This window comes from Hetaerina americana, unplaced genomic scaffold (genome assembly GCF_022747635.1).
Source record: "Hetaerina americana unplaced genomic scaffold, ioHetAmer1.1.p SCAF_1, whole genome shotgun sequence".
Classification (NCBI taxonomy): Eukaryota; Metazoa; Arthropoda; class Insecta; order Odonata; family Calopterygidae; genus Hetaerina; species Hetaerina americana.
Window position 1 is genome coordinate 22,794,947 of NW_027286069.1, and position 72,089 is coordinate 22,867,035.

At 37.9% G+C, this 72,089-nt stretch overlaps 2 protein-coding genes across 2 annotated transcripts; one reads left to right on the forward strand and one right to left on the reverse strand.

The window, feature by feature from the left end:
- Positions 1 to 25,957: 25,957 nt before the first annotated feature.
- On the reverse strand, positions 25,958 to 29,139 carry LOC139700650 (cuticle protein 21-like). The gene is made up of 2 exons (XM_071599116.1): positions 29,008 to 29,139; positions 25,958 to 26,462 (listed from the first exon to the last, which is right to left on the reverse strand). The coding sequence occupies exons 1-2, from the start codon at positions 29,017 to 29,019 to the stop codon at positions 26,214 to 26,216; spliced, it is 261 nt and encodes an 86-aa protein (XP_071455217.1). The 5' UTR covers positions 29,020 to 29,139; the 3' UTR covers positions 25,958 to 26,213.
- A 9,442-nt stretch (positions 29,140 to 38,581) lies between these two features.
- On the forward strand, positions 38,582 to 40,574 carry LOC139700665 (larval/pupal cuticle protein H1C-like). The gene is made up of 2 exons (XM_071599124.1): positions 38,582 to 38,641; positions 40,126 to 40,574. Exons 1-2 carry the CDS (start codon positions 38,630 to 38,632, stop codon positions 40,372 to 40,374), a joined length of 261 nt encoding a protein of 86 aa, XP_071455225.1. The 5' UTR covers positions 38,582 to 38,629; the 3' UTR covers positions 40,375 to 40,574.
- The last annotated feature ends 31,515 nt before the right edge of the window (positions 40,575 to 72,089 follow it).

Consider the following 72,089-nt stretch of genomic DNA (forward strand, 5'->3'; position numbering starts at 1 on the left):
GGACGTTAAGCTGCGGACCTCTGGGCGCCTTTCGCTAAGATTAGGCTAATGCCGACGCTGGGTTTCCTCACAGTCCTTTCATATCCATCCCTAATGGCGCAAGTGACCTTAGCTGTCGGGCGACACCCGTAAAAACCATTACTACTCCTTTTGAAATGGGTCTTTTTCCTCTAGATCATGTGGATAAAGTCTCGGTAATGGTGCAACTTCCTTAAGTAAGACTCTTGAAAGACACACTGTCACAAGTTGAAAGAGTTGCGCTACTTAGATAGCAGATTTACCAGTAATGGAATAAGCATGAGGGGATATAGTAAGCTGAATAGAAATTTCAATGAAGGCTTTCCATCGGAAGGAAAAACTTACAAAAAGCGAACGGTATTAGCAGAGAAATAAGGAAGCAATAGATTTAGAATTTATATATGTTTTCTTAATATTATATTAATGTGAAACGTGAACGATAGGCATTGTAGAAAAAAAGGATGAAGACGATGGAAATATGGTGCAACAGTAAATATAATCAGGATGAAATTGTTAGAGAGAGAGAGAATAAAAAACGAAGTGCTTAGAAGAGAATGGTTGAAGAAAGAAGTCTATGGAGAAAACTGAGAGAAAAAAAGACAAGGGAATTGCGCAAAATAATATAATAACAACTTTTATACATACATTTATTTAATGCAATGAGTTTCAATGATTATACACCATCCCCAGTTACAGTACCAAGCGTTTTACCAAATGAATAACTGTGGGAAAAATGGCAATTTTTTTATTGTTTTGCATGATGGTTAATTTAAAAAAAAATGTAGATCCCACTTATGTATAAGAAGAGGGGAATCGATTGGACACATACTCGAGGTAACATAGCCAACAGAATACCATAAACTGAAGAAAGCACAGAGGGGGTAGATTTAGAGAGATAAGCCAAGGATGGACTCGTATGAGAAGCAGGCGTGATGAAAAATGTTACTAAAATGAGCTAAGAGGCTTAAAGGATCGGGATATAGATTTGGAGAGCGGCTTTTTACCAAAAATTGGACCGATAATTCGTAATGATGATGACGACGGTGAGTGCATTTCTCGTCCCGTCTAAGTCTTTCAACGCACATTATAAGCCACACCCGTGATTTGTCAGCATCGGAAATAGATGAAAAGAAATCACAGAGCATAGACGGAGGAGCTAACTAGAGCGTGAAGTATGCAGTATTGCCGGTGTACTCCTATGTCCCGTGCTCGGAGTGTAATAGCACTCCCGTAGCACAAACACGGAATTACTAACTAGGCGCCATTGAAAAGTAACGTATCTCACCTGTCCTTGTACGGACTCGACTCGAAAAAAAATAGAACTACTATTGTTTTTTGCATGATAGCAACAGCGAACGAAGGAGAATTAAATTGGTAGAAATTTACTCGTCAATGAATATCTAGCCACATGTATCAAACAGAAGGGAACCGAAGTACGTATTATTTTTCAGAGTATCCAAATTCAAAATCTCACTGTTAGTGTTAATAATTTTTTGAATTTGGTGGACGTTAGCAATGGGTAACTTGCATAGTTGGGTACACGTCGGTAATTAGGCGTAGACCTTGTTACAATAGTGTGTTGGAAGAATAGAGAGATAAATCTCACCTTTGATGCTTCTACTCGTGATAGAAGGAAGAAGAAAGACCCTTAAGTAAGTGGTTATTGTTCTGGACCCAGGGTTTTTTAGTAGAACAAATTTTAATGAATTAAAATTCATATAGAGTCTTCATATCGATTGCGTTAGCGAAAGAGGCATTTTCAGAGGAGGAAGATAACTAATGACTGACATACACCCAGTTGAGATCGGAAGAAAAAATTAGTAAAGACTTAAAATATGGAGCGTAGTGCTTTGTGAATGTGAGATCTGATCTTTTGAAACAATAAAAAGATGATTTTGAATGCAGGCTTTTGAGATGTGTGGGGTGTGGCAAAGAGGGAAGAAGATGAGTCGGACAGAGAGGGGAAAACTAACAATAAGGTTTTAATTGGAGTGGGGGGGCATAGAGAGGAATTTGCTGTCAGGAAAATCCGAAAAGGGTAGAGGAAGTGAGTGGATAAAGGGAATGTTGAAGGCTGTGGCATATTGATAAGGCTGATTTGACAGAAGTGAGAATGTTAGAGGTAAGCTGGATAGAGGGAGAAAGATAATTGGACTTTCTAGACAGCATGAAGGGAGCTAGAAATTACGAAGAAATGAAGAAACAAATAACGAGGTGCCCTATGGTACACCATAAGCCTTGGTAATCAACTTAAAAGTTTCCGCGAAGGATTTGAGGAGTTTCACGCAGAGTTTCGCAGAACAACCCTGCTCCTTCAAAGACCTCATTTCCACGGATTGGATTTTTCGCCGGACTCAATGAACACCCTTTCACATAAACGGCCGTAACCAATCAACAAACCGAGATATTAAACAAAATGGTTGAAGGCGGTTATTTGGGAAGTTTCCGCGGGAGCAAAGCCTTCGATTGGGTTAAAAATTAACCTACTTGAGGCGCGCTATAAAAGAGTTCGGGAATATTTTGAACTGGCCTCGTAGATGTAAACGTAAAACGAACGCACCTACGACCGTGAAACAATGGAAAAACGAAATAGCCAAGGCCATAAACTTGATTTGCACTGTTTTTGTTTAACGGGGTAGGTAAAAACAAGGTGACAAGTAAGAGGACAGTTGAAAATCACGCACTCGATCTCTCGGGTATTTTGGGAAACAGTGACCCTCGTGAACCTCAATCCCACACCAACAATTCAAATATAAATAAAAGGAAACAGACTCACAACCACTAGACCACTAGGGTGTGTTAAGGAATAACAGTGACTCTCGTGAATCGCTTTTACACCTATACTCAGGGTTTGCTTACACTCAACCTATACCCAACACGCCTCCGAACACAACACTCCCTTTGATAAATAGTGCATCCATTTTAATATCCCTTCCACCCTCTGACCCTCCCATCCAACTCAAAACAAAGAACAGGCGTTCATCTGGCTCCTGAATACCTAGAATGAACCAGGTATTAATATTAGACATTAATTACCCCGGTATTCACATATTTTCATCCCCCCTCTGCCCCCAGCACCTTCCATATTATTCCCACACTTCTAAACATTCCCCTCCCAACTCTTCCTCTCGCAAACCTTTCCCCACTTTCCCCTTCCATACAGCGTCTACAGCCCCTTCTGTTATAACCTTTTTCTGAGTTCCTTCGTTCTCTTCCTTGAGAAAGGTGGCGTGACCACCTAAAATTCGAAAACGAGTGAGTTTCTTTTCTTTTTTGTGCGTTTCTGTGTTTTTGTTCGCTAGTGCTAACCTCATGTACATTATTATTCACATCCGTGAGGCTTTTACTTAAGTTTTATAATTGTATAAATAAGTATACAAATACCTATATATCAATTATATCGTTCCATTATCGCAATGAGAAAACCAATTTACAACCGATTATTGAGATGCATAAGTTTCTTCTTCATACGTCTATTCCCAAATACTTTCGTGGAAATAAAATTTCGCATGGGCAAAATCGCACACGCAATGCCGTTCCCTATTGCCACCAGAAGCATTAAGATCGCTTAACTGTTCATTCCTATTCTCTCCAAGCGTGACCAATACCGACTTGCATATCCTTTCCCTATCAGCTTGCTCCAATTTACTGGGATCCCGCGTACAACGTGACCTGCATCAGACGAAAAAAGTTTTTAAAAATCGGCAATTTGGGCTGTGGTTTGCGATAACTTTTCACGAAAAATGTGATGCGCAAACCGACATACAATTTCTAAAAAAATTAAGCTGGCCTTAGAAATGTCTGAACTTAAGTAGAGAAAGAAATGCCCATTATTATCATAAATACCGAGACTTCTCATTTTATTCATTAGGAGAGAATGTTTTGGCGAATTTCAAAGGGAACAATTCTGGGAAAGCTTCTGTATCTGTTCGATCAAATTGATGTAATGATCAATTGAAGACCTCACCATAACTGACGGTTTTTCCCACCATATTTATTTCCTCCTAATAGCATTAATTCCGCTCTATCCTATTCCTCCCCCTTCCTCACTTACGTAACTTTCTCCCCTCTATCATAATCTTCAACATCCCATTGCCAATCAAATATGAAAAGAGCCTATCTATTTTTCCTTCCTCCTTTAGATTTTAACCAACAATACTCTCTCCTCCTCCATCGAGCCTAGTACTACTTCGTTTGTTTTCGTTTCCGTCCATTTTAATATGGAGTATCAAAATAGTTTTAATGTTGGTTTTCTAAGGAAACCACAAAAAAAATAAAAATGGGCATGAATTATTTACTCTTGCATGATTATCATTCACGCATTGGATTAATACACCAATTACCATTTGACGCTCACCCAATGCGCTCGATATGACATTAAACGGATTGTTTAATCTGAAGAAAGATGTATATATCCTTAAATTTTAACTCACCATGAAGCATTTTTATGTTAATTATAGCGAAATGAATTTTTGAATGTATTAATTACTCAAAGCCATGTCCTCGTAAACATTAGAATTGGATTACCTCTGAAAACATGAGATCTAACTTACGTATACTGTATGTCCTTAAGTAGCTGATGACTGTGCGACTGTATCGCATAGCTGACTTCAATGCATAAGGAATACTGTTAAGAGGAGCTTCATTAAAATGTCTATATCATTTCAACATTATTATCTTCGAACCAGAACCATTATACGTTAAATAAATATTGGGTAAATAAATTTTAAGACTCATAGAGAAGAAATGTGAAGACATGAAGGGGAAAGGTAATAGAATAACTGAATTAATTGATCTTCCTTTGCTTGAATGTCCAGGGCCGCAGCTAAATGTACTGGATTACATTCCCATTCATTTCGAATCGATGACTGAAAGATGGCGGTGAATTACATCATGTGGCGAGCAGAATGTGAGAAATTGGTCGTTGTTTATTGTTGATGTTTTGGTTACCAGACATTGGTTATCCGTTAAACGTTGGTTGGTTATCCGTTAATGCGCTGAATAATTCTTCGAGCTGCTATTTAACCCTTAAGTTTGCTTTTATATTAAACTTTATAACGTAAATCGATGATTTAATTCTTAAAACATGACCTTAAAAGTTAATTGGTAAAAGACTAAAGAAGATACAAGAATAATATTTTTCGTTAGTGCTTACGCGAGGCAAAAAAGGAGGTGAAGAAATAGAAGATTTGTCGGCACTTGGACCTTATTGAGAGAAATTGAAATAATCCTTCAGCTTATACGAATTACGATTCTTTTTTGTATTCGAGAATTATAAATTTTTTTGTTGTATGAGAGTTATCTTGGGTGTTATAATAATATTTAAAAAAATTACAAACTCCAGTTCTCGATTTCGACCATAAACAAGTCGACTTCTTTGTTTATTGACTGTCGCCTAGACAACGTGATCGCATTGTCAAAATCCATGACTGGAGAAACGATGCTATGCGCGTGGAGAACTAACTGTATCGATTCTTTTTCTCTCTCTTTTCCTTTAGAGTCTCAAGAGGTTGAGCGTCTGAAGGGACGTTAAATGTATCGCGCCTTGATTTCGGGGAGGTGGGGCGGGTGGCGCTGCTAACGGGATCGCTATGACCTTCCAAGAGGCGGATGTGTGATTGACTCCCTCCGTAAGAAGTGGTGCCCGCCAGCGCGGAAGAACTCCACCCAACTACTACGCTTGCCGAAATGCAACTAAAAAGAGAAGAGAGCCCACGCCCGCACGTTCGTAAAGAGCTGCGAAAACTGTCTTCAACTCGCCAGTTATTTCGAATCTGGTAGACTGGGAGGGATAGGCGAGTTGTCCGTAACCTGTGAATGTCTAAACGTCTCTCACCTCTGTGACACATCTTCGTGACACTATAAAAGGAGTGCGGCAGGGGGTGATGGAACACCAGTCGTGAAAATAACATTGGAAGTATTTGCAAGTTGGAAGACATATTCCCTTGCAATGGCAAAATTAAACAGGCTTTTAACTATTACATCGGTAAAGAAAAAAAAATATTTTCTGGTGGGAAATATATACTCTAAATAATGAATATATAAATGCATACACAGAGTCTTGCATTTTTATCTGGTTTATAAACTGAAGTATATAACTTTTTAATTAAACATCATTAGGCGTTGTTATGTGTCTCAAGATTTATAATGGGCAATGGGGAATTCATCAACTAATCATAAATATTGAGACTATTGAAGATTTATTGAAGATAAATTATAAGATGATTTACAAGCAAGGTTTGGGCTCAAAGACTCACGCAAAAATAACCCTAGCTAAGCAAGTGAATAACATTTAGCTAAGAAGAAATGTGAATTTTCCCACGGACTTAATATTATGATTTTGCGTAATGAAGTTGGAAGGATTTGACAGTGAACAAACGCGTTTTTATAGAGATTGATCGGGATGGTGTGGTGGCTAATGCACTGGCTTCCCACATCGAGGGTCCGGGTTCGAATCCCGAAAAATTTTCAGTGATATCTCAATCCCTACTTGGGATGCTATTTGGAGATTCCTTTAAGGGATTGATTTGCATAGTTGCATGTCCGTTGAATGGGTCATTAAATTGGCGGCTTTCGTTTAATATTAGATTAATACCGACGCCAGGTTTCTCTCCACCCTTCCTTCCCAAATATCTGAATGTAGTCCTACCAAATCCTATATTCCTATCCTATATACCTATCCTATATACCTATCCTATATACCTATCCTATATAACTATCCTATATACCTATCCTATATACCTATCCCATATACCTATCCTATATACCTATCCTATATACTTATCCTATATACCTATCCTATATACTTATCCTATATACCTATCCTATATACGTAATTCCTAAAGGCGCAATTGACGTCAAACGCCGGTTGTCTCCCCGAGTATCTACTACTATTACCACTGCTGTTGATTGATCAAATCTTCGGTCTAATCTTCGAGGCACTGCGGGATCCATATTATGCAATAATTTGACAACACTGGTCGTGGTAATCCCATCTATTTTTGTGGCAGTTATTTATTTTTATTCATTTAAAAAATCGGCTTCTGTAATTTGCATTTTGTGTATTCATTGAGGCAGTAGTTTATAGTATGGCGGTCGTGAAGTGAAGTACCTAATTCGAGTTTAAATTCTTACAACGCTGATTTCCCTCTCAACTTTAATTTCTGCTCCTCCAGACTAAGTAGGTTGAGTAGTATTAATGTATACTTTAAGACGGAGGTAGCCCAGGGGTAGCGAGTCTCACAAGTATTGGGTCGCCGGTTTGATTTTCAAAGGCACCAAATATTTTCAGATTAAGAGAATTGTATTTCTAAATTTTCTGGGACAATGCAACAAGTACAGTGGCATATAAACCCCTCCTAAAATATAAAATACCCTTCACCAGTATTGAAAGGCAGCAGTTTCACCGGCAGTCATTGATGAAGATCAAGAAGATCAGTCCGGTATCATCTCTGACAGGTTCCGGTGAAAGCTAACGGGAAATCAGCGCTTTAATCTCCATAAAAGATGCTTCCTAATATTTAATTAGGAAGATTTGAAAGGGTACTACAAACTATTCTCAGGATTGAAAATAAATAGGATTTATAACAGAAGGTATAGTAAATCTACCTGAAAAATTGCTATATTTATTTATATATAACACTTTATGAAAGTCTCACGGACGTGAATAATAATGTATAACACTTAGCACTAGTGGACACTGACAAAAACACACAAAAAAGAGACTCACCATTTTTCGAATTTTCGGTGGTCGTGACCACCTTTATCAAGGAAGAGAGGGACAGAACTGACAGTTCTCACACACAGTTTACGTATCTCAATATTGCATAGACGCTTGTCGTGTTTGAAGTATTGGGATAGGTAATGCTAGGCAGTGTATTTTTGGGGCGTATATTTCGATAGGGTAATCAATGGAGTGAATCAATTAGAATAATGAGTATATTGCAGAAAATAGGAATAGATTGGAGGGAAAGGAGGCTAATCCGCAACCTGTACATGTCTCAGACTGCTCAGGTGCGGGTGGGGAACGGGGAGTCAGGATGGGCAGTGTTAGGAAGAGGTGTAAGGCAGGGTAGCCCATTATCACCGTTGCTGTTCAACCTTTATGCAGAGGAAATGATTAAAGAGGCATGGGAAGAACTGGAGGTAGGAATGAAAGTGGGTGGAGAATTCGTAAAATCAGTTAGGCTTGCTATTGACCACGCTCTAGTTTGTCAGTCAGCCAAGGGGCTGCAAGCATTGCTGAGTGAATTGGAAATTCAGTGCGACGGATATGGGATGAGAAACAATATTAATAAAACAAAGGTAATTTTTTTTTCAAAAAATAAGAAGCATAAGTTGAACATTTAAATCATTGGGAATAATTTACGACTGGTCGAGATATTAATGTTTATTGGAAGTGTTTTTGACAAAGATGGCTGTAGGGTAGAGGAAGTATAAGAAGAAGTTATGCGTAAGGTAAAGTGCTTTCACAAGGAGGAGGGAGTTGATGACAGGGACGTTGAGTAAGGATGTTAAGGAAATATATCAATGAAAATTTGATCAGGGGAGGTATTTTATAAGGCGCGGAAACTTGGATGGTGAAGAGAGGTGATAGGCATACTTTGAAGTATTTTGAAATGTTGGTTAAGAGAAGGTGTAATGGACAGAAAGGAAAACGAACGATCATGTACTCATGGTGGAAAAGGAAAATTGTTGAGAAAAATCTAAAAGATGCAAACAGGAAAGGTGGACGCATAGCATTTTGATTGGGAATGTTATGTTGAAGTTGGGGTTATAGAGGAGAGAGGACGTTGGGCAAGCAAGAAATGGGCAGGAATAGGATAGGAATGTAGGACGGAATGAAGGGAGGAAGGAAGCATGCGGAATTGAACAAGGGTTTACTGTAGAGTCTACGGTCTCGAATTGTGTGTTGTTAACCGAGGCTAAGAAACGTTAGGATGATTAGGCTGTATGCACTCCCCAAACACATTTAAATGGTAGACTACTGTTAATTAACTTTTTCAGAGTATTAACACAGGCCAATAGGATCTATCTTACTATTGCAGTATATTTCACATTGCCTTCTAGGCTTAGATGTGACAAGAAAGGCGGAGGTTTACTTGGTTTGTACAAATAGGATCGGGAAAAGTTTCGTAAAAATAAATCTAATTCAGATATCGCAAAAATGTCTGAATATTCTTTGAAGTTCATCCTTTGAGCGTCAACACACTTTTTGCCAGCGACTTTTCCACGACTTGAAGGCTCCCTGGTAGACTGAGGATCCTTAAGGACACGCGTGCTAGCTTCTTTTGACTTAAGCACTTAGGATCCCATTGTGGTGTCCTTTTAGGGAGTATTTCACTTTTGGGAATAGGAAATAGTCTGCTGTTGCCAATTTGGGACTGTAAGGGGGTTGGGGAATCATCATAATGTCGTTTGAGAAGGTATTTGCAAGCAGATACTAGACTTGGCTCTTGGTCGTCCGTCAAGACCTTTCGGCATGAGTTTAGCGCAGATCTTTCGCATCGCCAAATTTTTAGTGATAATGGTGTGCACTATCATATCGTATGTACAAAAGAACAGATAGAGTCACAGAAATGTTACATGTACTGAAATGGGAGAGTTTGAAAAATAAAAGAAAAAGGAGTAGGTTAGGCGCGATGTATAGAATTGTTAAAAAGGACGAAGCGTGGAAAGATTTATGGCAAGGGATAGAAAAGCCTAACTTTAAGGGGAAAAAAACCATAGCTTCAAAATAAAAATAAGGACTCAAAAAACAAATAAGAAAAAATACTCTTTTTTAAATAGAACCATAAATGAGTGGAACCAGCTGCCTGGAGGTTTTTTTGAGTCCTTTCCATCCAATTATAGAAGTTTTAAGTACAAATGTAAAGCAGCCACTGGGTAATAATCTTCATTGTAGTTATTATAAAATATTGTTTGTATATGATATGGACGGCATTTTGTATGTGATGTGGAAGTGTGTTTGTATGCGATGTGGAAGTGCCATTGTATGTAAGAATATTTTGTCTCTTTATCTGTTTTTCTATGTTGCGTGTATGTATGTAATTTACGTTGTAAGAGTTATCTTTGACCAAATTTGACCGTTGCCACCAGGAAAATCGCCTAATTGCAACGTAATTGGGTAAATAAATAAATAATACATTGCTCGAAATAAATATTATCAATGCCAATACGATCTGCGGTCATGCGCACACTTAGCGCACACATTCAGAACTTCAGGAAAACATTGCTGCCGATACTTTTTATGCAAAACTTGCACAATATTATTTTTTAATTAAAAAAGTTAGCCGAAAAAGCCGGACTTCACTTGAGTGAAGATCTTCACTTCAATCTTCCTTCAAGTAAAAAGTTGGCTAAATTTACCGCATTAATTTTCTCTCGTCTAATAAATTCTGCAGTGTAATTATATGAGTTGTTAATGATGTATTGGAGTAATTCAGAAAGTATAATCACAAGCGATTTCTTCACTCATCGTCTTTCATTTAGACATTCCTGTTCCAAAAGGAGTCGGCCATTATAATGGAAAATTTATTGCGTACTCCACGAAGGTTAGCATCCGGAAGGGAAAATATGCCCGAATTTTATTTTTATTATTTCATCGATCGATAAAAAATAACTTACTTTACTTCCTCAACCTTTTATATGCATCACATCAAAGGCAATAACTCAAACTTTTTAGCTATGGTATCCGAGGTCATTTCGTGCTGAAAACATAATTCAATAAAGGCCATGCAAAAATATCCCCTGAATTCATTAGCAACGGCATTAACCAACTAACTGACTGGGTTATCTATTCATTGACAGCCAACTTATTTCTCTTTTTATTTATTATTATGTGAGTCGCGGTAGACCAGTGGGTAGAGCGTTGGATTACAGACGGAGGGCCCGGGATCGATTCACGGGCAAGCCTCTCTGGAGATCTGCAGCTCCACCCAAGCTATGTGATTTTTCGGGTACCAGGTCTTCCTGGGAAACCATAACCGGTACAGGGAAAGGAACTGGCCTCCCTAATTACCCCTATGTGTGAATTTCACACGCCATTTAGGGCTTAGTACTGGGTGAACTGTACCATCACCTACCAAACTGACCTTCGGGTTGATTACTGTGTTCATGGTTTTTTCAATATTCCGATGTGATATTTTCCACTCCCTCTCTTTGTCATTAGTGAATTGAGTCAATAGAATTTTTTCGCCTTCATCAATTGTCAGTTAACTAATCATACACCCTCTTTTATACCTTATCAAATTTAATAAATTATTATTTCAACAAAATTTTATGCATAGAGGCTCACCTAAATATAATCTCTTAAAAACAAATTTTGCACACAAGCAATCATGTAAAGTCATCGTATTTTCAAAAAAATCGGGTGTTTCACTAAATATATTAATTGCTAACTCGAAATCTATACCTAATAGGCAACACACTGAGGAGATCTTACCATTTTTTATGCAAGTAATTATTATTTAAATGTATTTTTTGAATAGTCATCAATCATTCCTACCGCTGCAAGTATGCTCTCTTCCTTCTTTTCTCCTTCAAGGCTTATTTTAATTTTTTAGTCATCGAGAAAAAAACATTTTCGCCCTGCATAAAGAAAAAAGATTGTGTACAGCTAAGAACACCGTTGAGATTTCTTCCCTCCTTTCTTACGCACATTAAAAAAAAACAATTGAGGTCGTTGGAACTTGGAGGTTGAATTTTTCCGAAGGCTGTTTTACAGTTTGGCGAAGGCTATCTACATCGATCGAATGAAAATGGTAGATGAGTCACGGTCGCATTTCTTCGGTGCAGATATTCGACCTACCAGTGCGTGGGCTGCCATTATTCCTTAATTTTCCCTTTCAATCCGTCCGCCAACCCACAGGAATTGACTTCTTGCGGTGAATTCTTCATCTTTGACATCCTGGGTCAGGGGTCAGCCATAGTCACGAAGAATCAAAGCTGGACTGAACCATTGTGTCAATTACCAGGGGATTATATGACATTTACAAAAATCTAAGCGAAAACTCTTCGCTTTTAATTTTATCTTTTCGTCGCTTAAGTACTAAAGGCAGTTCTATTATGAAATCACGTGGAGCTATTAACAAAATAGCAGTCTTTAGAAAAAGAGTCGGGGTTCTTAATGGTTTCTTTAAGAGAACCATTCCGATTGGTCGGTGAAGAGGGTCGGGGTTGGTCGGGGGAGAAGTTAAGTGACCGGCAAGGTCAGATTCCATCTTCTTGGGTAAGTAGTTCTAGAGAGGGTGGTGTGAAAATGATGAGGAGAGGTGAATGGACGCGGAAAAATGAGTTCATTACAACATTTAAATGTAATGTGGGGAAACTATGCTCAGTTTTTTTTATAAATTAAGTCAGTTAATTGAACTATTTAAAAAAAATTTAAATTCGGTCTTAAAATTCATATGCAAAGCAAATACACGAACAAAATATGAGAGAATAATTAGTTTTCTTAATAATGTTCGTGCTAACTAGATGTACATAATTAGGATATTATTTATTATTGATGTTTACGTGTTTTTTATGAAAGGTTCTGGATATATATATATATATATATATATATATATATATATATATACATACATATGAATGTAGGCTCTGGATGGACACACAGATTGAATACGGTTAACTAAAATTTAAACCTTGCCTAACGAAAAAAGAGCCTGACGACCGAAATGAAAGTAATTCTCTTCAATGCCGTATATTGCCTTTCCCCCTTCGTTCCGTCTTACACATATCTATTCCCTACTCCTACCCCTTCCTCGCTTGCCCAATATTCTCTTTTCTCTAACACCGTCTTCGACATCCCATTGATAATCAAAGTGCTCTGCATCCATCTTTCCTCCCTTCTTTGGATTTTGCTCAACAATTCTCTCTCCTAACACTATCTTGTTTTCTAATTCTTCTCTCGAGTTACTTTCCGTCTATATTACGTTTTAGAATATTAAAATATTTACACATGAAACACTTGAAGGTAATGATGATATTTCAAGGACTTTCTTGATTATTTTTGTCAAGAGAGAATAAATCTTTAAAATAAGAGAAAAAGAAGAAATATTTTTATTTAAGATTTTCGGCACGGTATCACCTTAAAAATGTATTCTATATTAAGGTTCAAAGACTTTGCTGTTACCATGAAAACCAATCGAATTAAATCTAAAATGTAACCAAACAGTCATAGCATAATCCAAAATCATGAAAATTAAATTTTCACTTCAATTAATTAGTTTTTCATAACGAATCAGCTGGACGAGGACCAAATTTATGGTTGCATTTCTCATACGCGTGAAAATATTTTTTTTATAATATCAAATATCCTCCAATGAAGACAGCCGTTTACTCTTGTGGGCGTAGGTGATCGGAAGCAAGAGTGACGTCAACGGCCTTGAAAAAGTCCCCAATGTCCGTTCTTGTTGCGGAGGAGGCCATGGGTTATGTTGGTCCTCGAGGAAGGAGCTGGACTGGCAACTCGGGGGCACCTTCGAATTCCACCGCGACATCTCGGAGGAGAGATTCGGAGGGAATGAGTGGTCTTTAACTCGCTCTTATTTTACGATCTTAGGGCCTCTTGCCTCGATAGAGCCACGAGGTAAAACCTTAAGTCTTAGTCTTAGCCGACTACACCTTTAAAAACTCCCTAGACATTCACATTGACACAAAGAGGATTTCTCGGTAAAATAATCGATTATAGCACTCACCCGTACTTCGAGGGAAGCCAGGTTCAAATCCCATTCAAGGAAAACGATTTTTGAACTGCAAAATTCCTTAACTACAGTGTGTGTGGAATCGGGATGTTGCGATGGTATTAATGTATTGGCATCCCAGACTGAGGCTCCGGGTTCAAATCTCGGTAGGGGTCAGGTTATTTTTTTCAGTGGCATCCCATACTCCATTTGAGGTACCATGTGGAGATGATCACTCCAAGGTGAGGCCCGTCGGTTGGGTCTTCCCATTACTTGTATTTAAACCCTGGGCTTCTTTCTTTAGCAGAGTCGGCTAATTCCGACGCCGGACTTTTCTCCACACTTTTCCATCCATTTTTTTGAATCTTCTACTTCTTCAATATAACCAACCAATTCCTTATGGCACAACTAACAGCCACTGTTTGGTATTACCACTAAACAGCAGAACCAGGCAATCAACCCAAAGTTGATTTAATTGATAAGGGTTTGATACAGGCCACGCCATCAAACGAAATGGTACCAAGGGGTGACACATTTCAAGCGTCACATCCGACGGACAGAGTATTCCCCTCGGAGTTCTCTCTCCAAACGGCACATCATAACTAGGAATCAGGATGTCACTGAAGATTTTTTTCTGCTACCTCTGGGATTCGAACGCGGGTCTTAGGGGTGGGAAGTCAATACTTTTAACCCACACAACAACACGACCCAATATTGTTTGCACAGATCTTCCCTTTTTATTTCCCGATAGTGTTTAAACCTTCTTATATGTAAAGCTAACCAATTTCACCCTTCCTCTGCAATCTTTCCATATTCTCGCACTGCGTCTTCCAACACGCTTCTTTTGTTCTATTTGTAATCAGTCTCAATTAATTACTTAACGCTTTGTGATAGGGATCGGGATTGGTGAGGTGGCTATCGTACTGGCTTCCCACCCAGAAGGCCCGGGTTTAAATCCCGGCGGTGTTGAATATTTTTCAGTGGTATCTCGATCCCTACTTGAGGTGCTTTGTGGAGGGCACTTTGAGTGAGTACGCCGTCCGTCGGATGGGACGTTTAACTACGGCGGACCCCTTGGCGCCTATCGTAAAGAGTAGGCTAATGCCGACGCCGGGTTTCTCTCCACCCTTCATCCTTTCCTGTCCATCCCCTATGGTGCAAATGACCTCAGCAGTCGGTCGCCTCCCCTAAATACTACTACTACTACTACTTTGTGCTACCTTCTACATAGTTCTGTATTTACATTCTTCCATATCCTTCTCTCATCTATCTTTCTATTCATCTCATTCGTAATCCATCATGTTTCCTGTTAACAGTCCCTATTTTTTCTATTTCGGCTTTAGATATCCCTTTTTTGATATATTCCCATTTTTCCTCGATAGTACTCTTTTCTCTCACTCATGATTTTCTCTACAGTCTGCTGATATTCCGTCCATGTCAATCCAGTTAATGCTTATACATTCCATTTACTAACCCGCCGCCCCTGCCTTACCTTTTTGGTTCGGATGCTACTACAGTTTATTTGGAATAAATTATGATCCAAGTTTTCATCCGATCCCGAGAAACTGCGCGAATTAATCATGCTGTTCCTAAATCTGTGTCTAAACATAATAAGTAAAGCTGCGGACCCCTTGGCGCCTTTCGTAAAGAGTAGGCTAATGCCGACGCCGAGTTTCTCTCTACCCTTCATCCTTTCCTGTCCATCCCCTATGGTGCAAATGACCTCAGCTGTCGGTCGCCTCCCCTAAATACTACTACTACTAAACATAATAATTCTAACTAATATCTCGTCGAATTTCCAAGCAGTTTCCATGTATGCGCCTGGGTATTTTGTGGTGATTTAATTAAGTTTTGAGCAGTCACGAACGTAAAAAAGTGTTGGAATATTTAAAGACATACTACCTACTAAATCATGTAAAGTGAGATGATTTATTTTTGCCTTTAAAATCTGTAGATAAAAGTAAGAAGACTCCTGGATTTGACATATCTCATGATTATCTGTAATGTGTCATACTTTTTTGAAAATTTTTAAAATTATAGGACTTCAACAGTAATAAATATCTTTGTTCGAATGTTATCTGTATTTCATTTGAAAAATGAATTCAAAAGGACTGCAACACATAAGAACCTGTCTTTGTCAAGTGATAGATTTACTCTTTTGAAAGAAATGGATACAAAAATCATTGCCGTTCCGAGTCGATACATTTTTTTGCAGCAATTTTATATTTTTATTTGACTCAAAAAGTTAATTCAAAAAAAAGAACAACAAATAAATATGTTACTAAGTGATCTGGTGGATAATCATTTAAGTGTTTAAATAAAAGGACTTAAAAAATATTTTCTAGGTAATAAATGTTATTACACGGATAGTATGTATTACTGCTTTCGAAAATTTAGTTCAAAACAAACAAAACATACACACACACACACACATATATATAATATATATATATATATATATATGTAAAAACTCCACTTCCTACATTTTACATTCTTGTACTCCTATTCCGTGACATCCATTTTTCACGCTATGATCTAATTTTGAATCCACGGCCTCTAGCTTAGGCAGTGAGTCAAGGTCACCACGTAACACGTGCCCTCTGCCCGCCAGTGTTGGGCCGGCCGTCACCTTCTATGGGCGAATTGGTTATACATTAAAAAAATGACATCCTGCAGCATAGGCAATCGCCATCACATGCGAGGGCGTTTTAAAAAGGAAATTATTTCATATTATTCTATTTATTTAATGTAAGGGTATCATATTTTTCATCATGGAAATTAGAATTCATTCTCAAATTTCTCGTCACGTACACAACTGACAACTGCTTCTCCAACATAAATTCATCGCCATTTAGTGGAAGTGTACGGTGAGAAGTTTATGGACATCGAAAACGTGCGGACGTGGTGCAGGGTGTTTTTTAATGGCCGGGAAAACGCCCACGATGAGCAGCGGTCGGGGCGCCCGAGTTTACCGGAATCAACGGTGGCTCCAATTGACGAGATGAAGCGCAATAACCGGAGGATTACACTTAATGAGATAAAACAAGGCCTTAATGAAGAGAGTGATTACTTCTCCATGCAGAATATTGTGTCGGAGGTCCTCGGTTACAACAAGGTGTCTCACCAAAGGAGTGTGTTTGCATCATGACAATGCACGTCCACATGTGTCACATCAAACGACCACCCTACTCAATGAATTCGGCTGGGATATATCATCGACCACCCTCCTTACATCCCGGACGACTAACACTTGCTTCCCACTTCAAAAAACACCTTGGGTGACGGAAATTCACGTCAGACGAGGAAGTGCAAGAAGCAGTCGTCATTTGGCTTCGTGACGCGGCGGAAGAAAGGTACGACACCGGTATTAAAAAGCTGCTTACAAGGATGCAAGAAGTGATTGATCGTCATGGCAAATGTGTAGAAACTAGGTAAATGCTTAACCTTTCTAGCGGTGCACGCAAAGTTGAGAATAAATTTAATTTTCCATGAAAAAATAGGAGACCTTCCTTCTCAATACGCCCTCGTGGGTAATTCTCGGCGGAACTGTTCTGAATCTGGACTATCCTTCGATTTCCTCCTGTGTCTGGGATTTACGCTTCTTTCTACAATAATATTTCTAAATATGCGGATCCGAGTTTGAAAATAGTTACTCGTTATTTAAAGAATAGAAAGAAAGACAAAATATATACTTTCGTTTTCATTAATTTCCTGAACCTTCTACCTCGATCATATTACTAACCTATTCCTCGTAGCGAAAATAGCAACCACTTTTTGGTCATACCACTAAATAACACAGCAGGTAATCAACCCAAAGGTGGGTTTGATAGATGAGAGTTGATAGGCTACGCCATCAAACGAAAGGTACCAAGGGGTCCCTTCTGACGGCCCCTCGAAGTGCTCTCTCCACAAGACACACACCCCGATTAGGGATTGGAATAACACTAAATAATATTCTGTTTTCTCTGGGATTCGAAACCTGGTGTTTGGCATGGGAAGTCAATACACTTAACCAACACACCAAGAACCGATCCACGATTAGTTGTATCATGCACCTGGTCACTTGAACATCACTTGTTAGATCTCGTTCTGGACTGGTGTCAAATAAAATACGAGGTTTTCTTGTAAAAACTTTTGTATTTCAGCGCCAAGAAATGTTTCCATTTTGAAACCAAAAATGATAATTTCCGGATACTTCGTGCGTTTAAAAAGTTACGGGAAAATGTCACGATTCGAGGAGTGAAATTGGAGAAAATGGAATCCTTCATCTGAAACCTTGGTAACAGTGCATGCATAAGTTGGAGTGGAAGAAGAGTTCGACCGACATCAAGTGAAGAATAGCTCAAGTTAAAAAGGCATTCGTGAAGAAGGGGTAACTACTACATTCTTAGTAGTAAGACAAAATTAGCAGTTTTCCTGTGATTAAGGGATAAGTAATTGCGAGCGATTCACATATCCCTAATTGGTGACTGCAATTTTCATTAGAGAAGATTAAAGGACATATTATTATAATTATTATTAAGTTATTATAATAAGATTATCATAAAGGTACAGGGATTTTTAAATATAACTATCACATAATACAATATGAAACTGTAACCTTTACGATTTTACCAGTATCCCAGGCGGCGTAACTTTTCCTATTTTATATTTTCGATTTAAAATTTGTACTGAAAAAATTTGAAAAATTCCATAGTTGTGTAAAACTATGAAAAAAACAATCATTAGCTATGGTATGGTAATTAAGGGGAATACGAATATTCTGGATCAGAAATTCCATTTCATATTTTTGGAACTGATCTCCATAACTATAAAAAATTTTGGACATAAATGTTCCAGCAAAGTTTGAAGTTTGAATAAATTAAATATGAAAACATTTAAGCATGCGAATTGAAAAAAATATTTTAAATAGGCTAAAATTTGTAGACTTTACAGTGAGACTAACATGTTGACTAAACGTAAAACACGCAAAAATTACATGTGTTATTTTTTTCAGATTCCTTTGTTAGAAAAATATTATGAAATTATTTTTTTCATGATTTCCACATTTTTCGGGCTGCGTCCGCGTATGTCGTTTAAAAGTACAACAGTTTCGCCAGCTATCCTGCTGGCGTCCTCAGGTCAAGGACCAGGATTCCTTGACCTGAGGACGCCAGCAGGATAGCTGGCGAAACTGTTGTACTTTTAAACGACATACGCGGACGCAGCCCGAAAAATGTGGAAATCACCTACTCATCGCCGCGGAAACCTTCGAACGAACATTATTTTTTTCATGTAAAAAAGTGAGCATGATTGAGATAGGTTTTCATTTCATTACTTAGAAGCAATTCCTGAAAGGAATTAATGGAGTAGTCTTGATTCTCAAAAGGCCGTCGTCATGTTTCATTAGGCGATATTATTAACTGATGCACATTTGATAATATCAACGAAATCTACTCTAAAGTTTAAAACTAAGAAAATTTAGAGCCTTGAAATAAGTAGCTATAAAACTGCACATTTTTATTTCTATGACTCTGAAGAAGTCTTGCATTTTTGAGACAATTTAATATCTGAGATGTTACTTTTTAGTTTGATTTAAACGTAAAGAAATCTGTGAGCTTACGCCATATTCGAAAATCACATTGGTATCATGACATAACCCCTTCGCAATCTTCAGTAAGACAGGAATGGCGGCCGGCTCTTGTTGCAACACTTAATAATATATGTAATCTAATCAGACCTAATCGTTTATAAACTGACACAAAATAACTGTTTGCAATTGTTGGATATATTAAAAACCAGGAGTTACCATGTGCATTGAAATTTGATAGTTAAAAATTCTTGATGAAATTATCAATGCTTCAGTAACGCATGTAGAATTCAATTGCACAAATGAGATGCAAACTAAAAAAAATAAAAATACCTGGTCATGTATGTATATATATATATATATATATATCACACTCCACACGTATTGACCGCGATCAACTCATTTTAACGAACTATGAAGCCGATCAGTTTTCTCTGATCTTTTTCTTTGCCAGCAAATCAACACTTGACCTCAAAAAGGGCAGAGTCTGCAAAAAAAGAAGACTGCAGCAAATGTATAATATTACGTCCGTGAAAATTTCTAACATCCATAGTAATGGGATAAAAAAACAACACCACAAATCGTAGCACTGAATTTTAAAAAAACCAACCGAACACGGATGGCTTCGACAACTTCTTTTCTTAATAATAGCTTCGTTCATAGAAATCGCCATCAATTGATTTTGAAAATGCAGCTTTTGAAAAGTTATATGCCGCTCGCTTAATTCTGTCAGCATAAAACATTTTTAAATTTTTGGAAAAATTAAACGCTTCGCTTGGCATTAAAATCTTTATCGAAGAGCCTTTCGGCCGACTCCCGAGAACTAACTCTCCTAAGAACGGGGAAGCTTTTCCTTGTGCCCAGACGAAATAGTTCATCTTATCGGTGTTCCGATGCGAGATATCACTTTAGATGCTTTGATATTTTTTTACTCCCGTTAGTTATTAAGTTGACGGCTCCCAGGCCGAGCACGTGGGCCGAGGGCTGTCTTTGAAGGGAGGGGGGTAGGAGTTGGGGGTGGCAGGGAGGGGAGGACTTGAGAAAAGGGGAAGTTAAAGGTTGCGGCCACGGGAATCGAACACGGTGTTGATTCCGAAGGGGACTGACGGGCGAGCAGCCAACCGCCGATGCCCGTCTCGAGTTGTCACCGTGGAAACCGTAGACGGAAAAACAAATGAACGCTTGCGGTATAAACTGTTATGAAATGGTCCGCATGTACCAACCTCACGACTTAAAGACGAGCATCAAAAGGTTTCTCTACGAGGAAGAAAAATGAAGACATTTGTAGAGAGGTCTTCGGAAATTTCAACGGGCGACCCAAGGACGGAAGAGTGTCCAAATCTTTCGGTCTTTCAGGAATCCTCTGGCAGAAGTAGAAATTTCATGGGTCACACCTAAAATTCAAACTCCAGAGATATTTTTTTAGGGACAAAAGGGTCTGTGAATAACTTTCGTGACATACGCTGTTACATTATTAAAATCGTGAAAGGTACAATTTTTCTTTGTATCCTGTGACATAGATAATGTTTAATCATGATGTTTGTTCTCGATAATGAATTAAAAAAAAACAAATACCTAAATAATTAAATCGCATTATTTAAAGAAACAATTTAATGGATTTAGTTGCAATTGTCAGTGAAAGTTCAAAGGATTTCATCAGATATATTGATCATAACTTTACTATTTGTGTGCTTCATTCTTGAAAATACTTGTGCAACATTTTTTACAATATTTAGTTAGGTTAGTTACATGCTGCTTGTTTAGGCGCATTTAGGGCCGACCTGCATCATACGTAGGCCTCTGGTTGGTACCCCTGAACTTGAGGATTAGACTCAGAATCCTTCACCTATGACTGGGAATCATTAGCATTAGTATTTCAATCCCAAGATTGATTTACTGCAGCCTTGTATTCTTTCCTATTCAGTCTCGATTCCCTCACCCCGTGTTAACTGCTCTGATTTACTTTTTATTAAATTTTTTTTCTATGCACTTTTCCTTTGGTCTTCCTCACGGTATATATCTTTCAAGATTTGTCCTGGTGCTCTCAATAAGGTCCTGTTCTCAACTACTCCTCTCTATTAATACTTCCTGAATCCATGTCTTTTCTATCCATTTAATACTCAACCGTCAAGATGCAGTCATTCAAATATGACTTAAAAACAGACAACGGACACTTTATATTGATGAAGATATGTAGTGACCTCATTATTTTTTTCAATTTTGGCTAGAAGTGGATTTTAAGGGATTTGAATTTATGCCGGGGTTACATGTGCCCTTTAGAATGAGTTGATAAGTTCGTAAGATGAGTTTGGGATGGGTAAAGAGAGTTATACTTAATAGGAGAAAGACTAGGGGAGATAGTCCGAGGCGAAGTTACACCATATTTAACCGACGGGGCCAAGTGGTCCATATTTAAGCATCCTATACAATGGATGGTATACGAAATTTAAGTCTACATGTACATGGAACCCTCAAAGCCATCGATGGGGTGAGTGGCAAGGGGTGATTCCAGAATGAAATTGAAATGTTCCAAAAATGTTAGTGATTAAAAACGTTCAATTATTCAAACAATTTTAAATTATTATTGCAACAGCTTACGTGCGTCTCGGTAATCTAAGTAAAAAAATACTTTTCTACGCTGGCAAGACGAGCTACTAGTTAGAATAGCGTATTAAATAAGAGTTTGATGAAATAATGACCATATTCTATGCAAATCAAATAAAAAAATGTTTTCATAGCGCCATCGTTAACAGTAATTCCGATTTCTTATCGTTTGTGAGAAAACTGGCATTTGGATGCCGTCGTTTCTACACTTAATCTCACCAATCAAGTTTTCCTGATCTCTCCTACCGAGGTACGACAGGTACATATAGTGGTGTATTTTCGAAATAATCGCAAAACAGACCTGCCTCTAATTTATTCAGGGGATTTAATTTATTTTGAATTCATTAAAATCCTTAATTTGACCTTCACACCGTGAGTGATTCACAGCCCACTTCCTCCGATGATGATAAAGTCTTGAAGTGGGAAGCCAGTAAAGAATTCTATTTTTATCTCCACCCGAAGGAATTGAATTTATAAAAAGAATATGTTTGTGGTTCTCGTCCGTGGCTATTTTGAGGTGACGGTTCTCAACTGATGTGGGAATGGGAATATTGGGATAAAAAGAAATATGGTATGGTATAGGAATGAAGGGATACCAAATAACTGTGGAGAAATTATGAGTGGGGATAAAAATACGACAAAAGTGATGTAAAAAGTTGCAAATTACACAAAAAGTAAATATGAGAAGAAAAAGAAAATTATGGATGAAAATTAGACGAGAAGAATAGACATATAGACAAGAACGAAAATGGAAGAATGTAAATACAGAATTCGGTAGAAGAAAATACAAAGAATTGAATGAGAAAGTGAGGTGGGAAATTGATAGGACAAAATTATCGCGGAGGAAGTCGTAGTGCGAGGATATGTAAAGTTTACAAGAGGATAGGTGTAACTGGTCCACTGCAAAAGAAGGTAAAAGTTCTATCATGAAGTAAGAAGGGTAAATACAAACGACTGTGCCAAAAAATGAAAGATAATTTAGGAAAACTATTGATCCAAACATTGAAGGCATGAGGAAATGTAGAGAGAAAGAGAATATGACGTAGATGAAGAGCTACTTGATGGAGAGATAGGACAAAAAGTGAATTGAAATCAAATAAGGCCGTAGGGGTAGACAAAATTCCCACAGAACTACTTTTAAAGTTTAGGAAAAGGTGGGAGGAAAAGTTTTAATAGGGTATTTCAAGGCATTTATGAGAGAGGAATTTGACCGGAAGACTTGGTCAAATCAGTGTTAGTTGCTATTTCAAACAAGGTCAATGCTACATTATATCAGAATTACAGAAAAATACTCATATGTTTGATTTCGCACGAAGCTAAAGTGGTTCTCAAAATCACGAACAAGAAGATGAAGAAGATTACTAAGAGAACGATCAGTTTGGGTTCGGAAAGGGGAGAGGTATGTGTGATACCATAGCAGTAATGAGATCACTAACAGAGAGGGACATTGAGTGCAATCAGGATGTATTTGTTTGCTTCGGATATTTTGAGAAGAAATTCAATTGAGTAAATTAGGTTGAATCAATGGATAGATTGCGGAAAAGAGGAGTAGATTTGAAGGAAAGAAGATTTATTCACAATCTTTACGTCTCAGACTACTCAGGTGTGAGTGGAGGTTCGAGAGTCGGGATGGACAGAGTTAGGAAGAGGAGTAAGACTTGTAAGGAATTATCACCTTGGCAGTTCAGGTTACATGTGGAGGAAAGGAAAGGAGAGAAAAGAGACAGTGGAGGAACTGGAGATGGGAATGAAAGTAGGTCGGGAATTGATTAAACTAGGAAAGTTAGCGGATGATCAAGCTTTAGTTTGTCAGTCAGCCAAGGAGTTACAAACTCTGCTGAGTGAAGTGGAAAGTCAGTGCAATGGGTATGGGAATGCATGGAAAAAAGAAAATTGTATGCAGTTTTTGAGAAAGAGGTAAGCTAAGGTAAATATTAAAATAAGAGTTCATTGACAAGAGCAGGTGGAATGGCTTGCCTATCTCGGATGTGTTTACGGCCAAAATGGTCGAAGTAGTACGAACATAAGAAGGAGAATTGCTCCAAGTAAAGATGATTTCACAAGAAGGGAGTTTACGACAAGGACGTTGAGTAATGATGCTAAGGAAAAGCTCGCCAAACCTTTTTAATGGTGCGTGATTGGTGTTACGTGGAAACATGAACGTTTAAGCAAGATGATAGGCGTAGATTTTGGAGTCTTTGGAGACCAGACAGGGTGGGGAGGAGAATGGATTGTTTGGAGAAATCTAAAGGAGGCAGGAAAGATAGATGCAAAACATTTAGATTGACAATGGGACTTTGAAGACTGTGATAGATGAGATAACTATAGACAGACGAGATAGGGGTATTGGCAGGAATAGGATAGAGATGTTGGACACAATGAAGGGATGAAAGAACTATGCGGGATTGGAGAAGATCTAATTGTAGTGTTGGATGTCAGGTTGTGTTTTATTAGGAAAAGCAAGGGGAATTATCACTGTCCCGTGTATGTATCCCAAACCTATCAATAAAAATTATTTACCTATATTTGGGGAATGTTATATTAGCACGTCGTGACTTAAGATATAAACTTTATACGAAGCGTACTAAAGATACATGATGGAAATCCTCCAAGATCATTCATAAAAATCGAAAATGGTCACATTTCAAAGCAACGCTGGATGCTCCTCCACAAAAGTATTATGTATGGCCTCACGATGTAAATGTTAGTTGGTAAGAATAACGCAAAACTCAACGTACTGTGTGTTATATATTATTTATAAGTTCAATTTGGCCTATTAGCGCTTCCCAATTCGATTATGTATTCTCAGAGAAATAGTTTGTCATAATTGGTACTGACGGGTGCTTTTCAGATTTTATTGGAGGTCCAATGGAGACTGCACACGATACATTTGGTCACCTTTGTTGTTGTACTGATGAATAGTGTTGGAAAATTCATTCTGAACAGAGTTGAATATATGAATAAGAAGTTTTCAAGAATTCTGAGAAGATCTTATTTATTTTAGAAGCGTGCTCTCTGAAACTTATTTTTGATCAGTTCTCAGGTGCTAAATCATGAAACCAATATGCTTTGTCTGCTGATTTTTACCATAAACTAATTGGTTCTGTAGGTGCTGTTATGTCAACGTAATTACATTTATTGCACACAAGATATCAGTTTGTCGCGAGAACGACATTTGCATCTGGACCATTCACCCACCACTCTTCCGGTTGGTTTTCCTCCATCGCGAACAAAGTATGTGGAGTGAAATATTGAATTTTAGATTTTATTTTCAATTAAAAATAACACAGGAAGCCCTTTTTCTATTAACGTCATTTGATAGAATAATCTTAGGCCAACAAATAGACGAAACGTCATCAAAGTGACATTCACTTGGGCATTCCGGTGCAGCTTCCTTAAAGAACCTATGGTTTCCAGCATGTCTAAGAAGATTGAAGAATAAGGAAGAAACGCGTGCATTAAATCCAATCTAAACTACTACTGCCACTACTTTGAGAAGATCCATCAAATTTTGATGAGTAAATATGTCGTTAAAAATTAAAATATTAATATTATTTGCATTGGGTAGCTCTCGTACCATGTACGTTTTTTATAACGCGGTCTCTGTGATCCTACACCCTCCCTCCAGTCTTGAGGACCCGCTGGTTTCTCATTTGCAGAAGGGTTGTAGATAGAATTGGTCGGATGTGTTCGTGATTCATCCAAGAGGAAGGGTTTCCTATATGGATGAGATAACTTTCGATTTCGACTCGCCACGAGCTGAAGAAGTACGCAGTGCTCAAGGAAAAGGGAAGAAGATGCCGTGGGCAAAAGGGATCTGGGAATTTGGGAAGTGAAATTAATCCTTATAAGACATATTTGAGCTTCTTTTTCTGCTTCGTTTCTCCGCATTTTCTCCTCCTTGCGGACGCATTTTTGCGTTTCGTTCTTCAAACTTTTCATCCCGTTTTATTTTCCCATCGCGCGGATGACGGCGACGTATCCCGGCTTAAATAACTCGGAAAGGAAGGGAAAGGAGAACGGAGACTCTGCTGGGGATTGAGGAACTCGTTGGGAAGACAAAAATAAAAAGACATTCGGATTTTATTTATAGTGCTTTAATGGTGAGAACTCGCCATGTCGGAAACATCGAGTATATCGTATCAGAGTTGACAGAGAAGACACTGAGGGCAATCGCTCGCGTCGGACTTGCTGGGAAGAACCGACCCGTCGACACCCTGGACGTCGATGCCCTTCCAGGCGAGGATACCGGGATTGTCTTGGGATTGTTGGGGAAAAGGAAGGGAGAGGAAGGGTTCGGAGATGATAGAGGCTGCTGACGATCAAGGATCAACCATCTAGTACTTGATGGAGTATCCGTGCTGTTCGACGGGCTCAACCTCGGTCTCAACCCTGTATCCGGTTTGGTAGGCCACAGGGGCGGGGATGACGGCGGGGGCGGCGTAGGCGGTGGCGATGGGAGCGGCGATGGGGGCGGCGTAGGCCAGGGGGGCGTGGTGAGCGTAGGCGAAGGGGGTGGCGATGGGCAGGGTAGCTGCTGGGAGCAGTCCGGCGGAGGCAACGGCCACGAGGGCGGCGAGGACAACCTGCGAGGGAAGAGAGAAAAAGGGACAGAGAGGTCAATTTCCAGTTTTTCTTTGGTTTAATTCCGGCTGGACTATGCGTGGCAATTTTGATGCAAAATCTCTTATGTAATCTCTTCATAAAATTCCCATACATAGAGACAAAATTGATTCATCAAGACTGAAAGTTATAATTGTGTGCTTACAATATTACGGATCAACGACGTCACCTAAGTATATTCATGAGAAATACATAATCCGTAAAATTGGATAACAGTAATGGCGTAAACCAAGGAAATTTTGATGTGTTTGAGACGAGAGCGATATGAATAATTGCTAAATACTATTCAATGTTAGGGCATAGTTTGTTTATATTCATTAAAACGTTTCTTTCTCTACACCTTTTACATTTTTTATCGATAGTAAAAATTACGTAACGGTTCTTTGATAGTCAACAGCCCTAAGATCGCTTTTACTTTTTAAACCGAGAAAGAACTCAACAATTGCCGAACGCATGTGAGCCAAGGCTACATTTTTTTCTCCCTCGAGAGACGAGAAACACAAAATATCGGCGGATACTTTATAAATGATGGGAAATAATGAGATAAGTAGTGTAGTTCTAAATTGGCAAGCATTATATTTTGTTTTCTATTTGATTGTAACTACACCAGCGGTTTTAAATGATACTTTCTACCAATAAATACTGAATTACTCATCAAATGTTTGTTTAAAAAATGTAGAATCAGCTTCAGACACAGAAAGTTACATTTAAAATCGGTAGAGAACGCGAAGCAGCATAAAAATATAATTTTAATGGCAGATACATCTTTTACCAAAACTTTGACGACTAACCCAAAAAATTCAAGCACTATTACGACTGAATTAAATCTCTAATACCAAATAATGTGCTAACATAAAATTTATTATCTTTCATCAAAATTCCATCATTGGGGATCTTTCCTCCTTACTCATTATCAAACCGAAGTTCTTTTTTTTTCTAAAGGAAAAACGCGGTGAGGAAGTCATCTACGTTCACCCTACAGCTCTCCTCACGAGCGTTGCAGAATAAAAGGTTGATTCAATGGCATAGTTTATCCTTTTCCCCCTCAGGAATCCCATATATTTTCACATCAATAACAATAATTTGAAAAAATTCATTCTAAACGAATTTCTTCTCACGTGAAAGCAGACGTGGAAAGCCTATCAGGAGAATCGGAGGAACCACGCAGCCATCTTGGAAGATTCTCGAAATTATCTCAAGAGGGAGTGTATCTTTGGTATCCGTTACCTATTAAATTCGTTATCAAGATTGTGATGAAAATAACACTTTTTTAGCGGTTTTTCTTGTTTATATTCATATATGCGCATTGATATCCGTTCCTATGGTCTCCAAACGGTAGTCCCGGTACATGAAATACTAGTGTAAAGCTACAAAACTGATTTATACTAAAACTACTGTGATATCATTGCCAATATTTTAAACTAATTTCAAATGCATGTCTCAGGGAAAATCGGGAAAAAATGAATTGCTATTGAGTTTCAAAATGGTGACGAGAATGTATTTGTCCTATGCATAGAACGTACTTTTTCTCCGTAAAGCTAGTAGGAATTTCGAAGGATATTGAAGGGATGCTCCTACATACTTAATTGCAAACCACTACTCAGTTGTATTGTCCATTAATCCATTAATCGATTCTACTCGAACATAGGATACCTGGCGTCCTTTAGATACAATGGTATGATGATTTGAAAAATTCGTGCGAGCCCTATATTATTTTTGAGAAATTTACATGATGGAGAAAATGAGTTGCTATATTACAACGTAAAAAGATGAAAAAAAGACGAATACTTCCCACTACATGGTAGACGTTGATGATTAAACTTTCAATGATGCGTCAATCTCTGATCGAAAATTAATCTCCAGGCATTAAACCTTTAGGTAAGTGCAAATTTGAGTAGATTTCTTGTAGTAAATAACATATATCGATGACAAATATCCAAGAATGTCAGGATTTTAACCTTCAACTGATTCTCACATTTATGTAATGGTGATTCCAATTTACAGCTATTCATGTGAATATTACGAATATTAAACATGTTCTAGATTTCCTCATTCATTATTTTAAACTATGAAGTTACTTTTCTAGTTTAAATTGGTCGTTGGCGTTCTTCAAATTAGCAAATGGATGAAATTGTTGCTGTGATCAAACTATAAATCATTCCATTTTTTATATATCAGATTTTACAAAAATCAATACCTTCATTTTTCAGTGAATCACATTTTAATTTATACCGTCAAGACTTCGGCACGAGAAATTAATAACTGGCGTTATTTTTTGAACCCTGGTCAAGAGTTAAAGTCTCCAAAATTCAAACCGAGACCTCGTAATCGTCATCTCCGTTAAGGCAAGTAGGTTTACGCCAAAGACAATTATCGCTTCAAGAATACTCTCCAAATCTCCGATCAAATTTTTGAACGCTTCCAAAAATAAATAATAATGCTATCAACCATAAGGTTAAATATGTGCGCATATAACTTTTAAAACTATGGATATATGTGAACACTTACGAGCTTGTACATGTTGAAGGTTGAGGTGAGGACTGCTGCTTTGTGCTGTCTAACAGGTGCTGGATTGCGAATGATGCCTTTTTGCACGTGGTGACATTGCTTATATACCGGCTCCTCGGTCCAGGGCGGAAGACGGAATAGCCGGAGGTGAAGAGGGAGAGGGAGGGGAGGAGGAGGGAGGGTGGGTGGGTTGAGGGGAAGTAGTTGGGAGGGAGGGGACTGATTGCCGACGGCGGAAGGTTGAAAAGGGGTGGGTAGGAAATGGTCGCGGCGTCAGAGAGTGAGAGGGAATGGGGTGGGGATGGGGTGGGGGGTGGGAGAGAGAGAGAGAGAGAGAGGAGGAGAGGAGAGATTTTGGCGGTGAGCGAGTTTCTATAGGGACGAGACAGCCAACCACGGCGGACGCTCCGGCTTAGATGTCGGGCGTGGTCAGAACGGAGCCAATGCGATATTCCCACGCGCTGCCATCCCGGGAACGAAAACACGGCGTACGGATTATTATTACATTCTAAGCAAACGTCAAATTTACCGCACGAGGGCGAGGACATCCTTGCGCTCGAATACTTAATTAGGGGTGGACGACGCTTATTTCCTCCGAAAGGTTTTTTTTATGCGACAAAGAAAAAACATGTATGAAAACCAGCAAGGATTTACCTCAAAGAACGGTTAATATATATTTTTTTCTTCCCTGGATAAGTCGACGATAAATTTCACCTTCACCTTAATAAACAAGTGATCTCCCTTCCCTCCCCCCCCCATCTCCCCTCCACATCCTATTTTAAAAAGTTGCCTACAAAACGTCTGTATCCTATGCGAAATAGCGCTGTCCCTAGGATGGTAGAACTTACTGGAAAATTTATGACCATGGCTTTCATATTTGCATATTAGAATGGACGGAATATTTCGCGCAGCGTAATAGATCCTCAAATGGGAGAGCGAAAGTTTAAATCTTGGTATACTCAAAACTATTCCAAATATTACTCTTAGGGTTCCTGACTAAATAGATACAACATATTTCCGAATCGCGCATTAAAATAAATTGTTCTTTAGTCCTGTATACTTTTATACACAGAACTACCTATAGTGGTTTAATCTTACACAGTAATATTATTTGCTGTACGATCATCCGCTTTCTACAAAGCATGGCACAAACGACTCTCGGTAGATTCACTCGTTTATGCTTGACTTATACATACGCCCCTTTCTTCTTCTTTTCATCCATTTTACAGAAAGTTAAACTCTCTGTTTTACGTCTGCAAAATTTTGTAGTACAGTCAATCAAATAATTTGCATTCTCTTCACCTATTTTTATTATCTTCTGGTGAATTAATTGACTCTATACTTTCCTTCTTCTCCACTGAAAGGAACGGATTCTTGAATGGAACCCGTTCTTCATAAACTCCCGGAATGAGATATGAAGTCTCGTGTTTTACTAAGGGGAAGTCAGGATTTAGGGTCATAACAGCCCACCCATTTTTTGGGGGCGGGGAGGGGGGAGGGTGTTAATTTATAAGGGTTCTAGAATATAACAAGGATACATACGAAATAGATCTTGATGGATTAATTGGTGCTTTGGAGCACGAGGAGCGTTAGAATCATATTTAAAATTTCATTTGAACTTGGGTAAATATTGCAACGCCCAGTAGGGCTATAACACGACTTAGATAGTGCTCAGCAACTATTCCATATCTGGTGTGGTAGAATAATCATTAATAAAAGTTAAACGCGATGTATTGCCCTTGTCTGTTAATATGCGGTTTGCAAATTCCAGTTCTGCTGTAACTCTGTTCATTTTTCCGTTGAACTTCATCACATTTATGAAGAAAATTTTTGAATATGTTGAGTAAGGACGCTAATTAAAGAATAGTGAATACTTTTATATGGAGCGTGGTTTTGTTCTGCACGGAAATATCCTTGTGGAATAAGGAATGGATTGGAGGTTTTTGAAATGATAATTGTGTGGGGAAGGATTAAAAACTTGAAATTGACAGAAAGGAAAACAAATGAATATGTACTAGCCGTGGTGAAATGGTAGAATTGTTAAGAGAAATTCAAAGGAGGCAGGAAAATTGGATACAAGCAGGGTTTGGTTTGGCTATGGGATATTGAGGACTGCGATTGAAGGGAGGACGTTGGGAATTTGGATTATTATTTTGCTTTATTGTGAATTATTATTTATCGTTTTAGGTATATTCTGGATGGAAATTAACATAACACTCTTAAAAAACATTATAGTTAAACGTCTTTCAATTCCTCAGACATTCCACCTCCCCTCATTCCGTCCTACATGTCTTATTCCTCATCCCTCGTGCTCAGTTGCTCTTACTTTCCTTTCTTTTCCGTCCATTTTATCAAATGAGATAGCGGTAGTATAAGAATGAGGATAGATGTTGGCCAATATGAAGGGTTGTAGAATACATACAAAAAATTTAAGAAGGATTTGTCGTATTGTGTAATATAAGATTATTTCTCGTAAGGAGAACCTCAGAAATGTTCCGTTGTTCAGTCCGTGTCCATTCAAGACCTTACTTAAACTTAAAACTACCAAATAATAATATAAATCACTTTCGAATATACTTTTCTTCCCAGCGTAGATTCCCAGAAAATGAACAGCTACCTATTTTGCATAGTTTTACCTATCACGTTTTGGTACGACTGGCTATACTACCTTGTATAATGGTTTTTTAACTCGATTGAACAGAAAGAAGTCACAGGGAGCCAAATCAGGTGAATTCGGTGGCTGTTGGATGGTATTTGTTACATTTTTCGTCAAAAAATTACGAATAATGATAGCACTGTGCGACGGTGCGTTATCATGGTGCAAAATCCACGAGTTTTCTGCCCACATTTCTGGTCTCTTTCGGCGAATTGCTTCACGCAAACGTCTCATAATGCCCAAATAATACTCTTTGTTTACTGTCTGGCCTTCTGGCAAAAATTCATGATGCACTACACCGTTGTAATCCATGAAAACCGTCAGCATTGCCTTCTTTTTTGACTGAAAACGACGTGGTTTTTTTGGTCTCGGCTCATTTGGTGAACGCCATTCACTTGCCTGATGTCTGGATTGCGTGTCGTACTCATAAACCCACGTCTCGTCTCCAGTAATGATCCTTTTGATGAATGTGGGATCGGATTCAGCCTCGCAAATCATGTCTTTTGCGACGTCAACACGGTCTCTTTTTTTCATGAAATTGAGGTCTTTTGGCACCAACTTTGCTGCTACACGACGGAAACCCAAATCATTAACCACAATGTCTTGGGCGGATCCATAGGCAATGCTCAAGTCCTCCGCTATTTCTCTGATGGTTAATTTGCGGTTATTGACCAACATTTCTTTTACTTTATCAATTTTTTCACCGACTTTCGATGTCGATGGTCTGCCACTGCGTTCATCATCTTCGATTGACTCACGACCACTTCTGAACCGCTCGTGCCACTGGTAAACGACCGTTTTTTTTAGAGAATCGTTGCCGAAACACTTTTCCAACATTTCCAACGTCCGTGCGCCACTAAATCCGTTTTTTACGCAAAATTTAATACAAGTTCGTTGTTGCAAATTTAAATCCATTTCTGAAATTGTAAAAAATCGCCAACACACACAGAGATAGATGTACTCTTGGCTACGTAACTTTTGCAAATGTCAAGTTATGACACTAAGATTTAAAGGGAATATCAACAACAAATGTACCAATTTAACAAAAAAAAACAGAACTCAAATCGGAACGATGGGAGCGCCACACGGTGGTTATTCCGGGAACTTTTTGATCAAGGTAGTATGAGATGAAATAATAATTTCAATACACTTTTTGAATAAATTTTATTTATATATGACATGAATTGTCGTATTATTGTCTGACTAAATACATTGGACTCCTTTTGACGATAGTATGACGACTAATTCGCTTAGATGTTAAATAAAAACTGAAAAACGTTTACTATGTGGGCTATTGGCTGTGTATTGATCACACGCTAATATGGTGTGTTAGAAAATGTAATTCCTGAAACACGCCATCTTGTTTATCAGGAATGATAATTTTAAAGTTGTCGTTGCTACGGATAAAAATGGAAGGGTTAAAAAATCGATTAAGTAAACGAAGAAAATAGCTCTAATACGATCACAATCGCGGAAAAGAAAGGGGAAAAAACCATTTGCTGAGGACCCTAAGGATTGTAAACAAAGATTTTTAATATGATTTTCGTTTTGCAAACTTTGACAGTAAATTGTTATTTATTTACAAATGTCTGTCATAGATGTCACTATGAAAATGCTCGTATGTTCAATATTTTCAATAGTACTGGTGAGGGAGAATGTTTATGATATGTTTTTATTTAAAATGTGTGTGTGCGTTAATTTTTTAGGGTACTTTGAATATCGATCTCATCAATTTTACCCTGTGATAATTATCGATCCATAGAGCCTCCTAATACGATTTTTACATCCTTCGTTTCTTTCCCAGATGCGCACTCTTCACGTCTTCTGTCTGTAGTTTTTTGTATAAACATTTTTATCAGAGTAACTTCCATTCCATGTGTCTCTCCCCACTTTCAACCATGATGCATCCCAGAAGCAATTTGATGGGTTTAGGACCAGGGGAATTTCCCGCTTGGGGTCGTCAAAATAACTCTGGTCTATCTCGATTTGGTTCGATATTCGTCAGAGTTGGTGTTCAAAGTCGAAACCTCAAGCTGCAAGCCCCTTAAACACCCTTTACTGTATTTAAGGATTAAGAATCCTGCTTTGGGCGAGAATAACTGATATACAGTGGATAGTATTGAGTGCCGAGTAAAAAGTATTTAACTGCTTTCGTGATACATGAAAACACATCAGATACATTGTTTTTTTTGGTAATTTAAGTCTCAAAGAGTCCGAAATTTGGTTTTTCTCCTTTTTTTTCTAAAAATATAAAATAGGTCATAAAAATGAATGAAGTAATTCATAGAATTGTTAAAGTACTATGCCAACATTAGATAATAGATTTAATACCATCGTATCATTAGATAAATCTACTAAATTGTTTAGCGAATACATTTGACAAAAAAGGGAAGATGTAAAAGTATAATCAAATCGAAATGTTTTACCTGCTCATAATACTATATACCAATAAAAATTAAAAAAAAACTTATATGCGTTTACACGTAAAGCACTTTAAAATTATACCAATATTCTTAATAAAATAAAATTTGCAATGGTTAAATAATGAAAATAAATAAGGGCACTCGTTCACTGGCTTATGTTTTTATTTCTGTCAGACAATAAATACAACCGCATTTATGGTTAAGCAAATAAATGGGATGGTCATTATTGTTTAACATGTCAAGCAAATTTAAATTTACCTGAGATGAATGATGATGAAGGGATGAATTTTAAAATTAATAATGTACGGTCATTAATGAAAAAAACCTTGTGCTATTTCAAATTGGTGTAATTTAGGTTATATTGATATGATAAAATCTTCAGGACCATGAATGGCGTTTAGTAATCTTCCCAGGAATCGATTGAAGGAATCAAATATCTTCATAATTTAGAAATGTTTGTGCAGCTACATGGGCGATAATAGATGTCAGCCCGAGTGAAGTACGAAATAATTCTTGCAAAAAGGAATATTTTGAATAAATCAGGAGATCAGGCTCGATCAGGTATATGACACAAATGAGAATGGAGTTTTAAATTGACAGGATGCTTTAAGATGCTTTAAGACTGTTTCATTATGTCGATAATAGTTTCAATAACTGAAACTCAGTAATTAAACTCGGGAAACTCTTTAATTGGTTCCGTTTTATAATATTTACACACAGTCATCATTTAATCGTCGTAAAATTTTAATTCGAGAGAATGGAAAATACTTTTCTTCATGTTGATGCTGTGAAGAAGTTCAACCAAGCGACCATATTTTCCTTTTAAATTGAAAAATCCCCCTTATAAGTATTCATATATTTGAATCTTATTTCAGGAAATAATTTATTGAAGAAGATATCAATTTTATTCACTTTTGTCTTACTGAAATCAGCGGCCATTTTCGCCGTTATTTTTGTGTTCATATCCAATTTCAGGAAGAACGTAGCAGTCCATTGAGTAGAACGCTGAGCTACTAATCAGAAGGCCCAGGAGAACGTATTAGTCCAAGGGTAGAGCGTTGAACTACTGCTGACCGTCCTGATGGGCCTACGTTCGATTCCCGGGCTAGACACTCTGGGAACCTGCAGCTCCACCCAAGCTAAAGTGATTTTTCGGGTACCAGATCTTCCTGGGAAACCATTACCGGCACAGGGAAAGGAACTGGTCCACCTACCCTGGTATACGAATTACACACGCCGTCGGGCTTAGTACTGGGTGAACTCTACCATCACCTACTAAACCGACCTTCGGGTTGATTACTATGTTTATGGTTTATCCAATTAGAACATGGACGGTTAAAAAAGAAAGATGAAAAGTAATTAAAATTTCGAAAAATCGCTCTGGAAAATAATATTTTAGGTTTTATTCTCTTATTTATTGAAAGATTAAGAATCGAGGAGGGGATGATGAGAAGAAGAAAAATGCCGAAAGGAATCGGAAAAGAGAAACATGTCTTAGTTGGGGTACTTTTTATGGCGGCATTGCTTGCTGAGTAGAAGATATCACTGAAGGAAGGAGAAGATGGCGAAGAAAAAGGATATGGAATGCTTGAGGGTAGTAAAAAAATTGCAGATGTTACGGATAAGTAAAAGAAGATGCTCAAGACATCCAGGACTATGGAGGACATCCAGTTTAAACCTGTCGTAAGACAGGTCCACCTGAAAGAGATCTAATTCCAAAGTGTTATGACCAAATGTCCCTTAAAGCTTCGATCGTTACGTTTCTGAGAGGATAAAAAGGTTGGGAATTAGTAAAAAAATGTTTCAAAGAACTAACAAAAAATAGTTGGCTTGTTTGCAATTGGAGGCACATAAAATTTGGCAATAATACATTTGTGGCCGCGAAATACTAAAGAGGGTTCTTGCGAGATAAAAAGTGAAACTTACCTCCTACAACATTCTATGACTTAGTGACGCTTCAGTACTTTTGTGATCTCCTATTTATTTCAGCATATTACAGCACCCCTTACTTATTGGATATAAGCAACCACCAACACGAGTTAACGTAATATTTTCCGTCCGCGATTTATTTTTCCCGTTTGATTCAATTCATTTGTTTTACGTCAGTCTTTGCTTCTAATGTTCATCCATGTGCAATAATGGGACTTTTTAAGATTTACTACTCGCATCGTTGCATAAGATTCAATACTATTTTGTTTCAAAAAACTAGAGGATCGATTTAAAAAGCTGAAAAGCAATAGAATTTAGTTTAATGGAATTTGTAAAACTATTTTAAAATATACAGCTACCATTTCCAGTTATCAATCACAGTCATTAATCCGAAGGTCGGTTCGATATAAGAGGTTAAAGTTCATCCAGTAATAAACCCAACGGCGTGTGTACTTCGCATTTTAGCAGGGTAACAAGTGGATTAGTTCCCATCCCATGGTCTTCCAGAAAAAAGATCTGGTACCCGAGACATCACACAGCTTGGGTTAAGCCGCTATAGGCTAGTGGTGTCCCCGGGAATCGAACCTTGCCCTCTGGTCAATAAAACAGACACTCTACCCACTGGACAACTACGGCCTTTAGTTACCGTGAACGAATGAAAATAAAAAAGGTGAGATCCCAGAAATTAAAGATAAAAACTTGAAAATACTATTCCAACTTCAAAAAAGTAATTTTTTTCATTGATTTTCGTGATTTTTGATGGGAGTTTTGGACTGATAGTCATACATTTCCGATCGCGACCATGCCGTTGGGAAAAACTGCTTGTAAACATCAATATCTCCTCTTCCACTTTTGCCCACGCACGTCTAAATGGTCATAGATGGCCTCCATAAGTTAAATTAATCCAGGGCTTACGCATCTGGCAAAATTATTCAAAATTGAATATTTAACACAAAGAAGTTAAGCCTACGGTCTTAGACTGGAGTAATTTTAACTCACGGATCTGGTTTTTTGATTTTGGAAAATGACTAATAATAAAATACAAAAACCTTGATGTTTCCAGAGGCTCTTTAAACATGCCAAAAAGTTTGAACGGTTGGGAGAAGTTCAAAATACTGTGGGTAAAACCGGAACGATATTTTCGAACTTACATTTATGTGAGGATTACGATAGTATAAATGTTTAAAGTAACTATATACATATATATATATATATATATATATATATATATATATATATATATATATATTCAAGCACGAAAACCCGCCATATAGCGAGCAAATTATCATTCATATGAAAAAAATATAAAAAAGGGGATATTTCTATGCGCAAGTATATATATATATATATATATATATATATATATATATATATATATATATATATATATATATATATATATATACGTATATATAAATAAATATATGTATATATATTTATTTATAATATGAAATGAAGGGAAAAAACTTGAATATGCAGAAAATTCACTGAAAGGAAAATTGATCGAAATTAATGATGGGCAAAACATTTTTTATTTCGACATTATTATAATTCGTGCTCTACCAGTTAAGGTTAGTTTTGCATGAACACAAACTATGCAACGATACATTTAGTTTCCCCTCCTAACCAAATATTAATTGACATCCGATACAAAAATAAGTCCCTTTTTAAAAATAATATCACTATAACAAGCATAAACTTGTATATTTAATGTTATTATACCGTTTAAGTTAAGTTTTGGATGGACACAGGCTATAAAATGGTACAATAATACATAATATTACATTTCTTAACAAAACACAACCTGAATATAAACACTACCAAAAACTGTTCTTCAATTCCACGATCTTTCTTCATCCCGTCATTCCATTCAAAACACATACCCTAATACCGACACAATCCTATTTATTTCACAAAAAAGTCTTCGACTTGACAAAGTTGATATTTAGATCATTTTTAGGTTAAAAACTTCGTTGAGACTGAAAACATTTATTTGAAACAGAGTATTTTGCATTTTTATGAACCGCATTCAACGTATAACTCCTGAAACTACCCAGGAGAAATCTTACTTTAAACGACGCACTGAAGATATAACATTAAGAATTTTTTTCTCCACTCTTTTTCGAATAAACCCACAGATACTTGATTAGGTCACTTAACCTTTGCATCAAGCAATGGATTGAATTCAACACCGTCACGGTGATTGACGTCGATCAGGGAATTAGGAAGTGGCATAAAGGTTCGCACGCCCAACGTCCTGGAGGGCAATAGCAAGCTCAGAGGTCCGGGCCGGACCATCGGCGGGAAGGACAACGCCCAGCGCGTAGGCAATCAATTCCTCTCCCGACCGCCAAAAGGTGTCGGAGGTCCATTGTCACGGCCGCCGCTCCATCGCACGCCAGTACCCAACCACACCCCTCCCCATTCTCCCCCGCCCATTTACCCCTCACCACCCCGCCGGCCACCAATGTAGGACCGCCACATCGGAGGAATTCCGGCTGCCGCGGCCCCGCTATATAAAGTGACCGACGGGATATCTAAGGCATCACTCGCCTATCAGCGACTACAGAACTCTCATTTCTCAAGAGAAGCAGCACCAACCCCACAAACCACCATGTACAAGCTCGTAAGTGTGACCACATTCAAGCACTTTCGCACTATTCCTCCGCTTTCCCGCACCCTGAGCAATTGGACGTACCGCGAATTCTTAAGATCTTACTTTCATTGTTTTTTTTCGTATCGATGATTTAAAATACTTAAATCTCCATTCCTGCCTCTAATCTCTACATGATTGGCTGTTTTTTTTAAAATATCTCCTCGATTTTGAATGTTTATTTCATCAATTTTTAAAATGTCACTGTTTGGCGAAACTTTGATGAGTTCATCCGCTTGAAAATTCAATCCGATCGCGTCAAATGATTTTTGTATACATTCTTCACGATTTTCTAGAATCATTTGAATATTCGTAGGATGTCGAAATGTTCCAAAACATCACCATGGAAGACGTTATCCTAGATTCCCTCTGGGGGACAGTTCTCGAGTGCCCCAAGCCTCGCACCATTCGGCGATACTCACGAAAAATCATTTAATCTTGATATAAGCTACCCATGCTAATCGTATAAGCCTTCTTAGTCTGTATTGGTACCCTCGACTTTCATTAGCCATTAGACATTCCACAATGCAGAGGCGTCTTAATGCGACGCCTTTTCGGAGACGGCAGTATTTTGAATGAATAGACCCTAAGATAATTCTTTTTTTTTCTTCTCGAAAAAAACCAAAGTTTATATTATGAAAATTTTATCTAAGTTCCTCCAAATGTAGATTCATTCATCCGTCGGAAGAGCACAAAACTGCCTTCACTCAGCGAGATTCCGAAATAGACCTTTTTTTTAAAGGATTTGCCATTATAAGGTAAATGTAATTCAATATACGAAGGATTAACCTAGTTTTTTATTTTAAAATTTAATTTTCGTTTGTTGACACGCACGCACTCTTGCGCCCATTCACACGTTGATTCGGGAGATACTAAAATATTTAGTGCCATTTTAAATTTATTGTCTTTGAAAATTTTAGGGAGAAAAAATGGTGCTTTGACACAATTGCGTTCGGCAATTGTTTAGTCGTTTCTCGGTTTGAAAAGTAGAAGCGATCTTAGGTCTGTTGGCTACCAAGGAACCGTTCCGTAATTTTTATTATCAGATAAAAAATGTAAAAAGGTGTAGAGAAAGAAACGTTTTAACGAATATAAACCAACTATACCCTGACATTGAATAGTATTTACCAATTATTCATATCGCTCTCGTCTCAAACACATCAAAATTTCCATGGCAACGTTGTTAAGCCTCACAATACGCCATTAATTTCATCCAATTTTATGGATTTTGTGTTTCTCATGAATATATTTGGGTGAGGTCGTTGATCTGTAACATCGTAAGCACACAATGGTAACTTTTACTCTTGATGAATCAATTTTGTCTTTATGCATGGGAATTCAATGAAGGGATTACATAAGAGGTTTTGCATCAAAATTGCCACGCATAGTCCAGCCGGAATTAAACCAAAGAAAAACTGGAAATTGACCTCTCTGTCCCTTTTTCTCTTCCCTCGCAGGTTGTCCTCGCCGCCCTCGTGGCCGTCGCCTCCGCCGGACTGCTCCCAGCAGCTACCCTGCCCATCGCCACCCCCTTCGCCTACGCTCACCACGCCCCTCTGGCCTACGCCGCCCCCATCGCCGCTCCCATCGCCACCGCCTACGCCGCCCCCGCCGTCATCCCCGCCCCCGTGACCTACCACACCGGATACAAGGTGGAGACCGAGGTTGAGCCCGTCGAACAGCACGGATACTCCATCAAGTACTAGATGGTCGACCATTCGACGTCTGAAGCGATGCATTCATTACCTGGGACGACGGCCGACAAAATCCACACCAAGATATCGAGAGATGTCAACTGCACGCCGAATTCCAGTCTAGTCTGAAGCCGACGTTCTTTTCAATTCTCGCCGAGAATCCAACCCTACATGCACTCCGTGCATGCACAAAATCTGTCACTCAACCGACCACCAACGGGTTAATTAAAGTTCCTTGAAACTTCAAAAAATGATTTGGTTTTCATTAATTCCTCACCCTCGACCGCATCCTTCCCCTCCTGCGATCACCGTAGATTGCTCTCCTGGGAAGTGGGTTAGGATAAGGTTATTACAGAAAAGGACATTTCTTATTTTTTTTAAAGACACCATTTTCTCGCAAATATTTGTCCAGATCAAAAGATATATCGTTCCATAGAGAACAATTGAGTTCGTATTCACGCAATAAAAAAAACGGCGATGGAACGTTCTCTCATCGAAAGATATGTGCTTATAGAAAAAATCAACTTTAAATTGATACTGGAGAACTATTTTTTCCAGCTTCCTCGCTTAAAAGGATAAATACATACTCTCACATATACATATGCATCATATATATATGCATATATATATATATATATATATATATATATATATATATGCATATATTTCCTGAATTGAGAAATGAGGGATTTCATTTTTTTCAATAATTTGACAAGCTATACTTAACGATAAAAAATTATCAAATTTCACCCTAAAAATAAAACAACTTCAAAGACACTCCCTAACGTGCTCATCATTTGAAGTATTCACAAAAAAATTGTATTTTCATTACTTTTTTATCGTTTTTATGAGCTCTGTGAAACAAAGTTTCTACTTCTATTTCAGATATGGAATTTCAAAACCGTCTAATCCATAAAACATCTACCGGATAAATAAACCGTTATTTGTACCCTTGATTTTCTCAGAATAATCTCAATAAAAAATCATCGCGAATGTGATTTCAGAGAAATGAAACCTCATTCTGTCCGCTGACCACTTAAAATTCAAGTGAATATTTTCATTAATAATATTTCGGATACCGCCGAATCTATCCTCTGTGAATATGTATATATATGTATATATATATATATATATATATATATATATATATATATATATATATATATATATATTCCGCGACCTTCAAACTTTCCGGTGAAGTTCATCAAAAGTGAATTCAAGGTCCAAACTGTAATGATAACACATCGCCGTTGATTTTAATAACTGTGTCGTCATTAAAAAAATATATAATTAAACATCCATGAAGATTCTCAAGGTCTTCCAAAATAAGCCTCTTCCCTCTTTTTCTGGAAGATTTCCCTAACCTATTTCTCGCAAGATGAGAATTAGCCGCGCGTTTTATATATTTATTTTTTTCTTTTCTAAATGTTTCAAAAAACCGCACCGCTCTAATCCATGCCTGGGAGGACCGAATTCCACCTCGGAGATTCCGCCCTCGTGTGCGGCTCGAGGGGCGCGTCCCCCTGCCCTTGTGGCCGGCAAAAAAAAAATCCCTCCTTCCTCATCCTCCTTCGCTTTCCACTCTTCCCCCACCCCTCCCCACCTTCCAGTCTTCCTCTCCTTTCCCCTTATTAACCCCCCTCTATCCTCCCTCCCCTCTATCCCCCCTTCCCCTTCCTCACCGGCAAGTAATCTCCCCCCCTTCTGACCGGGACGCCCTCAGGAGAACTCCGACGCCCTCGCCCCGCCCTCCCCGCCCCCGCTACCGGCCCACCCACCTGTTCGCTCTCCCTGCCTCCCTCCTTCCCTCCCCCGCCAGTCCCCTTCAAGGACACGCACCTCTTTTCTAGAAGCTTCTTAACTTTTTTCCCTTTGCAATAAGCCAACCGGCGAAATCGTGGGCGTGGGGAAGACGACGCCCCTCTAGACCCGAACGATTCAGGGGTGGCGAAGCGAACGCACATGGAAAATGATATTATGGCATGCTTTCAACCTGTATCCTCTCGGTTTTGTCGAAGTATATATATATATATATATATAATTAAGGAGGCATTATATATATATGTATATATATATATGTATATATATATATATATATGTGTATATATATATATATATGTGTGTATATATATATATATATATATATATATATATATATATATATATATATATAATGCCTCTTGTTATAATTAGCGACCCTCTGTACCTCAGTAGGCACCATTTTCTTCCGCCTCCACACATTCACGCGTAATTCTTTCGCCCTGGTCAAATCCCCGTATCTTAAAAGAAATTCCTCGAAAGTACATCCAGCCTCCTTAGGGGATGATCTATCCGAATACTTACTTATATGGTTTAAGCAAAAAATATTGGGAAAAGTTTCGTAAAAATAGATTTTTCCATAAATTTTGCTATTATGTCTCAAAATTCTTCAAAGTACATCCATTGAGCGTCGACATACTTTTGCCAGCGGCTTTTCCACGACCCGAAGGCTACCTGGTAGGTGGATTCCGGATCGTCCTTAATGGTACGCGTGCAGGATTCATCGACGGCACTTAACGTACCATGGTGGTGTCCATAAAGAGAGGATTTAACTATTGGGAATAGGAAATAGTCTGCTGGTGCCAAGTCGGGACTGTAAGGGGGAATCGTCACGATGTCGTTGAAGAAGGTCTTTGCAAATCCGTCAAGACTTCGTGATGAGATTAACGCAGATCTTTCGCATCTCCACATTTTCAGTGACAATGGTGTGCACTGTCATCTTATCGATGTCAACATACGACGATCTGCGATCACTCGCACACCTAACCGGCGGCGGTCTGTCTTCACCACTTCACGCACACCCCAAGAAAAAATTCTTACCAATACTTTTTATTCAAACGTAGTTTTTTTATTTGATTCGACTACCTTAGCATTTTCAAACAAGTTATTAACCACTCTTATTTTAATCATTGACGTAAGTTAAACTTTTATTCTAGTAAGGAGAAAGAGTTTTGGACGTAGTAATCCATTTTTTCTAAGAGCACCGGACTACTGACCGGAGGTCCTAAGTTCGATTCCCGGGCATGCCTCTCTAGCAACTAGACCGTAGTTCCTACTATATGTTAGATTCCCGGGCACTCTCGATTTCATCCAAGCTGTGTGATTTTTTGGATACCAGAACTTCTTGGGAAATCGCTGGAGGCTTAGGAACTTGCCCGTTGTGTTAATTTCACGAGCCGTTGGGTTTAGTGTTGGTTGAACCTGACCTTCGGGTTGATAGGTATCTACCTTTTGAGGTGGCGGCAAGGATGATTAAAGACATCCACTGGGTTATTACCATGAATTTCTAGTGATTTAATGAAAGAGTTACATGAGCTAATTACATAAATACTGGAGCGAATTAAACCTCACAGTAATCATTATCATGATCATCATCTTATCACGAAACTTCTCATGTTTCTCTTCTTGAGAGTTCTTTTTTTCGATAGTGATCACCAATTACAGACTTTCCTCAGCTTTCCGCTTCCTCTCAGACAACTTCCTCTCGTCCCAAATGTCTGTATGGTGATTCGGCTCTTATCCGTTCTGTCTCCACCTGTCCGAACCAGCGTGACCTGATGCTATGAAGGGCGAATGCAAATATATTTCCATGTAGTTCTTACATAAGGCTGTCTTTTCCTTTAATGGAATAGGAGATCTAACACAGATCTGACTATATCTTCCAGCCATATTAATCCCTCACAGATGCTACGAATTAGTCCATAAAACTCTTCTTCCTTCATTTTCATGACTTATATTTGATTTATTTGCACATTTCCTCCATAAAATTTCCATATCCTCGCACTGCGTCTTCAACCACGCTTCTTTTGCTCAATTTGTTACTCACCTTAGATTATTATTCAACTCTTTATTCTTCTTTCTCCCGTACTGTTTAACTCGCGTTGACATAGCACCAGAACACGTCTCCATACTTCCGTTTCCGAAAATACACTGGATGAATGTAACGACCTTAAACATGCGCATGTGTATTGATGGGGAATGTTACTTCCACATGCCACCAGGAGTGGTTCTGAAGGTCATTTTGTTTGTGGTCTACAGGCATGTGTGCTTTAGGTTTCAGCCTACCCTCGTATGTTGTTGTTGTGCTGCTGGGCATCGATTTTCCCTCCTTAATCACATCTATACCCTCCTCTGCTCTTGAAGAAAATTCCTGAGCCTCGTAATTTGTCACTTACAATTCTATTGGCTTTCGTATTCCATTTTCCTTTTGTATAATATGCATTGTAAAGCCAACGGGTTAAAATTATCGTTTATATGTATTCGCAAATTTAAAGGCATTCATGATTCAAGAGTCGAACCCACCACTCCCTACTTTATTTCTCTATTTGAAGTTTGAAGTATATGTAACAGAAATGTTTCCTTTGCGTCGTTAAACTTGGAGAAAATAAGAAGATTACATTAAGGTGAGATTAACAAGTTATGTCAGATATATAAACTGAAGTGAAAAGTTACAAGCTATCAAGGAAGTTTTGAGAAAATATTTGAAAATAATTTGAGTTTGTACCGCCTTATTTGGTGAAAATGGTTTGTTAGAGAAACCTTGAAATAGAACAAAACATGTACAATGTTAATTTAAAACTTTGAAATCATAAAAAATATCCAACAAAGAAATGTTTAGATGTGTGCATCTGAAATGAAAACCGTGGAATGAAATTTGAAATTAGACGAGCGAATTATCAAAGTAAATAATTCCCGGTGACAGCGATATTTCTGCATATTATCCAAAAAGATGGAACTCAAGAAAATTGCCGTGATACGTGACTCGCTGCATAATATGTAAAGCATTCCACCACTGTTTGCACTGACCGGATTAGGCTGGACTGAGTTTTTTTCAGAAAGCGCCATTTTTTCCAGGGCCTACAGTCCTATGATAGTATTATTATGCACCTCTTATACGAGTAAGCTGGATCCTGAAAATCCTCCCTCTGTCTTTACAGTAAAATTAATGGAACTGTAGCCTTTGAAGATGAAGAATGCAGTTATTACTGCCAACAATAAGATATAATGGAAACCCCTGGACTAATAATACTCTTTAATGGCAGTCAGAAACGTACCTGATGTTCTATCAGGCGCTGCATACATAAAACACTCCCGGGTATCTCGGCAAATAGATCCGAAAACCCATTGTTCTGGGTGAATTCTGACTATATTAGAATTCTGTATTGAAAAGACACTTTAATCAATCTATTTGAAAAATATTTCCGCTTAAGTTAAGTTTTAGATTATGCAGTAAAAAATACGCACATACCTCTAGACCAAATATTTTCCGTCAGTTTCTGTCGTACTATCCATCTATCCATTCCGAATCCTTCCTCACAAAACTTGAATGTGGTATACTACATATCCAACCGCACAGGAAATACTCAACAGTCTCCAAATTAATTTTGATGAGCACCAACCGTGTACCCTTTCTTAAATACACAACTGAAAGCGCGAAAGGATTATGAAATCACCATTTATCCTCTTTATCTTTTTTTGAGTTTTAAGCTCACTTCGCGCCCTAGATTGCTAAGTCAAGAAGTATACAGAATGCTTTTACTCTGAACGAACCGAACAGCATGGAAAATTTCTTGTTCATTGAATCAAACTCATAATACGAAATGATTTCCCCGTCAAGCGTTGAGATACGAAAGTCAACAATTGAAGTAAAGTAAACAACAAATGTTTACCTAAACTCTGCCATAGAAACGATGCGAGAGTAAACAATGTCAAAGAAACAAATGGCATCCGCTTTCTGAACAAGAACCACTCGGCTCACGTGAGAACAGTTAAGTGGGAAAGTAAAGGACTCTTTGGAGTGAGATCCTTAAGGTCGAATGGGATGTGTGAGAGAGAGAGAGAGCTAAGAGAGAAAGAGAGAGAGAGAAAAAATAATCCGTGGGCCTCACGCGATAATGTTCGCGCGCGGGTCACTCCACCGTGAATGTCAGCGTATCAGGGATGCAGTGGGACGGACCTCAACCGCTCCCTCGACCTTAATCCGCATTCCCCTGGTGACTCGCCCGAGGAAGTGACGATCACTGACGGAGGTCGAAGTACGAGGGCGAAACCCGGCTAAATTCAATGCCAGATTCAATTTTAAAAAATATCTCTCTTCACTACAAAACTTTCAATTTCTTCGACAGCGAGAAACATTTCAATGCAGGTGAATCTTCTGGTTTCGACGAAGATCGTGACCGAACACGACGAATAAAACTGCCGTAACCGGTCTTGTGGAAAAAGATGTGGAATTATCAAATGAAGTTTTTCCAAAAAAACGTACACTTTTGTCATTTTACGGTAAATATTTCCCGAACAAGTTTAGCGTATCGGCGCGTGAGATAATTTACATATAGTTCGTGAACCTTAATATTTAATTTAATGCAATTACTTTACATTTATGTAAGTTTTAAATGTGTGTAGGTATCAATAAAGTAATCAGTGTAATTTAGCTTGCTTATAGGTGGATTTTGGACTGTCTTCAGCGCCTATTTATTTCCAAGTACCCTTCGAATTACCCTATTTTTGCCTTGGACTCTTTATAACTGCTGCCTGCTGCAGTCCTGCTGCAAATATTTCTTTCCGTTCTTCGGGATTGTAAGCGTTCGGTAAATTAGCGTTGCCCCTATAAAGACATCCATTTTCTCGTCAGAACTATGGATGGAATCAGGCACGACGACTACTAAAAGCTTATTCAAATTGAAACGTAAACAAACTGCCGTCGACGAAACCAAAACAAAACGTTGGCGCATGCGCAATAATCAGAAGTCGACAGGAGATTTGAATCGTGTGCAAAATAATTCATCGGAAATTTAGCACTAAGTTTCCATCCAATATTGAACATCCTGATTTCAGTAACAGAAGTACGTATCGTGTAAAACAGCCTTTACTTGATGTGCAACCTCCAATTCCGGAACCAAAATCGGTCCGCTTGGGTAATAATTAGAGTGATGCTGCGATGCAGCAGAATGAAGGCCATAACGGGAGTTATATTTCACTCCGTGCATTCCATTAACGGGCCAAAGGAGGAAAATGTAAGAACAATCCCTACCATGTTGAGAACGAGCATCCATTACATTTCTCGCCGTGAATCATTTTCAATTCTATGCAAGGAAAGTTTAAAAGATAAATTATTTTGATTTAATTAAAAGAATCGTATGCTGAACTACAGTTTAACTCTTAACTTATATATATATATATATATATATATATATATATATATATATATATATATATATATATATATATATAAGTTGAAGAAGGCCTCTGAGAGGGCCGAAAGCTCGAACAATTTACCGTGTGAGTGTTCTTTTAAATGTGTCTATTCTTTTCTATTTGTGTTATATTGTGTCAGCCCATTATTGTGCCGCTCGTGTGAGTTTTTCCGTACAATCGTATATATATATAATATATAATATATATATATATATATGTATATATATATATATATATGTATATATATATTATATATATGTATATATATAATATATATATATATATATTATATATTATATTTAATATAAATATATATATATTATATATAATATATATAATATATATTATATATAATATATATATAAGTAGTTGTTTACGCACAAATAAAAAATATAACCACCAAAAAATTAGAATTCATTTATTTTTTATTGAAGCCCGCCCGATGAAAGAATAACTGAAAAGACCAATTGAAAGCTTTTCATATTCCTCTTAATGCTACGTTTTCATCCAACTTCCAAAAAAACCCAAAAAATTCCAGTAACAAAAAAATTCGATTTAATATAAACAAGAGAAAACTTTTTCGTCAAATGGAACAATTTCTCTCGAGGCCAATTCGATTTTCTACCTCATCCTGCCATTCACAGAATTAAATTGCATCTGGAGGACAATTTGGAAATTAATGAAAGGATAAAAGACTACATTGCAGTCTATGTGTTGTTTTACGATATACAATACCCTACAACATTTTGATGAAAGAATAATAATATTCAAACTGAATATATACTTTTCATCGATACAAAATATTGAACAGCTTTTATGATCGCCATAAATGTTCTCGTGTTTCTAATGGCTCTTTAACAATGTCCTCTACACACACAACAAGTACGTTGAACACCACAGGTGCATTGAACGTTGCTTGTACGTTGAACAGTACAGGTAATAATGGACACCCCCTGGCCTACTCCTATTCCTAACATTACCCATTCGGACTCTCTCCATCAGACACTCGTCCTTGAGCTGTCTGGGACATGTACAGGCTGCGGATTAGTCTCCTATCCCTCTAATCTATTCCTATTTCCTGCAATGTATTAATTGATTCTACTTCATGTTTTCCATCAAATGGATCTACCCAATCCACTCCTCAATCTCCACACACAATCCTATATTATCACTGAATATACGCTCGCTTTCTTTCCCTCTCCTTTAAATTCACTTCTTAGCATATTGGATCCATTTTCTTTATCCTCGAAGGCTTTTACGACACAAGCTCTATCTCATATCAACAACACATAAGTATATGGATCCCTCCATTTCTGCAAACTAGTGTGTTAATATCCTATCACCATTTTTCTTTGAGCATCGAAGGAGTCGAGGTGAATGGCGAAGAAATTGTCATTATTTTGATTCGCAGATGACATCGCACTAGCAGTAGAAACCCGAAGAACTCGCCCAAGCATCTCTGAATTCAATGGACGCAGAAGGCAGCGGTAAAACTAGGGAGGGAAGAAGTTTCGATAGGGATGAAGTAAAGAATAACTCAATCAAGAAAAAGTTATTGAGGTGAATACTATGTTTGAAGATCACCTGAAGGGTCAAACAAGGAATCAGTTCGTAAAAACGTTCGTATATGAAATATGCAAACTTTACGAATCAGATAGATGAAGAATAGAAGTCTTTGAAACATGTTTCTGAAGTGAAGAATGCTCATGATTAAATGGACTGACAAGGTAAGAAACAAAAAGAAATATATACTAAGCAGAATAGAAGAGGAGATGACCATATGGGGTAGTCTATGCTTGGTGGATTGGATCTTATTAGAGCTAGAAACATAACAGAATGGAAAATTGAAAGATGGAAGACCCCATTTACGACGGTTTCTATTTATATTTTGAGCCTTGACAACACCAAGTGATTTAGGCGCCATCTGACGTTTCCATCTAGAAAGTTCGACCATTTTAACGAAAATGTTGTCCCAGCAAAAAAAAGGAGTTAACTCGGTTTTTTAGGAATTTTGACGAGGGTTACCAAGACAGGAGTGCATCGATCAACTTACTTCCACTTCTGGCGATGAAGCCCCATCTTTTGCCACTGTTAAACGCTGGTGTAACGAATGCCATCATGGCCGTCCGGACGTAGAAAACCCAAGAGGCGAGTGAAAATAGGATAAATTAAGGAGATCGTAAAAGAGAATAGCTATCAGACAGGTGTTGAGTGAGAATCAACACTTGAACGGAGAAAAATGGTGGGTTGCAGTCAATCAGTCTTTGGGTTGAAACATTGATGATGGCGGCGATGATGTCCGTTGTTCTTGTAGATATTTCACTATGATCTTATTCCACGTTTTGCTACTCGTGCCATCATAAATTAACAATTTTTCTGCAATTGGACAATTCTCTCAAACAAATAATAATACAATATGCGAAGTATCCTCCGTAGTTCCGACTGTGATGGGTCCACTTGGTGAAAGTTAAATCGACCGATCTAAACAGATGTTCCAAAAGCACGCTACCTCCATTTCTCCACGCGACCATCGTGAATAATTCCCAGTTGTGCACAAGTACATTCTATCAAGGGCATTATCTCTCCAGTTCCAACCTTTGCGGTAGAAACGCAAACCGTGACGCACGTCGGAAACTCCCGGTCGCCTCTAGTGCTCTAGTGACCAGGGTTGCGCCCCGTTGTTCAATTGCTTGACGCCACGTTTCAACCTGAGGGAACGAAATCTTTTTAGACCGGATCGGCTCCCTCCAAATCTCCTTCGGCCTTGCATCTTTCTCGCTCCCTCTCCTTCCTTAAAGACTCCCTTCTTCTATTTCTCCTCTCCCGACAGTCCCGCCCAGTGGCTCCACCTACCAGATCGCAACAAAGAGGATTGACCCGAGTCGGTTGTCAAGGTTACCCGGAAACAAAAAAGCTACGCCATATTCTCTGAAAAGTCCGTCCTTGTCCGTTTTCGATTGGAACGTGCGGTGTTTGGAAGTAAGTACTGGAGAATTTGGATAAAACGATTCTAGAAATGTAGCTCAACGGGAAAATAATAAACGATCACTTGATAAGTGTGCGAAGAACAAATCACTATCGTCACCATAGCAGAGATTGCGCTGAAAATAAGAACTCCTCGCGTTGTTTCTTGAAAGGAAATTCACCTCTTCTCCTCCATTGTACACTTCCGCTCCGCTCTTCGATTGCACTCCGCACGTGTACGTAACATCTCGGCCATTTTGAGGTTATGACTGTTTACTAGATGCCTATAGCTTTCAAGAACGCCAATCGTGACCTTCAGTGGAACTACGATGCGGCGGGAAATTATAATTGAAATTCGTCCGGAATTAAACGCCGCAACCTGTAGATAAATAGATGGATAAGTCTATCGTATTGTCCACGCATAACTATTTAGTATCGCTATATAATGTTTTCGGTATTTCATGATCTGTTTGGGCTCCAATTAATATTAAATATTTCATTAATATCCTTATCCTTAACTAGGGATCTTGGGTGGGGAGTCCAAGTAGATAATTTGACACGGAAGGCATTTAAAGTATTGCATTGGGTGATGAGAAATTTAAAAGGAAGTAGCGTAACCACAAAAGAAAAAGCATACAAGGCACTGGTTATCCCTATCCTAGAATACTCCTCCATAGTATGGGATCCATATGAGATGGGACATATCAAAAAGATAGAAAAAGTTCAAAGAAAGGCAGCAAGATATGTACTCGGAAGGTACAAAAGAACAGATCGTGTCACAGAAATGTTAGATATACTTAAATGGGAGAGTTTGAAAAATAAAAGAAAAAGGAGTAGGTTAGGCGCGATGTATAGAATTGTTAAAAAGGACGAAGCGTGGGAAGATTTATGGCAAGGGATACGAGATAGAGATACCGCTCGTAGATATAGCTCGTAGATAAGCCTAACTTTAAGGGGAAAAAACGACCATAGTTTCAAAATAAAAATAAGGATGCAAAAAGCAAATAATAAAGAATACTCTTTATTAAATAGAACTTTAATTGAATGGAGCCATCTGCCTGGAGGTTTGTTTGAGCCCTTTCCATCCAATTTTAGAAGTTTTAAGTTGAAATGTAAAGCAGCCACTGGGTAATAAACTTCATTGTAGTTATGAAAATATTGTTTGTATGTGATGGGGACGGCATTTCGTATGTAATGTGGAAGTGTCATTGTATGTAAAAATGTTTTGTCTCTTATCTGTTTTTATAGCGCGTGTATGTATGTAATTTTCGTTGTAAGAGTTATCTTTGACCAAACTTGACCGTTGCCATCAGGAAAATCGCCTAATTGCAACGTAATTGTGTAAATAAATAAATAAATAATATCTGAGAGTAGAGGCCCTATGCGTTTGCGTGTGTAATCCACACATTAAAAGGGTAATATGGGGAGAGTCTGCTCCTTATTCCTTACGCAATTTGTAATTTCCAAGAAAGATCAAGAACCAGAAAAATCACACAGCTTGGGCGAAGGTGATGGTGCCCAGAGGCGTCTCCGGGAATCGAACCTGAGCTATCCGGTCAATTTTCCGTTGTCATACCCTATAGACCACCACGTCCTGGTTCGTTGGAAACTTTTTTAATAAAACAAGATAATGAAGCGTATATTTTGCACAAAGAACTATCAGAAACCATTTCGAAATGTTTAATGGTCATTTTTTATGACAAACACTATTTCATTTCACGTTCTGTTTTTAATAAAATGATAGTGTAATATCATGCGAACGACTGGAAATACTATTATTTTGGAGAAAAACACCTAATCTTTTAAAATATGCTACATTATTACCACTACGTATGTAAGGGAACTAGGGTATGCCCAGTAACTTTTCATCTTGAAGAAAAAGTGGTTCAAATTAATTAAAATAGTTCCCAAACCAGTACGTTGAGAGGTACGCTTTAAAGTCTTCGATTGTTTCTTTTCCAAATCCCACCGTATTGATTCAGGATAACTTTAATGTTAATTTAATATTAATTATAAAGCTATACATTTTTTCCGCCCGTCTCATTAATGTTATGATTGTAATTCTATTTATTACGTCGACCAAAAGAAATGACTCTGTAGGGTTGAATTCATCTATAGAAATCATCCCCTCCCTCCCGTCAATATTCCGCGGTAAAAAAGGCTTTGTGACAAAAAATGTTGAATCCTGAAAATGTGCATTTAATGGGAATTTCAGAGTTAGGGAACTAACTAGGCAATGAATGAATTGATTAGGAAATATCGATGAAGTCCATTGGGTATCTTAACTTAAAAGTCGACTGATTTTATTTAAAGTTAAGGCGTGGTTGTTGTTTTATTTGTGGAGTTAATTTAATTTGGTGATACTTTGTGACATTTTGTTGGGGGTTATTCCTCAAGTTACGATTTGCGTTTTTTTCTATGACACGGTCAGTCAGGTTTGTTAACTTACGCGTCCGTGCAATGAAGTCGTCGAATTTATTTCGCCTACAAAATTATTCGCAATACGCCGAAAGGGCGTATAGCGGGGAGTATTAGGACACCAATCATTTATTCATGATTAGGTACATTAGTTAATCTACAAAAATATGGGTATATACCCATATGCATGCATAATTACATCACGCCATAATTGGCATTTTTCATCAAAATCATGCACCCGCTGTGATTTTTCGGGTACCAGGTCTTCCTGGGAAACCATAACCGGCACAGGGAAAGGAACTTGCCCCCCTACCCTGATGTGTTAATTTCACACGCCGTATTGGGCTTAGTACTGGGTGAACTCTACCATCACCTACAAAACCGACCTTCGGGTTGATTACTGTGTTCATATTCGGGTGTTTGGGTTCAATTTTTTTACCATCTCAATTATTGCCAGAGTTGATTGGAGTGTTCAGATATGAAGAACTAAAAGCCAATTTTTAAATCAATGAGTTAGCTATGAAAAATGAAGACAAATCAAACGACGTGTCATAAATTTTTTTTTTTTTATTTTGGAGAAAGTAGTGTAGATGAGGGAAAGTTTGTGTTGTTCAGTTTCATTTTTGACAGGAATAATAAGAACGGTGCAAAAATCATAATATTACTGCGACAATTTGATTGTGCCTTTTCATTTTGAACTCAAATATCCTCCCAGACTTTTGTAATAACGCCTCAAATTCCATTCCAAAATCTTATCAAACCAGCGAACTGAAAAATTTGTATGTGAAATAGTTCCATTGTACTTTCATTTCTGAATAACTGAATTATGTACACTCGGTTTCGCAAATCTCAATTTACATATTTTCCTCTCACGTGAAATAATCACGTTTTACATGAGGAATGATGGTTGGAAATCTTTCAATTTTTTGTGCATTTCTTTAATATTTTTTGCGTAATATTTTATTTTATTTTATTGACACACGGCTTTAATTTAGGTAACTCAAATTATTTTACATATTTATTTGGGCTAACGAGTAAAAATAACTTAATATTTTCATTATGCTTGCCTGAAGTGGAATCAACCCCACACCACCACACATCCTAATGGTGGCTTACAGTGTAATATGTAAATATGGAATGGTTTTTTTGGATGGGCCTTTCTCAACTCTCAGGGAAACCTATGACAATAAACTTGTCGTTCTTAGGAGATTAAGGGGTTAGCAAGAACATTTTTATCATTTCCTCTTAATAATATGTTCATTGCCTCGATCTCTTGAAACATCGACGGATATAGAACGATGTGGAATGCTTTGAAATGAAATGAATTTCGAAATTACATATTTGTGTGATGCGAAATCTTAGTAGAAAAAAGCTTCTTCTTTCCACTTCAAGACGAGAAACTTAAAAAATGAACCGGGAATTAGAATTAACTTAAAAACACCCCATAGCGTCCTTCAATACGAGTAAAGAAAAGAATTGATTATGAAGTTAAAACACGAAATTTCATTCTATATATATATATATATATATATATATATATATATATATATATATATATATATATATATATATATATATATATATATACACACATACCATATTTTCCAGCTTTACAAAACCACGCTTCATATCAAAGTTTTATTAATGGTCTTTTTTTATTAAAAAAATTCTAATGTAACGGTGATCACAATGCAAGCCCTTAAGTACTTCGTCTTTTTTTAATTGTTCCTTTGATATTTTATATATATATATATATGCATATATATGTGTATATATATATGTATATATATATAAATATATATATATATATATATAATATCAAAGGAACAATTAAAAAAAGACGAAGTACTTAAGGGCTTGCATTGTGATCAACGTTACATTAGAATTTTTTTAATAAAAAAAGACCATTAATAAAACTTTGATATGAAGCGTGGTTTTGTAAAGCTTAAAAATATGGTCGATGAAGTAAGATGATTGAAATTGGATTGGAGACTTTTAAAATATGGGTGTGGAAAAGGACAAAAAAGATAAAATGGATGGGAGGGAAAACGAACGAGGAAGAGCTAGTATGCATGGTAAAAGGTAGGAGAGGAGAGTTTTGGGATAAATCGAAGGAGCAGATGAGATCAGTAGAAGATGGATACAGAGAATTTTTATGGGGGATGGAATACTGAAGACTGTGATATACTAGATGGGAGGAATGTAAGCCAAACAAGAAAGCGGCAGGAATAGAAAAATGGATGTTGTGAACGGAATGAAGGGAGAAAGGAAGTATGTAGAATCAAAGAGAGAATTTTTGGATCGGTGTAGGATATCAGTTGGTGTTTTGTTATAAGAGGCACAAAAATGTATGGTTTTGGTGTGCATCCAAAAACCCTTCTAAACGGTAAAACACCAATAGTAATTTAAAAGATGAATTAAAAAAAATAAATAGAGATGAATTTGGGAATATTCACTGAAATAAAATTAAACACAATAGATTTAATAATAATAATAATGTTTAACCCTGCATCCCCACAGTCGTTTCATATCAATCAAATTCTAGATTTGGGTTGAAGGAAAAAAATTCCAATCCAATTTGAAATCGGTAAAAAAAACTCAGTAATCCTAGTTATTTCCTCTTTTTTGGGTCAAAATTCTATTAAGAAATTATATTTCAGGATATTTTTTTTAGCGTTAAATGAGTCAAAAAAACAATCATGATCATATATATAAGTCAAGTTAACTGCAATATTCTCCTAGGCGACATCACAAGCTGAAACGAGAAATGAAGGACAATCCAGCTTCTAATAAGAGTTCCTACTCTTCAACCGCGGCAAAAAAAAACCAGCAGCATGACCTTGTCGGAGCTTTATTTCAAAGATTACCTAATCGCATGTGTTATGGAAAAGTCGAGGGAGATCATGTGACGATTCAGATCCCCTTGGAGATAAATTAATACAAGACTTACTATTTCCTATGACTTCGAACTGAATAATGTTTTCCCTCTACAAAGCTGTGCGACTTCATCAGGTGGCGGTCCCCTCGGAGGATACTAAAGTATACCAGATACTAAACTAGCCCCCAAGGATATTCTTACTTGAAATAATCGATTTTATGTTGGTAGTTTTGAAGTACTCAATGATTCGATCAAAATTTCCTGTTGCTATCGTCGCCTTAAGCATTGCATTCGCGATCATAGAAACTTGGATAGACACTTGATTCTACGGAAAGAAAACTGCATTAAAGAAATCGAAGATAGTCCTTATATTTTCGTCACATATTTAAATACAACTAAGTTTGGGACCCTAGAAACTGTTTAAATTCTACGACTCGTTCTACGCTCACGAGAAAAATTATAATATAATATGCCATACACTTATGCAAATTGTCCCTTTTATGCATGCAAAAATATGTTAATTTTTAACCGGAGATATATATATATATATATATATATATATACATATACTGGGTGAACTCTACCATCACCTACTAAATCGAACTTCGGGTAGATTACTGTGTTTATGGTTATATATATATATATCATTCATGAAAATGAGATGGGGATTAAATGCGGGATAAAAATGGCAATAAGTGCGTTTGAAAATATGTTAATGTAAGCGATAAACAACGCACCAGACTCTATGCTAGAGGACACGCGATATTTTTCCCAACTTGACCCAATTACATTCCCAAACATTTGGGACAATCAACGACTCTCCTTCCTGCTTGGCGAATTCTTATTTCGGAATTTGTAAATGGCGCTGCTGAACAGTTTTTCGCGGAACTTCATCGCCCAGGCTCGGCAATGGCATCCCGAGCACTCCCAAGTGGAGCATCGAGAAACTATTTGTCGCCAAGCTCAAATCAAGCGCATTATTTAAAAAGTTAAATTGAAGAAATTCTTTTTACGCAGAAACCCGTGGGAATACCTGACATAGGTTCCAAAAAATATAACCGTTAATACGTGAACCAAGGTCAACAGTCGATTCTGAGGTCACTCCGCTTCCCAAATTTTGATTCATCCTATATTCTAATCATTTTCATCAACATTATTCAGGGCTTTAATGGAGCACCGCATAATGGATATCGTAAGCATAAGGATTCAAACGAATTATGATCTTAACTGCCATGTCAACTGTAGCGACAAATAATAAATCATGAGGCTTTCATTAAGAATACCGTTGACCTCTTTGAACAACGTGATGACAGAATTACGTATATCAGGTTATATATGGAAATGTTTCAGCTTCGATTGGTAGCAGTTCCACCACCTTCGAGCAAAGAATAGCTCAAGAAAAGAAGGTGTCCATGAATAAGAGGCATTTGCTAGGTTCAAAGAACTCTTGAGATTGCAAACGAGAAAACAGTTCGTCAACACGTTCGTGTGTGGAGTATGGCACCCTACAGATCAGTGACATGGAACATTAGAAAAGTAGACCAGCGAAGAATACATAGAATCCTTTGAAACAAGGGGCTGGAGCGAAGAATGCTGAATATTAAATGTATGAATAGGCAAATTGAGAAAAAAAAAGTATACGGAAAAGCTGGAGAGGAGAGGACTTTATATGAAGAGCAGTCTACGGCAGAGAAGAACTATAAATGGATTGGACACACCTTGAGGCATGAATGGATTAGTTATAAATCCAATTGAAGGGAGAATTGAAAGGAAATCCCACGAGGAGCATCAAGATATATGAGAACAGAGGAAAAATTAAAGAGGACGTAAAACATGGAGGATATCAGTGGATGAAAGGGGGAAATACACTCTGAATAGAGGAAAATGGAGGGCGGTAGCAAACCAATCTTACGCTTGAAGTATTCTGATGTTGACGGTATTTTTTTACACAGAATGTATTTGTCTTTGACTGCTTACGTCTCAGAAAAATGAATTTTAACAAATAAAAATCAATGTAACAACTTTGATGTAGTATTTACGATTCAATCAATTTTATCAAGGAAATATTACGCAGGTGAATTTTGCTCTACTTTAACCCATATTACGAGCTCAAAACTGATTAAAAATACCCTTTTGATCGATCAAATAAACCCCAGTAATCAACCTAAAGCCTGCCTCCAATTGCTTGGCTAATAAGCAGGCAACTGGAGGTGGACTTAAGGTTGTTTGCTGGGATTTACTTGACCCCTTCTTGGGCTAACCCGTAGTAGGGGTTTGAAAGTCGAATATTGACAGAGTAATGAATTGGGGTCAATTCACTTCCCTCCGCCACATTTGGTTTCGCAATGAAATATTTTAAGTCTGAAAAATAACACAAATTGCATGAAGTTGAGGGTTCTCAGAGGCGTCACTTGGAATCAAACCCGGACCCTCCAAATCAGTAGTTGACCGCTCTACTCACAAGGATACAATGCCCCGTTAACTAGCTTCTCTTACTCTATAAAAGGCGATAGGAATTCCGCAAATTCACGTCCTCTGAATTGAATTAATGGCTGCATATGAATGACAGTTACCAGACCACGACACCGATTAATCAAGAGTCCTCTTCCGTCAAGTGATCACACTCACTAACGAGAGATGTTTGGGGAGGTTGAAACTAGTCCGCACCCGTCAGCATAAAGGTCGCCTTCTCTTCAGAAGTTAAGGTTATGAGTGAAATTTCTTGCACGGTATCGAAAAGCTATGTGGCCTCATTTGACGAAAAAGAACGAGTGCATATATTATATCTATATATATATATATATATATATATATATATTTATATATATATATATATATATATATACATACATACATACATACATACATATTATATATCACCTCATCAAGATGCACAAAAAAATTCACTTTTAATGCAGTTTCATTTCGACCTTCTGGCTTCCTTGAAGTGGGCAAAAGAATAGGAATCACAAAAGAGCAAGTTCTCGACATCCTTGTGTCAAAAATCATTTTTATTCTTATAATTGACATCCTATGAGACAAGAGAAATACATTTTGCTAAGGAAACAGTTGATTTGGCGTGATTCTGTAGTTATTTCTAAGAATGCTATCCAATCAAACACTTTAATGTTCCTACAACTCATTTTTCTACTTCAGAAAAATAATTCAACCTTAGGGCGTTTTGTTTTTAATGCAGTCTCTCTTATAGAAAAAGGTTTGATACACAGCATATAATAAAATTGTGTAATTATAATGCCTCCAAATCTGCTGGCATTATTAACTATCTTAGGGGTAGAAAACTCTGAAGCGATAAGCAACGAAATATTATATTATATATAGTATTTTGTGCCGTGTTATTCAGGGATTACGAGTATAATAGTGTGCAGGGCTAGAATTTATCGGAAGCCTGTCTTAACCCAGTAGACCACTGCTAACACTAAAAATGGGATTCAAACTTGGATTCTCAATGTGAAAATTTAGCACGTAACTGAATATTTCTTCAGTCCAATCATATTAATATGAAAACAAAAGCCTGAATTCCCAAATAGATCTTCTAATCAATTAAGAGTGCTTTTTCGAATTGTGATAACATATATATCATTAAGAGAATGGGAAGGATAGTGCTCGCTGTTAATGAAATGGAAGGTGAAAAATATCGGTTAAATCTATCGTATCCGGGTCCATTGAAAACCTATTCTAGCCCGGTACACTTCTATTAAAAACTTTTTATTCTTTTATACTGATATCGAGGTAAAGGTAATTTTTTTAATCCAATGAAAGTACCTACGAAATTTTCTTTGCACTGGGATTTTTTTGACGGAAATGAAACTTTATTTTGATATTCAGGTGTGTGGACTAGTCTATTTTTATCCCTTCATTTGGGTTCATCGACTTGGATGGCGTATTTTATAACATAGCAAACATAAAAATGTATACGAATGACCACTGGCTTGACTTAGGTCGCTTGCTCGTAAGTTTATTAGCGGGGATGGTGGAAGCTAAAAGGAGATTGTCTCGGGGTTTAGCGACCGCATTCGTGGCCATTTTACGATCCCTCTTCGAAAACCACTAAGTTCTTTACCTCCCTTACAGACTCCCCTCGTCCCTTGCATTCCCAGCCATTCCTGACGATGCCGCGCCTGCGCCCTGCCGCCTCCCAAACCGATTCTCTTCCATCCGCTCGCCCTCGTCGCCTCCACTTAGTTCGAACTTCCTCCGGGAGCTTTCCCATCGGTAGAGGCGGCGGCCGGGCCCTACCCATCCCCACCCATCCCCCACTCCCAGTTCTTACCCTCCCCCCCCAATCCAACGCCTCCCCTCCCGGCATCCGGCGCCAAGGTCGCCCGGTTCTGCCGTCGGAAGTTCCCTCCTTGAGGTCGACGCTATTGGGCGTGGCTGGACCAGTTATAGCCCGCTGCATTTGTTGTACAAATTTGCAGTTAAGATTTGCGAGTAGAGCAAAGCGATGGAAAGGGAGAGTGGAGGAGAAACTGGGAAAGAGGAAATTAGCAAAACTGGAACTGGAGAAAATTACGTTAGAACGTATTTCACGCAGGCTTTGAATAGAATATGGCTGGACCATACGTTCTGAAGATGTATTTTATCGAAGACTTTAGGATCCACTGGTGTCTAAATTAGAAAACGACCATCTGACAGTCCCAATTTATTTCTCTAGAATAAACGGTAAAGGGACCTGCTTCCAAAGCTGGAGATCCGATCTTAGGCTCGTTCTCTAGTTGGTAGCAATGAATTTAAATGCAGATTTAAAAAAAAATTAGTGCTAGTATTGTCTGCAGTGAGTGTTGAGGATATCTTAAAGGAAAAACAAGAAGAAAAAGACAAAATAACATGAACTGTATGTGACCAAACAAACAGAAATCCCGAGGTCCAAAAAAATTTGGTCAAGTGATTGTGTAATCTCAAGTTGCCAGCAGCAGCCAAAAACTCGAGAGAGATGAAAAGAGTGAAATTCTTGCGTGCTGCCCCGAGGCAATCAAAGATAATGAGTTGGTAATGAGTCGTATTAGTCTCCTATTATCAATTCACAATCAAGAAGATGGACGGTTAAGGGCTTAAGCTATGTAAAAGTGAATATTAACATGAAAAAGATCCGCATAAGGAAATCACAGCATAAACCGCCAATCTTTTTGCGGTTTACTAATGATAAAAATCATAACTGACGTACATAAAAGCAAGACTTATGTTTATCACGCTAACTTAAGCAGTTAAAAATTTGATCCTTAGGTTCAAGTTGGTTGCATATGTGCATAATACCCATATAATACCTTCAAATTTAACAACTGCTACACTTTTTATTGATATCGTCTTTTGACATAGTCTATTGGAATTAAGGGTAATGGCTCTGTCACCACTGTATAGTAATGTCAGCCTTATTTTGAAATTAAACATACTGCCTCCTAATTACGGTAATTATCTAGGGGATGGGTAAGACGGGAGGATAGAGCTTATTGTAGCTACGCCTGATGGATAGTAGAAGGGCTCCTTTAGCTTCATTATACTATCCATCTCCATAATCAACAAACTCAAGAGTTTTGATGAAAGTTATCAAAAGCTAAAGTTGTCCAAAAATTTAAAAGAGAGTATGAGATTGGTGGTAAATTTCTCTAACCACTAAGCTACCACGCCACCTAATGCCAAATGTCTTAATGGAGGTTTTGATTCTGTATCGTTTCATTATAATTCTCCCTTGGCTACATTTATTAAGTTTAAAGATTTGAATGAGAACATTTTTTATTCCTAGGTTCAGTGCGTATAGTTCAAAAGCAGGGGAGTTCACCCTGTATATGCAGGGTGAACTCCCCTGCATATACAGGGTGTGTGCATAAATGTTTATGCATACATATGTGGGTGTGTACAAAACACTTGGATGGCTCAATAGAGCACATACACAGAAAACACGTAAAAGGACTCTCGCATTTAAGATACTTTGAGGTTTCGGCCTTCTCTGAGGCCTTCTTCAGGTCAGATTGTTTTCTACGTATACATATATATATATATATACACACACACACACACATATATATATATATATATATATATATATATATATATATATATATATATATATATATATATATATACACACATACACACCACACGCACACACACAGATATTTGTGTGTCACCGAAGGGCTTTCCATTTCGAAGATAATTTTATTTATATATATGTATATACATATATTTATTTATTGCAAAGTAGTGCTTTACATAACATGTCCTTACTTGTATTAGCGTATTTAGAGTACATCTCAAATTCTAATTATTATTTGTCGATTTCAACTACGGTTCGTACATATTTATTTGTAGAAGGATACAGTACTATTCTGCTTGGTTTAATTGATAAGTTTTTCGTGATAGCGATTACTGCTGAGTGTGTATAGCCTGAATTTCCACGTTTAGATGTCGTACTCTCTGTCGAATTTATAGTTTGCCGATCTCTACTTGATTGCCATTTGTAGATCACTTTATGTTAGTAGTAAAAGTAATTATCCGTCGGATGGGTCGTTATGCTGCTGATATCTTAAAAAGCAGTTCTAAGCTGTCTCTTTTGGATTACTCGTTAGCCTCCTTATGCTTCCTAAAACCCTTCCAAGTAAAATGAGCCGTTCATCACTTACCCCTTCACAACAACTGCTACCGACCAGAAGGATTTTATCACGAAAAGAACTTACGGAACCTGTTTTTAATTAGGCAAATATTTTAAAGCAACCATAAATTATTCAGCACAAGTGAGTTTAAATTTACGATGCCACATTTTTTTTTCATTTTTAACCAAAAATAGGAATCAATATGGTCATCGTAAGCGTCAGCTAAATTGAACGTAAATAAAAAAAAATGAAGAACAAATATGCGAGAAAAAACTGGCTCCATGAAATAATTTCTTCTATTTTTAATCAGAAATTATCGGCTTAAGCTTTACCTTTTGTGTGATTTTGTTTTATTACAGCGATTTTCAAAACTCTTCATGTAAAATACAGCAACTGAAATGACTCAAAAAGGGAACGGAATTTCACAAACGATTTTGTTCACCTTAAAGATCGATTTAGGTCACACAACTAGTGAAATTCAGTGCAGTTTAAAATGAGACCTCTCTCCGTAGGAATGAATAATCCGATATCAGGCATAAAGCATCCCCTCGAACCTTTTCAGCTTTCATGAACACATTCAAAAAATCTTCATTTAGTTAAAAAGCGATAAAAATATAGTAAGCGGATGATGTCTACTATGAAAAAATATAATTTATTACTTCATCATAAAATCACCACGCGTTCAAATCTCTAATGAGTGAAACGACATTATTAGTGGAGACCTGAATGCACGATGTAGCTCACAGCACTGAAGGTTGATTGGTTAACAGAAGGGATATAAACAATGAATTATACGTTAATCAGGCTATCTTAAAACCATTAAGCTTACAGGCATAGCTGCTATCTTGCGGGTGATAAGGTTCAAGGTTTTAAGCATCATATGCTGACTATAAGTAATTCGACAGCACTGAATTTCACGATTTTCTTTTGAATATTCGATAGAGGAAAATATTATATTGACATATGTGGGTATAAAACGGTGGTAGAGTGGAGGAATTGCTTATATTGGGGCAGCGACAAATCAAAATATTCCCACACTCATGCCTAGACTGTATTCTTTGAATTTCATTGCAACGACTACTTCAAATCTTGAAAGTATTATGACATTTCTAGGGAAAAATAATAATAGAATGATATTTCGGTGATGGAATTCTTTCACCACTCCCTATCACTAGCTTTTTCTCCCTGTATATTCATTACACAAGGCTCAAGCACCTTCAACATAGTCCCATCCTAAGAATTTGCAAGGTATAGAAACATTATTTTGTCACAAGGTTATCACAATCAAAAGGCACAGGAACATTATCACATCACGGAAAACACGACATGGAAAAAGAGATCTTGGTTTGAATCCCGGTCAAGGAGAATGAAGTTTTTTTTGAGCTGTAAAATTCGTGTTGCTAAAATGTTTGCCTTTCTTTCGAATCCTCAACTTAATATCAGCTGAATGATTCAGCGTGTGAGTTTGGTTCAACAAAACGGGTTTGAATTGATTCTAAGGAATATGAGGAGTATAAAAAAGATACCTGAATAGTAAGCAACAGATCATACACATTGATATTTATTTGCTTTCATTTGGGGCTTGATATCCAACCGTGGTGCCTTAATTCACTTATTTGCTTTCAAATTGACTAATGGACTGAATAGTAAAAATAAAATTTCAACGCTATACTACAATTGAAAAGGAAAATGAAGTTGGTGCTAAACTTAAATCTTAAAGATTTTTCTCAGGACACGGTTGAACCTGCAACGCTCAAACATAACTCCAACATTCACCGGTCGATTTCGTACGTGTAAAAGATTCAAGAAATTTATTCCTTCTTGGAACCATTCCTTTTTCTCAATTGTTTCGAAATTCGAACAGCATTTATACGCCAGTGAATGCTTTTGACTTTTATAATTCGCTTTTGTCATCGCCATGCTAACCAAAAAGAATGTTGGGAAGGCAAAGGGGAGTGCGTTTGACATATAACAAGTTTCTGAAAAAATGATTTGGCGCAATTAATTTTAACAATTAGACCCATATTTTTTAGAAGTGGTTATCGGCTCAGGGTAGGCACGACACGTTACTGTATTCTTAAGTCCTAAATCAAATGGTATGAAATATTCTTTAACAAATATACTCTGTATCACAATAGGTCATGCTTTAGCTTCGCATACTTTCTTCTTCCCTTAATTTCATCCAAAATACCTATTCCTTTCCTCCCTCTTCCTCACTTCCCCATAATTCTCCCCCCCATTGCCTTCTCCAGCATCGCAAAGCCTCTTTGAGTATCTTCTGAATTTACTTGTCCTTCCGTCTATCAATGCCTCTCCCAACAAACTCCATCTCTCCTCTTTTAGAGCGGTAGTTGAGGCCGATACTTCGTGGAATTCCATATCAATGCATAAGGAAGAATCAAAGTACTTTGCGTTTGCACAGGATAGAATTTTCTGCTGTCAACTAGTTTCTGTACACCTCTGTAGCATTTAGTGCAAATGATGCTGCAATATAGCAAAACTGGTTGACAATAGCAAATTCTATACTGTGGAAACGCAAGGTAGTTTGATTCTTCCTTTTGCATTCTCTATCCTCCCATACCGCTTTCACAACTTGAACGTTTTATATTCCTTTCCGTCCATTCAATTTTCACTCGTGTCTGAAAATAATTCGGAATACAAAGTCCTTATTTCCCTAGGGACCAAGTTTCTGAGCAATACGAAACTACACTCCATACTTAAGTTTTCATCTTTACATTTTCACCTAAGATAACAGTTATCAACTCCCTACGCTTCGCATCTTACTCGTATTAACTCATGTGAAAATTTATGAAGAGTTTATATATTATATTATGAAGAGTTTATATATAGAGATATTTGACCCGAAGAATCGTATCACTTTATCAAATATAAGCATTTCACGGGAAGAATGCTTTATCCACTGAGAAATGTCTTCATTCGAGGTTTGCATATTAGTTAAATCCGTCAGCTGCATCGAGATTTTACAAAAAAAACATTCAGATAATTTGCTTGGCGCGCTACAATATGAAAGTTGAAAGAAAGGTAAAAAGTAGTCCCCATCGACAATTGAGCACTCAAAAGTGTCCTTCCAGCCACATAAATAAATTCTCAGAACTGCAGTAAACGAAGATGTTGACTGATAAAAACCACTGACGCAATCGAACGAGTTGAAACTTTCGCACGAGGGACGGTGAGGAAAAAGCCCATAGACCATAAAGGTTAGACAAAAACTTTAAAAAAAATGAATCCTGAAAAGTCATCCAGAAGCCTCGCGCGCAAATAACAAGAGCACCACGACGCGCACTTATAACGTCGTTAAAAAATTAATTGGGGCATAACACAAGGCGTCCTCGTCCGCCGGAAGGGAATTATCAATTTGCATGACGTCCTGGCGCAACACAATTCTTTTTTTCCTGCACGAGCAGAGAGTTTGCCGAGTGCAGAAGCGTTCTTGTTGGCCGAGGAGGTGGGGAGGGGATGATGTGGGGGGGGGGATGTCGGAAGGCGGGAGAGGGTGCTTGCGAAGAAGGGCAGGGTGGGGAGGGGCGCGTCGTTCCGAAGGGGGTATGAGGGAGGTATCCCACCCCGCTATTTTCGGCCATGGGCGTGGTTGATCATCCAGTCCTGCGCGACCCTGAAGACTTCTTGCGGACGACGCGCAGGGTTCCACTGTTGCCGTGGAGGACTAACCGACGCCGCTTCTTCCCGTGGCTAAACGGGTTCCGGGACCGTCTCCCTCCCGGTAGAGGTGGAGGAAAGTGCGTCCTCGGAAGTGTATAACGGACGCCAGGCGAACGGGTGCGAACGGGAGACGACATGGCGATACCAGGCTAGGGGGAAACGTGCCTTTGTTTTCGATAACTGGATATCCGTTGGTAAAAAGTCGCAAATACGAAGAATTCCACTTCCTTCACTCCAGAAACTGCGTTTTCGGGGAAGGACGGATGTAGGATATATGTGGAATAGAGTTTCTTTCAAGCTACGCTCAGAGAAATGAGGAAAATAAAAATTGCCTCGGGTGCCCTCGGATCGCAAATTCGTTGAGTCTTTCACTTTCTGAAACATACTTATTTGACCTCAAAAGTTTCTCCGACTTTGCAGGGTCTCATTTGGCAAATAAATTTGATGGATTGACTGACTTGTGTAACTGAGAGTGAATAGTGTTGACTTTGACCCTGATTGCGTAAATTGCGTGAGTCCCTAATTTCTCAGCTCAATTTGACAAGTTCTCATAAACTCAGCAGAAAAAGAAAGACAGGCATCACGAACAAATTGAATGACGCGCCAGGGGATGAAGTTTTGGGTAATGCGGTAATTGGTTTCAAAATGGATTGCAGAATACACAAAGAGCCAAAAGGCAGCGGTAAATTTCGTACATCAGAACTTATTCCAACATATTTAACGCAATTAAAATCGGATGTCCTAAGGTTACTGCTAGTTACAAAGCATTAATCAAACTAGCCAACCAAAACAAAATAAAAATGTCGTGAAAATTAAGCCTAGTTAAGAATCTTTCAAAAGGTGAATTGTGAAGAGAAATCCTGCACTAGGGTTAATTCGTCCTAAAAAGAAAAATGCATTATGGGATCCAAACCCTTCGACGACGGAATACAGGTACACTCTGAACTAAAATCAGTACTTGAAATTTAAAGCAATTACCGTTTACTATGGTTATAGATATACGTTTATGTCGTATATGTATTGAGATACTAGAGAACAAGCAAACTTTTGTTTGATGGCGTTGTACCAGCAAACTTCATCATCAGCACAAGGGTTGCTACTCTGATAAAAGTGGTCAAGATGAGAAAAAAAATTTAAAGTGTGAATTTTTTGAAATTGTTTTTATTTTTCAGAATTTAAAATTTTAACACCCCTCGTGCCGTGAGTTCTTCCGCGACTGACGTCTCGGAAGTCAAAACCTACAGCTACAAGTAATAAAGGTGAGGAGATAAACGACAAAGAAAAATTAATGATTCTAGAGATGATAATTCTATGATCAATAACATATTAGATATTAAACATGATTTTCAAATGAAGTACTTCTTCCTGGTTCCAGTAACCTTTAAATGTTCTTAAAAATTTAGGTCCGAAAAACTTAAGATTTTCACGGGAAACTCATTCTCTTAAAACCAACTTTATTTATCCTTAGCTACTAATCCCCTCCTTAATATCATTTTTAGAATTCAACTGTTATTGTATGATGTGAATGAGGGAAATTCGTAATTATATACTGATCTAATGGTATAGTTTAAACTATAATAATTACCTCGGTGTTGCGAGAAAATTCAGATATTCTGTGCATCTACTATGACAGTACAAAAGCCTAGCCTCCCTGATGAGTCCACGGTTGAGGGGAGACAAATTCACAAATGGAAGTAAAATTTAAAATCATGTCACCGATTACATTCGGTAGACATGAATTAGACTGATAGTATTTTATACCTACTATTCGTATTTCAAACAGCAGAGAATTTATGACACGGTATCAGGGGTTTTGAGATAGGACACAGATCTTGAGGTTATCATAAAAGACCAGGATAAGACTAGGCCAAGGATAAGTTAAGCATTGAAATAGGAGTTCATAAACTAAAGTAGGTGGCTCTTTGTTGCAAGGAAACTCAGGTGACCTATGCCTACCTTAAAGCCGTAGTCAGAGGAGGTGACCGAGAGTTAAGGTACTTTGCGCCATTAGGGATAGTAGGATAATTTGGTAAAGACAGGATTTTCAGAACATGGAAAAAGACTTTCTTCAGCATATAATCCTAAAAATGTATTACTATCTCCATCATACTACGGTAGGAGAGATCATTTCAACATAATTAGAGGGATTAAGCGTAAAAAAGATAGATTGACTTAAGATGCCATCTTTTTCACATTTGATTGAGACAGGAGGAAAAAGTATTTTGGGTCAAATGTAGTCTGTTATATATTCACCCCCTACCACACATCTTAGCGGTGTCTTGCAGGGTACTTTAAAAATAAATAAGTTAAAAAAGGCCATGGGAAACCCGGCGTCAACATTAGTCTACTCGTAAAGATAGCCTCCATGGTGTCACACAATTTAACGTCCAATTGGACGGATCGAGTCCACTTGTAATGCTCTCTCCACATGGTGTCTTAGCAGGGATCTGAATGCCTCAGAAAAAAAAATCCTGTTACCACCGGGATTCGAACTGAGACCCTCGGGGTGGCACACCAGTATGCTAGTAACCGGCGATCCACCACCTAAAAATTTGACCGTTCTTTCCGTTAAGTATATATATATATATATATATATATATATATATATAGCGTCAGTTCTGTCCCTCTCTTCCTTGATAAAGGTGGTCACGACCACCGAAAATTTGAAAAATAGTGAGTCTCTTTTTTGTGTGTTTCTGTGTTTTTGTCTCTGTCCACTAGTGCTAAGTGTTATACATTATTATTCACGTCCGTGAGACTTTCAAAGTGTTACATATATATATATATATATATACATATATATATATATATATATATATATATATATATATATATATATATATATATATATATATATATAGTGTATCTTCAGGAATAAAAAAAGCTTTGATCAGGGATGCATATACAATCAACTAACACTCCCATGCATCTATAATAAAACCTTTTGTGTACGCAGCGGTTAATCTGGTCTTGAGTTGCAAATTAAATGTCTTCAATATGTCCATAGTGACTTTGGTTACTTACTATCATTGTTCCTTATTGTCCGGGGAAAGAATGAGCGCTCAGTCTGGGTAATAAGTCTCAGTCTGGTTTGTTCTCTTCGCATCTCAAGTGGTATCTACATCTACACAATACTCGCGGGCCGTCACAAGGGCGTGTGGCAGAGGGTGGTAGGTCACCAGCCATTCTGCATACATTCATTCTATTTCCTCATGCACCTGCCTCCCCGCGATCCACCAAAAACCGTGTGGAAAGGGGGCGTAAGAGCATGCAGAGTAAAATTCGGGTTTTAGATATCAATTATCATGAAAAATAACACGATAAGACCCTATTCTATGATCATCAATTGATAGAGTGCACATAGTACGATAAATTAAGGAAATTATCCAAAATAAATGTATTCTTTTTACATCTCGATGCAACCTCTTCGATGAAAGCGAGGTTCTAACACAGTCAGGAGGTAGGTGTGAGTGAGAGGGAAAGTGAAGCCTATCGTGCGTGAGAAATCACGGCCGCTCGCCACCTTCGCCATGGTTCAAGATCAAGCTTTAGGTGACAAGGTCGCCGCTGATGTCTCCCCGATCGACCGCCGCTCAGGTTCTCTCCGGCGCGGCGGTGTGCGCGTGGGAGGGCGGGAAGGAGAGGGGGGGTAAGGAGAAGCCCTGGATGCCTGGATGTAGACCGCCCCAGAGAAGAAAGAGGTGAAATCGTAAGTCGTCGGGGATAAATCCGTCCAACCGGTTTTCGGTCGATGGCGAATGTCGAGTCCGACCTCACCGAAAATGGACGTGGGTCTCTTCCAATCCGGTGCGATGGAATATTCAAAAAGAGTTTAAAAAGTGACGATATAATTTATGTGAATACAACCAAACAGCTACTAAAATAATGTCGTAGTAAGACGAAAAGTATTATGCGCACAGCACTACACTCTTTTAAATCTAAAATGCTAAGCGAATATCTTGAGGAAAATCCAAAGTCATTCTGGTCCTATGTTAGGGAAATACAGGGTAAACGTCCCACTGTTCACTCTTTGAAGACGGAAAATGGAGAAATCATTACAGATAGCGTGAAAAAGGCAAATATTTTAAACCATTTTTTCCAGAGCGTCTACAACAAAAACACAAAAGCACCAAACGATCCTCCACACCCACCCGGGGAACACATGAGCGATCTTACACTGACCAAGCAGGGAATAGTACATCTGCTCCGTAGTATCAAAGCACACAAGGCACCTGGTCCGGAAGAAATACCTGCTAGAATATTAAAGGAATTAGCTGACGACATTGCCCCATTTTTACATATTGTTTTTCTAAAATCGATAGAAGAAGGCTCAGTGCCTCGCGACTGGAAGCTAGCCCATATAACTCCCATCTATAAAGGCGGCGATAGGGATAAACCAACCAATTACCGACTCATTTCTTTAACATCGATCTCTTGTAAAATATTGGAACACATTATTGTCACTAACATTATGAAATTTCTTGATAGTAGGAAAATACTAATCCACAACCAGCACGGATTTAGGAAAAGCAGATCTTGCGAAACACAACTTGGTCTCTTCATTCACGATATACTTAGATCGGGAGAAAACAACACCCAAGTAGATGCAGTATTCCTGGATTTCAAAAAAGCCTTCGATAAAGTCCCACACAATAAATTGTTACATAAACTTAAATACTATGGGATCAATGAGAAAATAATTAATTGGATTAGAGACTTCTTGTCAAACCGCAAACAAATGGTAGTCATAGATGGGTTGTGCTCAACGGAGAGAGATGTAACTTCGGGCGTCCCCCAGGGAAGTGTAATAGGGCCTCTTCTGTTCTTAATATACATAAATGACTTAAGCACACACGTTAGTAGCAATCTAAGGTTATTTGCTGACGACACGGTGGTATACAGGGAAATAAGGAGCCAACTAGATCGCGAGCTACTCTCTAGAGACTTAGACAATATCTCGGAATGGTGCAATAAATGGGGATTAACACTTAATATGGATAAATGTGCAGTTTTGAAATTTTGGAATAAAGGAATCGAGGAACAGGATATAAACTACAAAATAGAGGGTTCAGTATTGACTACGGCAAATCAAGTTAAATATTTAGGGGTTGTTCTAACACCACGCCTTTCATGGGGAGCACATATCAGGACAATATGCGGATCAGCTTTAAAGAAACTTGGCTTCATAAAACGGGTGGTGGGGAAATGTAATGAAAAAGTTAAAGAGAGGTGTTATTTTGCTCTAGTTAGACCTCATTTGGAATATGCCGCAAGTATTTGGGATCCGTGGGAGAAAATTTGGCAAAAAGAATTAGATAAAGTCCAGAGAAAATCCGCTAGATTCGTTAAAAATTGTTATGATAAAAACACAAGTGTGACAGGTCTCTTAGGGGATTTAGGCTGGGAACCACTTGAAGTGCGGAGAGAACAAGCGAGGCTTAGACTTTTAGAAAGGTTCAGAACAAACGAGTTTAAATATGACACTGAAGGAATTATAATGGCCCCACACTACTTAGGTAGATCAGACCACAAAGATAAACTAAGGGAGATAGATTACAAGACAGATAGGTACAAATACTCATTCTTTCCCCGAACAATCAGTAATCATAATAGCAAGAAACCGAAGTCACTTTAGAAATATTAAAAACGTTGAATTTACAAGTCGGAACAAAATTAAACACTATAGAGATGTTAGGTATACTTTCAGGTGCATGTGTATGTTAGTTGGTAGTTTGAGTGTTTGCATGTGTGTGGGGTGTAGGTGTTCATGCATGAATGTATGTCATGTTTTTTTTTTATATGATTTTGTCGTTATTGCATGCGGTTTTTTTTCTTTTTCTTTTTTAAATTATGGGTGGTGTCCTAGCACCCCCCGCCACACGCCCTTGCGGCGGCTTGCGGGGTATTAAGTAGATGTAGATGTAGATTCTGGAAGGAAAACTGCT